Source organism: Henckelia pumila, chromosome 1 (assembly GCF_033568475.1).
Source record: "Henckelia pumila isolate YLH828 chromosome 1, ASM3356847v2, whole genome shotgun sequence".
NCBI classification, from domain to species: Eukaryota; Viridiplantae; Streptophyta; class Magnoliopsida; order Lamiales; family Gesneriaceae; genus Henckelia; species Henckelia pumila.
In genome coordinates, this window is record NC_133120.1 from 93,829,571 (window position 1) to 93,890,518 (window position 60,948).

Below are 60,948 nucleotides of genomic sequence, written 5' to 3' on the forward strand. Positions count from 1 at the left end.
TAGACAGAGTTCTGATCGTTTATTATCTGTCGGTTTTGAATTAGAGCGACGTTCGGATTTGTTATGATTTTTGGAAGCCATTTTTGAAAATGTGGATTTTTAGATTGATGGGTTTGCTTTGTTATTGTTGTTTTGGGCATTGATATGAGTTGATATCGGTATTGAACTGCTGTCTGCATTTCCGGTTTGTTCAGTTTATAGTCGTTATGCCGTCGGTTTGAGTTTTGGGTTTTCGAATCGTTTTTGTATTGATTGAAGTCTTGGCGTGTGAGTGATCGTGGTTGTTGATCAACTCTTGAATTCTTACAGATTCGTTGGAGTTTGTCGAGCCCTGTGTTAGCAGCATTGTTCGTCGAGAGTTGGACGAAGAACGGTATAAAGAGTTTTCCTTGAACCGTTGCCTTGTTGTTGTTAGATTGTGTAGTTGTTTATACAATCTCTTTTGTAGCTTATCCAGAGTTGGAGCTACTGCATTGAAAGGTAAAAGCAGTCATCGCAGCGGGATAGCATACTCGGGACTGTGGTTCTCGAGTTTTCCCTTTTGAAATCACGTACTTGCATCTACACTTGTTCTAGCATGAGGAACTTGTGTTTTGTTTGATTGTTTTGGCTTATGTTTTATGTTTCTGTTATGCATTCATCTTGAGCCAATCTTGTTTTCAGCGGGCAGAACCGCCCTTTTTGTTTAGACGTTTGGGAACTATGATTGAGTGGCCCAGGTCGTAGTCGTTTCGTCTGGTGCTAGCATACTCATTATAGTTGCTCAAAGTCTAGAGGAGTGAGATACGTGGCACCACCTCGATTGGGAGAGTCGGTGAGTTGTTACGTGATCTTACCCTCGGGATCCCAAAGGCACAGCTGCAATCCCTCGTTATCAGATTTAATATCCCTGTTTAAAGACATGCATTCATTACGATGTTATTGATTTCGTTATCGTATTGAAAGCATGTTTGTTACTTGTATTACTTGTTATGTTGCTTTTACTGGGAATATCGTTCTCACCGGTTATCCGGCTGTTGCTTTGTTTTGTATGTGTACTTGGCAACAGGTGGGGCAGGAACATGTCAGAAGAGGCATGGTTAGCTTCGAGGGCAAGTAGTAGAAGTGAGACTCGGTTTAGAAGTCGAATTAGCATGTTTATCTAGTTTAAGATTGGAGCATGTTAGAACTCGAACTTGATATGTTTTGTATTCGAACTCGATTTGTATTTTGGATTTTGAAACTTAGAATTGATGCATGTTCTACTCTTTCTTGTAATTGAATACTTCGTTGTTGAAAAAGTGTTAGTTGGATCATGTCGGAGCCTTTCCGGGTGTTGGATTGCACTTTTGGAGCCTTATTTTGAGCTAAAACAGCAGGCCATGCGCGCCCGCGCCTGGTGAGGAGCGCCCGCGCGTTCTGCTCCCTTTCTCGGAGGCCCGGGCAGGGCTGTATGCGCGCCCGCGCGTTACCCTGTGTAAAAAAAAAAAAAAAACTTTCCTTTTAATCTTAGATCTTGTATGCGTAATTATTGTTTATTCTGAGATTAGATGATTAGAATCGAGGCCTCACAGGCGTCTTGTATCGTTTGCCTTCCAACTCAACTGAAACTGAAGAATAAAAATGCTATAACATTCATAACATCTAGATAAAGACTTCAGCTCAGGTAGAGGCTATCAACACAGTCTAAAAACTCGATTCAACGGCGTAGCGATTGAAAATCGGTAACTGACAAAATACCGAAACCATTTCTAACTTCATACATAACTCATCAGCAGTATAACAACAATAACCAACAGTTCAGAGGCTATATATATATCGAACTACATGCTGAAACTCATAATCAGTTCATTCAACAATCAATCTTCGATTCAATGTCAATATCCAATCGCATAAAAGCTCAAAAACATATTCAAGATGTAAACAGCTGATCTATGCCAACTTTCAACCCTCAAAACATGCCGAAATAATTAGAAACTTACACGAAATCGAATCCCTTGTCACAAGGATTCCAGAACACTTTTCGGAATCGAATTCGGACGATCGGATCAAAAGTTACGACAATTTGAAAATCAAAAATCCAAAGGAAAAGAAAAGATCTCGGCCACTGCTCTCAAATTCTAAATTTGATATAGGTTATACACGTGCACATGCTGAATAATCAATTAACATCTGATAACTTCAAACAAAATTGCAGTTTAGTCCCTCAATTCTTCAATATTTGAATTATGTCCCCGGCCCTTATTTTATTTCAATTTCAATCCTAAATAATTTAAGAATATTAGAATTTAAATCAAAACTCTAAATATTCCTAAATTAAATATACTCGGATTAAAATTAAATTATCTCGGATTATATTAAATAATACTGGATTAAATAAAATAATCCCAGGCCTTACATTTCTCCCCCACTAAGACATGAGTTCGTCCTTGAATTCATAAGCAGTATAGATATGCAGACTGTATACTCATAAGAATAAAGAATAACAAAAAACTGAATAAGAACTCACATCAGTGGAATAGATAAGAAAATCTCTGTCTCATGTCATCTTCAACTTCCCACGTCGCTTCTTCAACTCCGTGCCTACTCCATTGAATCTTCACCAATGGAATGGTCTTCGTTCGGAGTTGCTTTGTCTTTCTATCGAGAATCTGAATAGGTTGCTCGAAGTAGCTAAGAGTGTCATCCAACTCAGCTTCATTAGATCGAATCACATGAGATGCATCAGATATATACTTCCTTAACATCGATACATGAAAGACATCATGTATTCCAGATAAAGACATAGGAAGAGCGAGTCGATAAGCTAGATTGCATATCTTCTCGAGAATCTCATATGGCCCAATATATCGTGGAGATAACTTTCCTCGTTTGCCAAATCTGACTGTGCCCCTGAACGGTAAAATCTTCAGAAACACTCTATCTCCCTGATCAAAAGATAATGGCCGTCGTCGTACATTCGCATATCTGGTTTGTCTATGCTGCGCTGTTCTCATTCTCTGCTGTATCAATTTCACTTTTTCAGTCATCTGTCTAATCAAATCTGACCCTAATTCAGGTACCTCAGAAATATCATCCCAATACAGTGGTGATCGGCACTTCTTCCCATATAACGCTTCAAATTGAGCCATCTCGATACTCGTCTGATAACTATTGTTATAAGAAAATTCCACGAGTGGTATAGAATCTTGTCATGCAGTAACAAAATCAAGTACTACAGCTCTCAACATATCCTCAAGCGTCTGAATAGTTCGTTCAGATTGACCGTCAGTTTGAGGATGGTAAGCAGTACTTAAATGTAAGCGCATACCTAGAGCTTCCTGTAGGCTATGCCTAAAGTGCGAAGTGAATCTCGGATCTCAGTCAGAAACTATTGACTTTGGCACACCATGTAGTCTTACCACTTCTCGAATTTAAAGATCTGCCATTTGATCATGACGATAAGTCATTCGGTAAGGAATAAAGCACGCAGATTTTTTCAATTTGTCGATGATCACCCAAACAGCATCGCATCCTCGAGATGATCGTGACAATTTCATCACAAATTTCATGGAAATGTGGTCCCATTTCCATTCAAGAATCGATAAACTCTGTAATAGGCCACCTGATTTCTTTCTTTCAACCTTCACCTGTTGGCAATTCAAACATTTTGATACAAATTCAGGCACGTCAGACTTCATTTGTTTCCACCAGTACTGACTCTTCAAGTCGTTGTACATATTTCTTCCTCCAGGGTGAACACTGAAGCGACTACAATGGGCTTCTTTCAAAATATTCTGTCTCAAATCTGCAATATTGGGAACAACTATTCGGTTATTCACATACAAGATATCATCGTCACTAACCTTGTACTCAGACTGATGTCCTGATCGGATCATTTCAATTGATTTCTGTACATTCTGATCGGCTTTCTGCGCTTCTTTGATACGAATCAGTAATTCTGGCTCAGCACTGATTGCATATACTCTCATCAGCCTTCTATTTGTCTCAAATACATATTCAGAAATACAAAAATCCTTAATCAAATTAGATACACCTACCGTAGACAAGAATAGAGCACACACCTTTCTACTCAGGGCATCCGCTGCTGCATTAGATTTCCCTGGATAGTATTTGATTTCACAATCAAAATCCTTCAATAAATCAAGCCATCGTCGTTGCCTCATATTCAATTCGGATTGTGAGAACAGATACTTCAGACTTTTGTGATCAGAAAATATTTCAAACTTCTCGCCGTATAAGTAATGTCTCCAGATCTTCAATGCAAAGACGATTGCAGCCAATTCAAGATCATGAATCGGATACCTGACTTCATGTGGTTTCAGTTGTCGAGAAGCATAAGTAACAACATGTCCTTTCTGCATTAAAATACATCCCAAACCCTGGTGAGAAGCATCACAATATACAACAAAATCACCAGTACTTGTAGGGATTTTCAAAACCGGCGCTGTAGTCAATCTCTTCTTTAGTTCGATAAAACTCATTTCACACGCCTCAGACCAAATAAATGATGCATTCTTCTGTGTAAGCTGTGTAATAGGCTTCGCTATCGATGAAAAATTTCGAATGAATCGACGGTAATAACCAGCTAAGCCCATAAAACTTCAAATTTCTGGCACAGATGTCGGTCTCTGCCAACTAATCACAGCTTCAACCTTACTTGGATCAACTGAAATGCCATCTCCTGTAATTATATGACCAAGAAAAACAACTCTCTGCAACCAAAATTCACATTTGGATAACTTGGCATACAATTTCTCTTCTCTTAACGTTCTCAGTACAATTCGGAGATGATCAGCATGTTCACACAGATTCTTAGAGTATATCAAAATATCATCGATAAAGATAATCACAAAGTTGTCTAAATATCTTTGAAATACTCTATTCATCAATCCCATAAAAACTGCTGGTGCATTCGTTAGACCAAAAGGCATGACTATGAATTCATAATGGTCATACCTGGTTCTAAATGCAGTCTTAGGAATGTCCTCGTCTCTAACCCTCAACTGATGATAACTGGATCGTAGATCAATCTTCGAATATATCGACGATCCCTGCAATTGATCAAATAAATCATCGATACGAGGTAAAGGATAACGATTCTTTACCGTTGCTTTGTTCAATTGCCGGTAGTCAATACATAATCTCATCGATCCGTCCTTCTTTCTTACAAATAATACTGGAGCACCCCATGGGGATACACTCGGTCTGATATATCCTTTGGCCAACAAATCTTCAAGTTGATCTTTCAGTTCTTTCAGTTCAATCGGTGTCATTCGGTATGGTGCTTTCGATATCGGCTGTGTACCTGACATTAATTCAATACCAAAGTCCCGGAATCTCATCAGGGAATACATCGGCAAATTCATTTACCACTGGCAGATCAGTCAACTTCGGACTAGTCTTCAGTACATCAACTGCATAGATCAGAAATCCCTCTGCTCCTTTCTGTAACAAATCAGTCATAGCAATAACAGATATCAAGGGAATTTTAGATCTAGCACCCTTACCATAAAATTTCCATTCATCAGCCATTACTGGTTTGAACCTCACTATCTTCTGAAAACAGTCAACTGTTGCTCTGTACTTGGTTAACATATCAATACCGATTATACAGTCAAAATCAAACAAACCAAGAACGATACAGTCAAGCTCAACTTCATTACCTTCGTACTGTAGTACACAGTTTCTAACAGACTTCACTGATACTATACCTTTTCCCAAAGGTGAAGATATAGACACTACAATAGTTAATGACTCAACAGGCAATGAATACAATGTAACAAATTGTTCAGAAACGAAGGTATGCGACGCACCAGTATCAAATAAGACATAGGCAGGATAACCATAAAGAGAACAGTTACCTGCAATCACATCGTTTGGTGCCGCTTGTGCTTGCTCCTCTGTCAATGCAAACACTCGTGATTGTTGCCTCGGAGGTTGATTCACCGTCTGACCTCCTCCTCTACTCTATGCTGCAGTCTGTGGTTGGAAAGAGTGTACTGAAGTTACTTGTCTATCAGTCTGAGCTACTGGTCTAGACGATCCAATACCCTGAGCACCTTCAGAACCTCGTTGTGGACAGACTCTCGCAAAGTGTCCCATATTGTTGCAAATATGACAACTTCCAAATACACCTTGGCATTGTTCATTGGTCTGTCGATCACCACACTTGGTGCAATAAACATCTGACCTCTGTCCAGCTCTAGACTGTCGGGAACTACCTGAACTAGAAGAGCTACTACCACCTGATCTCTTGAACTGTTTGCTCTTACCCTTGAAGAAACTTTTCTTTCCACTGCTGCTACCTCAAGCCTTAAATCGAGGTGGCTGTGGAATATGTGGCTGTTCTTGTAATTGCTTCATATGTTAAGGAACAAACTGAGCTCCTCTTTGTTTCAGTATTCCTGCTTCTGCACCCTTTGCACGATTCAGAGCATCAGCAAAGGTACTTGGTCTTCCCGAATTTACAAGAGTAAACACGTCAGGATTCAAGCCATTTATAAATTGATCGGCTTGAGCTTCGTCACTGGCAGCAACATGTGGAGCAAACTTCATCAAACTCGTAAATTTTGCAACATAGTCTTCGATATTCATTTGGCCCTGTTGCAAACTTGCGAATTCCGCTCCCTTGTCCTTCCGATAAGACACAGGAAAGAAACGCTCATAGAAAGCAGTTTTAAATACAACCCAAGTAATAACAGTACCTCGGTTTTCAAATGCTTTCTTTGTCGCTACCCACCAATTCTTCGCAAGGCCATGTAGTTGATTGATTACCAATCTCACTCGTCGTTCATCTGCATAATCAAATGACTTAAATAACTGCTTTATATCCTCCAGCCAGTTCTCACAGTCAACAGAGTTCTCAGTCCCTTGCAGTGTCGGTGGTTTGAAGGACTGAAATCGCTTCAAAAGCTTCTCAATCGGATTGGCATCACCAAACAGATCAACAGAAGTACTACTCTGTCCATGTTCAGTTGCTGTCACTGGGACCTGTGCAAAATTTTTTTGTTCTGGTTCATTCACTGCCAATGTCTGTCTAACTCTCGGTGTTGGTCGGGGAGGCATATCTGATAAACAAATAGATTAGTGCACAGTTCATCATATCATAACACACTTCTGTTTCAGTTCCTCCTCTGATTAGCACAATTATGCCTTCTCAAGAGATCGAGTTCTGATTCATACTCATTCAATACATGCTATTACTTCAATCAGATAATCAGATAGCATGTAATTCAAAACATTGTACGGCATATTCTTCGCAAATTATCACAGCATCATGTGACAATTTAACATCTGTAATCAATGAATCATATACCATACAAGTATGAAAGCAATAAATAAATCAGAATAGATGACTCGATCTACCCCGCTCATCTATTCTCAGTCCGAGAAACTTATCGCTCTGATACCACCTGTTGTGGGGATCTCGGGTTGCTAATCTCATCTTAGGGTAATTAACGATTAATAAAAAATTAATCATGTATTAATAAAATACTCAAACCAATATATAAAAAAAATTTAAAAATCTTGCACCTCGCTCGATCGGTTAAATCCTATCGATCGAGCGAGAAGAAAATCTCTCTTCTCGGGTCTGAGCATATTTTGGTCTCGCTCGATCGGTCAAATCCTGCCGATCGAGCGAGCAAGAAAAATCAAGTTTCTGTTTAAGAAAAACAGACCTCGCTCGATCGGTCAAATCCTACCGATCGAGCGGGCTTTATTTCCAGAAAAACATAGCAGCTTCCTCTTGCTGTCAAAACTTGATGCTATGGCAAGAACTTCATTAAAAATCAATTCCAACCTGTTATAAAAAGCTAAGAACATGAACATATACATATAACCAAGTTCAAGCATAATATACTAGCTTTTACAACCACTTCTAGATCACAAACTAATTAAAAGCATGAGATTACACAACTTGTTCAAAAGTTCTTCCAACATATCATGCTAAAGTATTCTATCATGCTTGCCAAACTTCTAAGTACATCTAAAACCCGAGTCCTCACGTGCTAGACTCTCTTCCAGCTGTCAATGACGTCGATGACTAGCTTCTGCCCCATCTGTTGTCATGCACACATACAAACAAGACAACAGCCGGATAAACTCCGGTGAGAAATCATTCTCAGTATAATCGACATATATATAAAGCGTTAACAAAATCATATCAACTCTATTCATACTCGACTCAAAAATAGAGTAAATAACGCATATATCGATTAAGAATTGATTCATAAAACGTCACTGCCATCAAGATTCGTAACCGATCTTGACATGGATATCCATCTATCGTAGCCATCCCGACTAAAAAATAAGGTTAACCGCAACCTTGACATAGAATCAATTCAATATACTATCATATCGACTCAAACTCAAATATCCACTACTTGAGATGGATCGACAACATCAAACATAATTCAAAACATATCAAGTATGTGGTTTTTGCGGGCCAACTCAAGAATAGTCGTTCTTGAGTTTCAAAGTCCCTAACTCGCGATGTCGTCATTATACCTTCAATATCTCGGTTCTGAATTCTTCAATCTGAAATATAACAATCAAAATACTCATATCAAACTTCATTCAAGCTTATTATATCAGAAACGAATCAAAACCATCAATATATCGTCAATTAATCTCATTTCAAACCTCAACATCTTCTTATTCGATTCAACTCGGCGTCTTGTATCGTTTGCCTTCCAACTCAACTGAAACTGAAGAATAAAAATGCTATAACATTCATAACATCTAGATAAAGAATTCAGCTCAGGTAGAGGCTATCAACACAATCTAAAAACTCGATTCAACGGCGTAGCGATTGAAAATCGGTAACCGACAAAATACCGAAACCATTTCTAACTTCATACACAACTCATCAGCACTATAACAACAATAACCAACAGTTCAGAGGCTATATATATATATCGAACTGCATGCTGAAACTCATAATCAGTTCATTCAACAATCAATCTTCGATTCAATGTCAATATCCAATCGCATAAAAGCTCAAAAACATATTCAAGATGTAAACAGCTGATCTCTGCCAACTTTCAACCCTCAAAACATGCCGAAATAATTAGAAACTTACACGAAATCGAATCCCTCATCACAAGGATTCCAGAACACTTTTCGGAATCGAATTCGGACGATCGGATCAAAAGTTACGGCAATTTGAAAATAAAAAATCCAAAGGAAAAGAAAAGATCTCGGCCACTGCTCTCAAATTCTGAATTTGATATAGGTTATACACGTGCACATGCTGAATAATCGATTAACATCTGATAACTTCAAACAAAATTGCAGTTTAGTCCCTCAATTCTTCAATATTTGCAATTCGATCCCCGACCCTTATTTTAATTCAATTTCAATCCTAAATAATTTAAGAATATTAGAATTTAAATCAAAAATCTAAATATTCCTAAATTAAATATACTCGGATTAAAATTAAATTATCTTGGATTATATTAAATAATACTGGATTAAATAAAATAATCCCGGGCCTTACATTTTTCCCCCACTAAGACATGAGTTCGTCCTTGAATTCATAAGCAGTATAGATATGCAGACTGTATACTCATAAGAATAAAGAATAACAGAAAATTGAATAAGAACTCACATCAGTGGAATAGATAAGAAAATCTTTGTATCATTTCATCTTCAACTTCCCACGTCGCTTCTTCAACTCCATGCCTACTCCATTAAATCTTCACCAATGGAATGGTCTTCGTTCGGAGTTGCTTTGTCTTCCTATCGAGAATCTGAATAGGTTGCTCGAAGTAGCTAAGAGTGTCATCCAACTCAGCTTCATCAGATCGAATCACATGAGATGCATCAGATATATACTTCCTTAACATCGATACATGAAAGACATCATGTATTCCAGATAAAGACATAGGAAGAGCGAGTCGATAAGCTAGATTGCATATCTTCTCGAGAATCTCATATGGCCCAATATATCGTGGAGATAACTTTTCTCGTTTGCCAAATCTGACTGTGCCCAGTATATTTTGATATATTTGGCTCGTAACTGATAGAATTTCCAATTCAAATTATCGGTAAAATTTTGGGTTGATGATATGAATTGCTGAGAATTGGTACATAGAACGAAGAGACGACATGAATGCTTGATTGATTGATCTTTCATTGATATGTTTAAGTATCGAGATAAATGCTAAAATAGTCAGAATTGCTGTAATCTAAACTAAGTGAAAATTTATTTGGAAGGATTAAAGCACATTGAGATGAGCTCAAGCGATTAGAATTCAATTGAGAAATATAAATGAAGAATGAGATCGACATTCAATCAATTGATTTCAGAGTTCTGTGTCTTTTGGTTTGAATATTCAGACGAATATATAACCCATCAGAATGATTTTCGATTGAAAATGCGCCAAAATTGTTCAGAAAATGAAAGAAACATAGAAAGTAAATCACATCGATTAGAATTCGGTAAAGAATGCTAGATTGAGATATGAATTTAAGCCTCAGATCAGAGTGGATGATTTTTTTGTGATTGATTATCTGATTGTGCTTGATGTTTCCGAAAATAAATATCAGATTTTGAAAGAAATGCACAACAATGAATTCAATATTCATCCAATAATTGTTTTATCAGAAGATAAAGCGAACAGATGTAACCGAATTAGTACGTTTTAGAAGTTAAATGTATAGAAAGAATTTTTGATGAAGTTGAAAATCATTGACTAGATTGGTTCAATGACAGTTTAGAAACTCCAGAATTGGAATGAGATCATGATTTGAAAGAATATTTTGCGAAACTACCAAGATGAAGCAATATGCTTGATGTAAATTGTGGTAGTGATGATTGAATTGAGTTAAATTACTGAATACTATGATATGACTTATGATCAGCTTGATTTACATTACTTCATAAGATGATTTGACTGAGGATCAGATCACTGATTTGTGATCAGAATTGTTGTGAGATTACATAGTAAGCCAAGGATTATTGTTTCATATTGAGACAGTAGGTTTACTATTGAATTATGATTCAGAGTATCTACAAATTTGAGTACTCTTTGATGTAAAAGTATAACATATTATCCTTGAAGGATAGTCAGGGCAGATGAATCGAATTTCAAGAATAAAGTATATCGGACATGATATAGATTATCAAAAGCTCTGAGTACTTTGGAATCTGTGAATACAACATATTCTTCTATGATTAATGGATAATCCGAATTGACTAACCAGATTTTTCAGAATATGTTGTATGAGATGTGAATAACAGTTATCTATTCAGATCTGTTAGAAGTAATGATATGATGAAATTACATGAATGATTGAAATCTATTGTCATGATAGAGACTTTAGATTTATTTGATCGAATTGTGGCATCGATTGATCGATGTTCTGAGTGTTTGGTTATATGTGATTGTATTATACCATTCTCTGACAAATGGATTGTCTGAATTGATTTTCCATAATTTGAGAATATTGTCAGAACCTAAGTACCTGATTCGGTATTAATTGACTTGATGTATTGCCACTTAATGATTATGATTCCTGTAACAACTATTAAGTCGATATTGAGATAATGATTTGATGATACGATGAGAAAGAAATCAGATTTCTTTGTGTTGAAATGATATTGCAGAAGTATCTGATATCAAATCAGATGTGATTTGAGATACACAGATTACGAATATGAATCTGTATGAAATGAGAACAGATAAAAAGAAACCGAGTAAGCAATTGAATGATAGATATAACTTTTAACAGCTGAAACTGATTAGTTAAGCGAAAAAGTTATTCTTGAAATATCATTCGATTCAGAATAGAAAAAGAGCAGTGTTTGATATACAGATTTTGAACCGATGAACAGAATTATTGTTGATATATCTTCTATGCAGAGCATAGAATGATATAGAGAAAGAAACAAGTCGTCACTGAAGCTGAATTTCACTGACTGAGATGTTAGACAGAATTGATGGTTTTCGTGAATGATTTATTCTTTTCAGCTTGATATGATGGATCTGATTTGTTCCACGTATCTAAGTGAAGGAAGTATCAGTCGATTCTTCCTACGTACTTTAATTAGATAAAATAACGATTGAAGAGATTGTGAGTTAAGTCGAATATTCGATAGATCTTTGATTAAGGAGAGAAACAACTCAGAAAGACGTCTTTTCAGTTAATTTAAGTACACATGAATAGATACAGAATACAAGAGAATAGAAGAAGATTAGAAGAAATAATCTGATAAGAGATGAAGAGATGAGATACGAATTTCAGAGTTATATGATTGAAGTGAGAATCACTTCAAATGATTATTCAGTCTATCAGACTTGATATTTCGACTGGATACGATTTCGAGGACAAAATCATTCCTTAGAGGGGAGGAATTGTAAAGCCCGAAAATATTAAATTATTAATGATGGGATTTGAGAATTAAATTCCATATTTTGGACAAATATTGATTTGAGAAGTTATGGAAATTATAGATTTAATTTCTAAGTCGGAAATATTTAATTTGAGAATTTACGGATTTTGAGATTTAAATTTCGGGAATTCTTAAATTAAAAGATTAAAAATTCGATTTGCATATTTATGAAATTTAAGATTAAATTCCAAGTTTCGAGAATGAATATGATTTAATTCGAAGGTGAAACCCGATCAGAGACTGTTTGAAATATCGAAGTTTCAATGGCTGAAATGCAAAAGACCGGGATTAATTGATTTAATCAGCATTTATTTAATTTTAATCCGAGTATATTTAATTTGGGAATATTTAGAGTTTTGATTTAAATTCTAATATTCTTAAATTATTTTGGATTGAAATTGAATGCAAACGAGGGCCGAGGACTGAATTGCAATTTTTGAAGTTTCAGGGACTAAATTGCAATTTATACGATACATATCCAATTGGTAATTATATTATTCAGAGTTGATACGTGGATATGTGATATGCAATTTAGAATTCAGAACAGAGGAAGCCGATACCTTTTTTTTCATTTGATTTCCGATCTTGAAAACCTCGTAACTTTTGATCCGATCATCCGATTTCGATTCCGAAAAGAGTTCTGTAATCCTTGCGACGAGGACTTAGATTTGATGTAAGTATTGTGAGGTTTCTGATATATTTCAAAATCAGTATGTTGTAAAGATCAGACGTTGAGCATGTATCTTGATTTTTATGATTTATATCTTTCCGTATCGATGTCGAATCGGTTATTTGAAGTCGTATGACTTCTAATGAGTTTTCACAGCATGTATCTCGAATGTATACTTCTGATATGCTGAGAATATGATGTTATTTTTCTGATATGTGGATGAGAAGCCATAATTGAAGTTGAAAATGGTTTCGATATGTCGACGGTTACCGATTTTGAATTGCTATGCCGTTGATTTGTGTATTTGATTGAGTTTGAGTATGGAGTGTCGAGCCGAACATGTTTTTAACTAGTGCTGATGGTTATAGCATTTGATTACTTCATTTCAGCGGTGATAAGATGTGATGACTCGAGATTGACGACTTTGAACCGAAGAAAGATTTGAAGAAGGTTTGAAATGATTATGATTGAAGATCTATTGATGATTTTGAATTGATTTTGAATTGATTGAATAGAATGACGTTTGATATGAATGTTTTGATGCTATGTTTCAGATTTGAAGCGTTCAAAACCGAAGAAATACAAAGGTATAATGACGACATTGCGAGTCAGGGATTTGAAACTCAAGAACGACTATTCTTGAGTTGTCCCGCAAAAACCACATACTTGTGTATGTTTCGATTTGATTTTGATGTTGTCGATCCATCTCAGGTATTGGATCTTTGATTTTGAGTCGATATGATTATGATACGATGATGATATGAATTGATTCTATGCCAAGATCTGAGGCGATCTTATTTTCTAGTTTGAGATGACTACGATAGATGGATATCTATGTCAAGATCGGTTACGAATATTGATGGCAATGACGATATATGAATCAATTCTTGATCGATATATGCATTATTTACTCTATTGTTGAGTCGTTTACGATTAGAGTTGATATGATTTATTTAACGCATTTATATGTCGATTATACTGGGAATGTTTTCTCACCGAAGTTTATCCGACTGTTGCTTTGTTTTGTATGTGTGCATTGCAACAGATGGGGCAAGAGCTGGCCAAGGTCATCGAGGGTAGCTCCTGAGAGAGTATAGATATGTGGAATCGGGTTGTGTTGTGAGAACCCAGCTGATGATGAGCCTTAACCGAAGAATACATGAGCCATAACCGAAGGTTCTTTTCAAATTCAAAACTGAAGAATTGTAACAGCTAGTGTAACAGTCATGTAAGGGAGATTAAATGGCTATTATGGAGGATAAATGACTGATCATGGGAGGCTTTTCAGTAGCTACTTGAAGCCTATAAATTATGGATTAAGCTGATGGGAAACACACCATTTTCAATCACTCCTACACTCCATACTCGAGCAGCAGCAGCATTTTTTTTTAAGCTTTGAGTTCCGTTCATTTTGTTCACTTCGAGCTCCAGTTTTCAGCCAAATTAAGCATCAAATTACAGTCTAGTTAGCAAGGATTCAGACAGCTGATTTCTGGCCATTTCACGGATCAATAGCAGCGATTGAATCGAGCAATTCAAAGGATTAAGTTGCTGCCCAGAATCCTCAAAGAAATCGGCATCGTATCGGAAGGATTATTTTGGCTATCTTCGAAAACCAGTAAGCAAAAATCTAAGATCATGTTTCTATCCAAATTTTGAGCGTATCTCCTTCCTAAATTCGAAACTCCATAGCAGGAGTTTGAAGCTCGGAAATCTCTGCTCGGTGTTGATCTTCAAAGCTTCCAGAAAACTCGGAAAAAGTCGGCATCGTTTCGAAGTAAACTTTCTATCCATTTTGAAGGAATTTCTGTCCATTTCGAGAGCAAGTTTTTGCTCGTTCTTGAAGCCTTAGAATCTATCCAGGTTAAAGAAATCATCTACAACAACCTAAGTCAGAAAGCTGTTTGAAATCTGTCCAAGAAGCAACGCCGAAGTTGATCGAGAAGTTGCATTTTTCTGCCAAAACCGAGAAGCTTAGTTTGCTTAAGATCGAGCAGATTGTTGCCGTGAATCTAATTCGAATTTTTACTCCAGTCGAGGCTCTTCAACAAACGTTTACTCCTTCACGATTTTATTAGAAATCGAATACTGTAAGTTGGCTTTTACCTTTTTTTTGTGTGATATAAGTTTCTACACTTATATTTATTTTTGTGTGTGAGTTATGTTTTATAAAATAAATAATTATGCTTTTGAAAATTCGATCGGAATGATAATATTTGTTTCACTTTGATATATATTATTTGTTGGCTATTCATGATATTATTTGAAGCATGCAAGAATTATTTGGAAATATTTGAGATGCACTGTTAAAAGTCGATTTAGAAATGGTTAAGAAATTTCCGACGATTTGATTTGATTTGATATGGCCCTGATGCGGTGGGTTATAATAACCGTTCATTTGGCCTCGCCCCTTAAAGGAGTAACATATAGGAGACTGATCAGTAAAACCACGGAAAATGAGATAATTAACTATGCAATGTTTGCTTCGTATTTGTGTCAGATTCAAAATGCTTATTTTATTTCGAGATTATGAAATATACATGTGTACATGTAAATGTATTTTGGTGTTTATCATGCTCGATCGGACCCCACTTGCTGAGTGTTTTCCAAAACACTCACCCCCTTACTTTTCTCCCCAGATATCGAAGAACAGTTAGAAGAGGATGAACAATATGCTTTCTGGGGTTGGTGATCAAGTCGAAGTTTTATTAGTATTTATTTTCTGTTATTTTGTCGCTTCCGCTTTTATCGTAATTCCTATTTTGTAAAGACATATTTGATTATGTAAAAGACTGGTTGAAGGCTATTTTCTATACTACGTGGCTTGTTGTTTTACAATTCAAAATGTTAAACAACGCCGATGTCAACTAGGCCCGGTTTCGGGGCGTGACATTTTTGTGGTATCAGAGACGCCAGGTTCATAATCCGGGTGGGAATTCCTTAGGAAAATTTTTGGCAGTTTCTCATAGTAGGCCAAAAGGCCAATGTAGTCCTCTCCGAAATGATCTCACAAATCAAAGTCATCACGAAATTCCATTTCATCATGAGGAAACTCTTTTTTCGGCTGAACTCATTCGTTTAGGCCTCCGAAATCGCGTTTTTGCTGTTTTAGGAAATATTTAGAATGCTTATAACTTTTTATAAAAAAAAAAACTCGAAATTAAATTCCATCGATTGTGTCACGATCCTCACAATCGATACTGACAGCTCAACTAAAAATCTCAAAATTTTCCATTTTTGGAAAATTTTTCCGAAAAGTCCCATTTCGTTTGTAATTATTGAAACTGTTCATGTGTTGTTTAATTTCTGATTTCTGATATTTGTTCTAAGCCTTGCCTTTCCATTTGTTTTCTTTCAGGAAATGGCTCCAAGTTTTCCTCGTACCCGTGCCCATTTCATCTTTCGCATGAAGCAACTGGTTATTGATAACCAGAAGCATAAGATTACTCGACTTTGTGCTAAAGTTGTTTTTGCTAGGCGTGAGCAGCGAGAGTGGGAGAAGAGGGCCAACAAATACTTCTATGAGTTAGAGCAAGTGAGGGGGGATAACATATACCTCCGTGATGACATGGACCTTAATCACTTCCGTGAAGAAGCTCTGCATAACCAAGTGATTAAGTCCGAAGAGGAGCATAACAAGACGAAAGAAAAAATGGAGGCAGCTGAGATAGAGCATAAGCAGACGAAAGTCAGATTGGGAACAGCACAGGACACCATAGCAGAGCTATCTGGTGTTGTTAGCCACTTGACTAAACAAGTGGATCATGAGAAGCAGTTGGGGCAGCAGTCCTGCGCAGAACATGGGCAGCGTCGTCAACAGATACGAGATCACATCCAGCAGCTGGAAGCTCAAGTTCAGCAATTGCAGGGTACAGTGGCCAACTTGAATAATCATAATTCCATTCTACTACAGGCCGTAAATCAACTGCAAGAAAAGGATTCCGAGGAGGAACCGAAAGAGATAGAGGTGGAGGAAGAGCCCGTCGAAGCTGTAGGGGGTGGAGAAGTTATAGACTTAGATTAGTATGGATGCATTAGTTTTTGGTTCAGCTTTGTTTCCTTGTCACTTATTTCCAATTCAGTGGTTTCTTTAAAATCCAAAACTATCAGTTATTATTTCAATTCAGCTGTTATTCTGAAATTCAATGAATGGTATTTTGTTTATCTATGTGTCCAAATTGTTCAATTATTTTTCTAATCCATAAATCTATCAGAATATTAGAAATTTACACGTTTGTAGGACATGGACGAGAGACCGATACGCAACAACCGTAACCCTCGCTATAGAAACCGCAACAACAACAATGAAGGGAACCCTCCGCCGCCGCCGCCTCCACCACCACCACCGCAAGGGTTAGGCCTAAATCATGCTGACTTGGCGGCTATAGCAGCCATTGTGGCTAACACCCTTCAAGGGTTGGGAAACCCGCCTGCAAATGACAATCCACCACCACAGGCAGTACCACAAGTGCATGGGGTGAAGTATCATTATGAGTCACTGAGAAAGAATCGAGCCCAAACCTTTAAAAGAGATCCAGATCCTGAGGTTGGTCAATATTGGCTCAAGAATATCGAGACTCAACTCCGCCTACTCGAGATCCCTGATGAGTTTAAGGTGGATGTAGTAACACCCTTCTTGGAAGAAAAAACAGCCAAGTGGTGGGAGGCAGTTTCACCACCTATGATAGCAGCTGGTCCAATCACGTGGCAACAATTTAAGGATACGTTCTTGAAACAGTACTATCCAGCCGAAGTTAAACTGCAGAAGTTGAGTGAGTTTGAAAATTTCATTCAAGCTCCGGATATGTCAGTGGTTGAATACACATCAAAATTCAACTCACTTGGGACATATGCTCCTACGATTATGGCGGATGATATTCTGAAGATGCACCGTTACAAATGAGGTTTAAGCAGCCGTATTCAGACAGCGTTAGCAGTATACCAAGCCACAAACTTTGCTGATCTAATGGGAGCCGCAATTCGAGCTGAAACCGACATCAATCGAAGGGAAGATGAAAACAAGAATAAGAGGCCTCTCTATGGCCAATATTCTCAAGGAAAGCAGTCATACAAGAAACCCAATCAGGCTAGTGGAGTAACCAAGAACACTTTTACCGGCTCCAACTATCAAGAAGCCAAAATGTGCCCTACCTGCAATACCCGTCATCCTGGAGAATGTCGGAAGAAGTCTAGAGCATGCTTTAATTGTGGGAAGCTTGGACACAGAATTGCTGAATGTCCCGAGCCATTGAAGAGAGGGACAGGATCAAATGTAGATGCTACATCCAACAAACCAAAGGATCACAAGGGGAATAAGCCTAACGCACGTGTGTTCTAACTCAAGAGGAGGCAGGAAAAACTAACGATGTCGTGGCAGGTACCATCTTAATCAACCAATCTCCTGCTTATGTGTTGTTTGATTGTGGTGCTACGCATTTGTTTATATCTAAGAGGTTTGCTAAGAAGTTAGGACTTATTCCTGAAATACTTGTGGAACCTTTTAGGGTAGCAACTCCCACTAGTAAAGCAATTGAAACTCATAGGGTACACCGAGATTGCATAATTGGTATCAGTAAACACGTATTTCAAGCTGAACTGATTCAACTAAACATGTTAGAATTTGATGTCATTCTGGGGATGGATTGGCTAGCAAACAATCATGCATTAGTTGATTGTCGCATGAAGAATGTCAAACTGCGAACTTCAAACCTCGACGAAGTCATTTATCATGCTAAAACCAAGGAGCAGAATTCTCTTTTATCTGCTTCTCAAGCTTGGAAAGCTATGAAAAGTGGAGAAGAAGTATACCTAGCCGTAGTAGGTGAGGTAAAGGAAGAAGTTACACTTGCATTAGAAGAGATTCCGATTGTACAAGAGTTTCCGGATGTGTTCCCTGAAGAACTCCCTGGAGTAATTCCTGACCGCGAGGTGGAATTTGAGATTAATCTGGTACCCGGTGCTGCACCTATCTCAAAAGCACCATATCGAATGGCTCCAGCGGAATTGAAAGAATTAAAAGAGCAACTGCAAGAATTGTTGGATAAAAATCAAATACGACCAAGCCCATCTCCTTGGAGAGCCCCGGTTCTATTTGTAAAGAAGAAAGATGGGAGTATGAGATTGTGTATCGACTATCGAGAACTCAATAAGATCACAATCAAGAACAAGTACCCCCTTCCAATAATTGATGATTTGTTTGACCAACTCAAAGGATCTACAGTCTTTTACAAGCTCGATCTAAGGTCAGGCTATCACCAATTGAAAGTCAAAGCAGAAGACGTTCCGAAAACAGCCTTTCGGACAAGGTATGGCCATTACGAGTTCATGGTAATGCCTTTTGGGCTAACCAATGCACCAGCAGCGTTCATGGACCTCATGAATAGAGTATTCAAACCGTTCCTCGACAAGTTTGTGGTGGTGTTTATTGACGATATTCTTGTGTATTCACCAAGTGAAGAAGACCACAAAGAGCATCTCCGGCTCACTCTCCAGACGCTGAGAGAGAAAGAACTCTATGCAAAATTCAAGAAGTGTGAATTTTGGCTAAAGAGCATTACCTTCTTGGGCCATATAATATCCAAAGATGGAGTATCTGTGGATCCCAAGAAAGTGAAGGCAGTTATGGATTGGCCTAGACCAAAAATGGTAACTGAAATTCGAAGCTTTCTAGGTTTGGCTGGATACTATCGAAAATTTGTGGAAGGTTTTTCCTCGATAGCTATACCTCTCACCAAACTCACACAAAAGAACTCTAAGTTCAACTGGAATGAAACTTGTGAAAAGAGCTTCGAAATTTTGAAGAAAAAGCTGGCATCTACACCAGTATTGGCACTGCCGTCTGAAGACAAAGATTTTACCATCTATAGCGATGCGTCAAAGGGAGGATTGGGATGCGTGCTCATGCAAGATGGAAGAGTAATTGCTTATGCTTCAAGACAACTAAAGCCGTATGAGCAAAACTACCCCACGCATGACCTCGAACTAGCCGCAGTGGTCTTTGCACTAAAGATTTGGAGACATTATCTTTACGGTGCAAAGTGTGAAATATTCACTGATCATCAAAGTCTCAAATACTTGTTTACTCAAAAAGAGTTGAATATGAGACAGAGAAGGTGGATTGAACTATTGAAGGATTATGATTTGACAATAAGCTACAACCCTGGAAAAGCAAATAAGGTAGCTGATGCTCTAAGTTGGAAGAACATGGGTAAGGTAATCTTAGCCAAACCATGTCTTCGAGAAACAGTCAAGTTGAAACAGAACCAAGATCCTTCTTTATTAAAACTCAGGGAGCAAGCAGGAGGAGGAAAGGCACCAAATCTTGAAATAGATCAAAATGAAGTTATGTGGATGAAAGGACGGTTGTGTGTACCTGACGTTGACAATCTTCGTCAGGAGGTAATGTCTGAAGCACACAAATCAAAATTTTCAGTTCATCCCGGCAGTACCAAAATGTATAGGGATTTGAAAGGAAATTTTTGGTGGAATGGAATGAAAAAGGATGTTGCAGAGTTTGTTTCCAAATGCCAGGTCTGTCAGCAAGTCAAAGCCGAACATCAACGACCTGGAGGATTACTGCAGCCCCTGGAAATTCCGGAATGGAAATGGGAGCACATTTCTATGGATTTTGTTGTGGGTTTACCCAAGTCAAGACAGAGTCATGACGGGATATGGGTAATCGTGGATAGACTAACAAAGATAGCGCACTTTCTACCGGTCCGTATGAATTATAATCTGGATAAGCTAGCTACCCTATATATGGACAATATCGTGAGATTACATGGGGTACCTGCTAGTATTTTGTCAGATAGGGATCCAAGATTTGTGTCTCAATTTTGGAAAAGTTTTCAAGAAGTAATGGGAACCAAGGTTACTCTTAGTACAACCTACCATCCGCAGACTGATGGCCAAATAGAGAGAACAATTCAAACCATGGAAGATATGCTGAGGGCTTGTGCCCTAGACTTAACTGGTAACTGGAGTGAACACTTGCCTTTAATCGAGTTTGCTTAAAATAATAGTTACCACAGCAGTATCGGAATGGCACCATACGAAGCCTTGTATGGGAGAAAGTGTCGTTCACCTTTGTATTGGGATGAAGTGGGAGAGAAAGCTATCACTGGACCTGAACTCGTCCAAACAGTAGAAAAGGTGTCTATCATCAAGGAAAGACTCAAAGCTGCTCAAGATCGACAAAAGAGCTGGGCTGATATGAAGAGACGACCATTGGAATTTGAAATAGGTGAAAAGGCTTATGTTAAAGTCTCACCTATGAAAGGGATGATCCGGTTCGGGGAAAATGGGAAGTTAAACCCGAGATATGTCGGACCATTTGAGATTTTGGACAAGGTGGGAACACTGGCATATAGACTGGCATTACCACCGGATATGTCAAGGATTCACAATGTTTTCCATGTGTCTCAGTTGAGAAAATACATTCCAGACCCAAGTCATGTCCTTGAAAGTGCACCCCTTGTAGTCGAAGGCAATCTAAATGAGAAACTTAAGTATGAAGAGGTTCCTATTCGAATTGTGGACACAAAGGATCAAGTGCTAAGGAGACGAACAATTCCATACGTCAAGGTGCAGTGGTCTAATCATTCTGAAAGGGAAGCCACATGAGAACTCGAAGAAAAAATGCAAAAAAAATATTCATATCTTTTTGAAGAACAGTTCGACTCAAGTTTCGAGAACGAAACTCTCAATAAGGAGGGTGGGATGTGAGAACCCAGCAGATGATGAGCCTTAACCGAAGGATACATGAGCCATAACCGAAGGTTCTTTTCAAATTCAAAACTGAAGAATTGTAACAGCTAGTGTAACAGTCATGTAAGGGAGATTAAATGGCAATTATGGAGGATAAATGACTGATCATGGGAGGCTTTTCAGTAGCTACTTGAAGCCTATAAATTATGGATTAAGCTGATGGGAAACACACCATTTTCAATCACTCCAACACTCCATACTCGAGCAGCAGCAGCATTTTTTTTAAGCTTTGAGTTCCGTTCATTTTGTTCACTTCGAGCTCCAGTTTTTAGCCAAATTAAGCATCAAATTACAGTCTAGTTAGCAAGTATTCAGACAGCTGATTTATGGCCATTTCATGGATCAATAGCAGCGATTGAATCGAGCAATTCAAAGGATTAAGTTGCTGCCCAGAATCCTCAAAGAAATCGGCATCGTATCGGAAGGATTATTTTGGCTATCTTCGAAAACCAGTAAGCAAAAATCTAAGATCATGTTTCTGTCCAAATTTTGAGCGTATCTCCTTCCTAAATTCGAAACTCCATAGCAGGAGTTTGAAGCTCGGAAATCTCTGCTTGGTGTTGATCTTCAAAGTTTCCAGAAAACTCGGAAAAAGTCGGCATCGTTTCGAAGTAAACTTTCTATCCATTTTGAAGGAATTTCTGTCCATTTCGAGAGCAAGTTTTTGCTCGTTCTTGAAGCCTTAGAATCTATCCAGGTTAAATAAATCATCTACACAACCTAATTCAGAAAGCTGTTCGAAATCTGTCCAAGAAGCAACGCCGAAGTTGATCGAGAAGTTGCATTTTTCTGCCAAAACCGAGAAGCTTAGTTTGCTTAAGATCGAGCAGATTGTTGCCGTGAATCTAATTCGAAATTTTTACTCCAGTCGAGGCTCTTCAACAAACGTTTACTCCTTCACGATTTTATTAGAAATCGAATATTGTAAGTTGGCTTTTACCTTACTTTTGTGTGATATAAGTTTCTACACTTATATTTATTTTTGTGTGTGAGTTATGTTTTATAAAATAAATAATTATGCTTTTGAAAATTCGATCGGAATGATAATATTTGTTTCACTTTGATATATATTATTTATTGGCTATTCGTGATATTATTTGAAGCATGTAAGAATTATTTGGAAATATTTGAGATGCACTGTTAAGAGTCGATTTAGAAATGGTTAAGAAATTTTCGATGATTTGATTTGATTTGATATGGCCCTGATGCGGTGGGTTATAATAACCGTTCATTTGGCCTCGCCCCTTAGAGGAGTAACATATATGGGACTGATCAGTAAAACCACGGAAAATGAGATAATTAACAGTGCAATGTTTGTTTCGTATTTGTGTCAGATTCAACATGCTTATTTTATTTCGAGATTATGAAATATACATGTGTACATGTAAATGTATTTTGGTGTTTATCATGCTCGATCGGCCCCCACTTGCTGAGTGTTTCCCAAAACACTCACCCCCTTACTTTCCTCCTCAGATATCGAAGAACAGTTAGAAGAGGATGAACAATATGCTTTATGGGGTTGGTGATCAAGTCGAAGTTTTATTAGTATTTATTTTATGTTATTTTGTCGCTTTCGCTATTGTCGTAATTTCTATTTTGTAAAGACATATTTGATTATGTAAAAGACTGGTTGAAGGATATTTTCTATACTACGTGGCTTGTTGTTTTACAATTCAAAATGTTAAACAACGCCGATGTCAACTAGGCCTGGTTTCGGGGCGTGACATGTATAGCTGATTTGATGAGTTTAGAATACTAGCAAGCATGTTGGAAACACTTATAAATGTTTTTCTTCTGAAGTTGATGAACACCTTGTATAGTTTCATGCTTTTGTTGGATTTCTAATGGTTGGTTTGATGTATCAACCTGTTATAAACATGTTTAGATCTTGTTCTATGTATGTTTACATGTTTTGGGACATCAATCATTATATTGAATTGGAAGGGTTGAAAGGATCAAATTTTGTTGTCAAAAACCAGAGCACAAGACTGCCCAGAGTTGTGCTCGGTTTGCTCTTTTTAGCAGACCGAGCGCAACCCAAAATTTTCCAAACCGAGAGTTGGATTAGAGGGGGCAAACGGTCTGCTCTTTTTGACCGACCCCGCGTGTAGTAACCCGTATCCAGAATTAGCGATTAATGAGTATATTATTCGTGTAATCATGTTTTGATTAAGTAAAACATGATTAAAAAAATTCCAAATGGGTTAACGGAGTCCAGAAATGGATCAAGGACACTCGAAAATGGCTTAGAAGGCCCCAAGACTAGAGTGGGATCGGAACCACCGATCCAGGATCAGAGCTTCCGATCTTGGTGACATCGGAACCACATCGGAAGCAAGGAGATCGGATCTTTCGATCAGCGATCGGAGCTTCCGATCGGCTGTCGGTGACAGGTGTGTGGTTGCATGTGGTTGAGATTGACACGTGGCATCGGAGCTTCCGATCGGAGGAACGGAGCTTCCGATCTTCACGTTCGGAGCTTCCGATCAGGGAACGGAACTTCCAATTGTTGTCTATAAATATAGGTGCGAGGGCTTCATTTCAAAGCGCACCGAATTCTTCTCCTTCGCCCTAGTGACTCTATTTTAGGGCTTTGGGTACTCTTATTTTAGAGTTGGAGTAAGAAACATATTTTAGTATAGTCGGACAGTGTCTGACATAGTAGCGGAGCAGTGCTCGAGGCTGTGGAGCGGCAGCAGGGGTGTACCCCTAGTTGCGAGATAGTCGCCATCAGCGGGCTGACGACGGACGCAGGTATAGCTATGGTCTCCTTAAATTATTTAGGAGTATGCAATAGCTTAGTTAAGGCTTTTAGAGCTTAATTATTGATGCATGGGTATTTGCATTGTAGAGCTGATATAGGCTTGGAACCTAGAGTGGGACTGCTAGGAACTGCCTGTAGTAAGGTACGCAAGTACAGACTGAGATTGCCAGCGGGTTTTGCATGCTTATATGTTGCATTTTGTATGTCATTTATTATGCAGCATGTGCATATCATATTGTGCCTGTCCATCTTGTGAGATGAGCCACGTAGGGCCGCTCAGCCCTGTCTGGACGGTTGATGTCTAGGGCCTATTGACTGACGGGTCATGGGTGGCTAACATCGGGGGACACGGTCCACGTCCTGTAGGAATGAGCAGTGTACGCAGGGTTTGCTCCCCGGGTTGTACCACTCATGTCCTAGGAGCCATTACTGAGCAGTTATATACAGTTATTTCAGATATGGATACCCTATCATTTGCATGCATCATATTTGTATGTTTTACCCAGTGCTTTCGTATTGAGCTTAGAGCTCACGTCCAGTCTTTTCTGTGTATTTGGACACCCCATTCGACGAGGCAGGTGTAGGTGCAGGATTGAGCACCAGGAGCTTGGAGTAGCCAGTGATCAGTGAAGACAGCAGGATTAGCTGTAGGTTTTGCCTTTAGGCTATTTATTCGATTTGGTTGTATAAATCGAATTTATTTAACCTGTTGTATTCTGCCGGTCCGTTTTTATTTAAGTCTTCCGCAGCGATTTATTTAATGCATGTTTAATTATGCTCTTAACTCTGATTAGGAAGCGGATCCGGGTAGGGTCGCTACATTTATTGGTATCAGAGCATATGCATGCAAGAGACTTGGGATATAGTAATAAGACTTTGGGTTATCCTTATAGGATGGATGAAACCTTGGAAGAAGTGATGATGCGGCAATTAGTTTGCCCAGATACTACCATCATCGGCAGAATTTCTAAATATTTGACTTATAGGATTCCAGCAAGTGCGAACAGGAGTGATGGATCGTGTCCGAGTTTTCAAGATTTTTACTCATGTGGATCCTAGATTTGGATCGAGTACCGGATGCCAGAGGCAGTGGCAGAGCATTGGATGGGACGCACTTGATGCTTGCATCTGTATCATCCATACCATGATGACACTACTCTGAAGATTCTCCACTAGTAGTTGGAGAGATTGTCAGATAGACCTTCACCATACAATGCCTCGAGTGCCTAAAGCATGATAGGTTTCGAGAGTGAGGTCTTTAACCTCATGCAGAACATGGTTTTGCCGGTATGCTGATATCGATACGTTCGGTAGGCACACGGGAAACTTCATGTTCAAAAGCATGATATGAATACAAGAAGAACGCTGATGGTAGATCGTGAGCAGAAAAGGTCGACTGACATGCACTGACGCAGAGCATAGCTGGTTAGCTATCACGAGCCATTTCTCCGGAGTTCTTCGTAGGAGGACATGTAGAGGGACTTGGTCGGAAGTATGCTTGTATCGATGCGTGTGTCGATTAGAAGCTTCATGCTCAAGAAACGAAGACTAGTACGATGATTTAAATACTGTATTGATGTAGTTGTAAACAGTATTTCAGTTGTAATGAATCATCATACTTTGGTTGTATCATTTCAATTCGATTGTACATTTCATTGTATTTTGAATACTGTATGTATTACATGAGATTGTAATAAAGAGAATTGTACATAACTTGAAATAAGTGATACATGTTGTATTTATCCAGCAATTCGTGGATGATTGCATGATTGAGCAGAAGTTTGGATTGAATTTAGTTGATTAGCGTTCAACTATTGCAGCTCGTGGGATTTGAGTGGGCCGACTGTGACAGTGTGATTTGTGGTTAGTCTAGGCGTTTTCCTAGAATTGACCTAGTTAGTTAGTAGACTATGTTAGTGCCAGCGATGAGTGGACTCATCTAGAGGCATTAAGGGTATTGTTCGGTTTAGAACATTTGGGCTTTATTCTAAGTTGTCTCCTTAGAATAGTAGGCTGTCTGACCTTTGGTAGGTGTAGACTTGTGATGATGGGTTTTTCATCAGGGATACCAGGTCCAATATATACCGAGAGTTGTGGACTATGACCATGACTAGACGTGATGGGACGCGACCCTATGCCAGTATTACTCTGGGAGTCCTTGTACTTCAGAGGTTATCTGGGAGCCTTGGTGCTTCAGGATTGGCGGTGGGAATTCAGTCTAGGGATTTGGTAGCAGTCACGACAGGGTATGATCTTGGATTAGATATCAGGTTTGACATCGATGGTTCGATATCGTCTGGTGTGCCAGAGATATTGTTTATGTTCTGCTGTGGGAACCAGTCATGGAGGGATTTTCTTGACAAGTGTGTACTCTGAGCAGATAGGTTTTAACCTTTGAGTTACTGCTAGACGTATGGATCTAGTAAGTGGACGGATTTCTACCAGCAATGACTAGGGGTTGTCATCAGAATTGTGGTTAGAATTTCCTTGTGATAGGAATTATCCAAGAACTTGGATAGGATGTTGTTCTAACACTTCAACTCGAATAGGAGAATTACTTCATGATGATGGACTTCATCTGTGATGGTTTATACCGTATGCTAAGGATTGTTTAAGCATTAATTGAGATGTGAGGGAAGCGTGGCCTATACCCGTGAAACCTTGGTGGTTGTCCAGGTGGGTTATTGAGGTAAGCTACCTTAATCTTGAACTGTTGAACAATCTTAACAAGGGATATGATCAGGAGAGTGTCCGAAGATTGTGGAAATCTTTGGGATTCTTTAGTTATGAACGAGGTAAGAATAGTGAGTCCAGTGGTTGCACTAAGTACTGTCTGATATTTTTCGAGATTGAGCGTAAGATTTTCCATGGGATGGAAATGGGCTTAGTCTATCTTGATGTTTGCCTTGGGTGAACAAGACAACGATTAGTAGTGCTAAGGTGGCACGGGATCTGTGCTAGTGACTACTAGTGGTTATTGGGTAACTCTGTCAGAGTTAGGATGATTAAGTTCAGAATACGAAGCAGCGGTTAGTAGTGCTGAAAAGGCGCAGGACTTGTGCCAAGAAAACTACTTATGTACCGTGATCTGAAACCGTTTGGAAATGGTTCTTTGTGGCAGCTAAGTCATGGTTATTGACCAAGCCATGTAAGTTGGATGATCAGTGGTGGTCTGATCTGATAAGTGCGAGCTTAAGTAGATCGACAAATTCGATTGGTTGAGCCAATCAGGGATGATCAGGATGTAGCAATTAAGAAATACTTGGGATAGTATTTTGTCGAGTAAATGCTTATGGGATGAGTACTGAATACCATCTCAGAGAAATCGGAGATTTGAGTTATTTAGTCTCAATGATCGTCAGAGATGAATCTTCTGGGATTGCTGTAATTGGGAACGATTTCAAGTGGACTTGTATGATCAAGTTAGGTACTAACTTGACAGTGGAGACAAGCAAGGGAGTTGGTAGTTTCCAGTATAGTGCATTCTTGTTAAGAAGAAAACTGGTATTGATCCAATCAATTGCTTAGTGATAGCAATAGGTCAGGAAATGATCATGTTATTGTTTCATGTGAGAGTTTTTCATTGAACAACAATAGTGAAGATTGTTGACCGGACATTTCGGTTAAGTGAGAGCATCTATGTGTACCGTTGTGGTTGATCCGACGAGTAGTTGGAAATGCTAATGGACATTAGCAAGGAAACATCAGTTGTTTGATTGTGAGGTGTGACATTTGCTGAGACCTAGTTCTCGAGATCCAGCAGAGTGTGTCACAAATTTTCATTGTGTGGTGCTTAAGATCATTGGGATGATCGAGACAGTCATAGATCGACTTAGTAGCCAACAAGATTGTTGTGGGAATTGAAGATTTCGCAAGATATCAATGAAGCAACTTTGTTCTTTCCAGTCGACAATCCACATCAGTGCGGACCATTCGTCAAGAATATTGCGCGTTAGCAATGGACGATATTCGGATGTACGTCGGTTGGCAAGTTACTTCGAGCACAAGTGTTTCCAGGATTGACTAGGGAATCGACGAGTTAGATCGTTCAGTGCCGAGACTGATGCGTTAGGCAAGGGAGCGATTTGACTATTGAGAATCCGTTGAGATTTAGTTCCAGGATCAGTATGTTCAACCTTTGGAGGTTGGTATGAACTGATGGTATTATCAGAGACTCTGAGTTGAGTTATACTAGGTGCAATGACTGTCGAGTTTCAAGACGGAATATGAAGCATTTCCATATGTCTGTGCACTGTGGAATGTCCCAGTCGAGCATATTGGTGGGAACTTGCCTTAGTCTTGATGTGTGTATAGTGATTGTGAGTATGTATAACTAACCAGAGGATGTCTATCGATTGAAATTCATGAAGTGAATAACCTATGATCGAGATGATGTAAATCATCAGAGGCGTAATGACTTCTATTGCAAAGTATGCGTGATTTCGCAGGCCAATGGCTAGGAGATGACGTAGCGTCATGAATTGCAAGTGATGATAGTTATCATCAGGGCACATTGTTGAGGTTATACTAAGAAACGCGGACAATAGAATGTACTAGACATGATGGTTTAAGTTCCCAATATTCCTTGGGAGGCCGGTTGTGCTTCGGGGAGAGTGGGGAGGGTAACCAGTCTAGGGAACATTGCGAGCAGTTACGTTGAAGTATAGACTTGAGTCAACTGGATTATCTTCAAGCGAGATTCATATTAGAATGTGTCAGCACAATATTGGGATTAGTGTTTTCCTAACTAGAGGTGTTGAGCACCGAGAACTTTTGGAACCATTAGATGGTTAGTTTTGATTAGTGATCGACGAATGCAGTAAAACCGGTCAGGTTATGACTTGGTCTTCGTCAGTATAAGATTTCCTTTGAGACGATGATCTTGATCAAGCGGGTATTGTATCCTTCGTGGTCAGGAAGATCGTGGTCCGAGTGAAAGAAGTGTCGGTGTTACGATACGCTAGCGCAAGGGAAGTTCGATTGTCGACCAGTAGCGCAGAAATTTTCAGCTGGGAAAATGTTAATGCAGTTCAGCATTAATGAAGCTTGCAGAGAATTCGACGGGAGTCTGAGTGTGTCAGAGGATATTTCGACCAGACACTCGAGCAAGGGTTTCTGGTACGTTCTCGAGGTATTACCTTAGATTTCGAGGACGAAATCTTTTAAGGGGGGGAGAATGTAGTAACCCGTATCCAGAATTAGCGATTAATGAGTATATTAATCGTGTAATCATGTTTTGATTAAGTAAAACATGATTAAGAAAATTCCAAATGGGTTAACGGAGTCCAGAAATGGATCAAGGACACTCGAAAATGGCTTAGAAGGCCCCAAGACTAGAGTGGGATCGGAACCACCGATCCAGGATCGGAGCTTCCGATCTTGGTGACATCGGAACCACATCGGAAGCAAGGAGATCGGATCTTCCGATCAGCGATCGGAGCTTCCGATCGGCTGTCGGTGACAGGTGTGTGGTTGCATGTGGTTGAGATTGACACGTGGCATCGGAGCTTCCGATCGGAGGAACGGAGCTTCCGATCGGAGGAACGGAGCTTCCGATCTTCACGTTCGGAGCTTCCGATCAGGGAACGGAACTTCCGATCGTTGTCTATAAATATAGGTGCGAGGGCTTCATTTCAAAGCACACTGAATTCTTCTCCTTCGCCCTAGTGGCTCTATTTTAGGGCTTTGGGTACTCTTATTTTAGAGTTGGAGTAAGGAACATATTTTAGTATAGTCGGACAGTGTCTGACATAGTAGCGGATCAGTGCTCAAGGCTGTGGAGCGGCAGCAGGGGTGTACCCCTAGTTGCGAGATAGTTGTCATCAGCGGGCTGACGACGGACGCAGGTATAGCTATGGTCTTCTTAAATTATTTAGGAGTATGCAATAGCTTAGTTAAGGCTTTTAGAGCTTAATTATTGATGCATGGGTATTTGCATTGTAGAGCTGATATAGGCTTGGAACCTAGAGTGGGACTGCTAGGAACTGCCTGTAGTAAGGTACGCAAGTACAGACTGAGATTGCCAGCGGGTTTTGCATGCTTATATGTTGCATTTTGTATGTCATTTATTATGCAGCATGTGCATATCATATTGTGTCTGTCCATCTTGTGAGATGAGCCACATAAGGCCGCTCAGCCCTGTCTGGACGGTTGATGTCTAGAGCCTATTGACTGACGGGTCATGGGTGGCTAACATCGGGGGACACGGTCCACGTCCTGTAGGAATGAGCAGTGTACGCAAGGTTTGCTCCCCGGGTTGTACCACTCATGTCCTAGGCGCCATTACTGAGCAGTTATATACAGTTATTCCAGATATGGATACCCTATCATTTGCATGCATCATATTTGTATGTTTTACCCAGTGCTTTCGTATTGAGCTTAGAGCTCACGTCCAGTCTTTTCTGTGTATTTGGACACCCCATTCGATGGGACAGGTGTAAGTGCAGGATTGAGCACCAGGATCTTGGAGTAGCCAGTGATCAGTGAAGACAGCAGGATTAGCTGTAGGTTTTGCCTTTAGGCTATTTATTCGATTTGGTTGTATAAATCGAATTTATTTAACCGGTTGTATTCTGTCGGTCCGTTTTTATTTAAGTCTTCCGCAGCGATTTATTTAATGCATGTTTAATTATGCTCTTAACTCTGATTAGGTAGCAGATCCGGGTAGGGTCGCTACACCGCGTACCCCTCTGTGCTCGGTCTGCTGTTTTTGACGGACCCCGCACACTCCCCTTTGAATTTTTTTTTTGTTTGATCTTATTCCTTTCTTATTTAATTAATGATGTTTAAGTTCTAATTGCCCTAAGAATGAGATTAGCAACCCGAGGCCCCACATCTTCTCATAGTGACTAGGGATGAGCATTCGGTCGGTTCGGTAACGAACCGAACCGAATTAATAATAACCGAACCAAACCGAAATATTTAAGCATAACCGAACCGACCGATTTAATTGTAATAACCGATGAGAACCGAACCGAAATAAAATCGATTAATTCGGTTACCGACCGAATTAGCCGATTTTTTTTAAAAAAATTGCTTAACTTACGACTTGTACAAACAATAACAGATAAAAGAAAGCTTGAATGCAGATGAAGGTAACATTTCTAAAATATATCCATTTTGTAGAAAAGAAACACGACAAAGTGTTTCAGGGAGCCATCCCTGCACTTATTTATTACAACAATGCATTGAAATTTTACAAAGAAAACAAGATAATAATAAATAAAATGATGGCAAGTGATAAAAGTCCACCCGGTGGAGGCTCAAGGCTGGGAGTTGCTTAGTACCAGATAGTGAGGTCGGGCTTCGAGAGACTGATAATCGGAACTATGTGAAAATAATTTTTGTAATCGAAAATGAGAGATGTTAATAAATCTTACCAGGAAGATGAACAGAGAGATGGGATGTCAGATTGTAGGCGGACGAAAGCGAGAGTGGAGACGGCCATAGGCTCAATCGGCGATGAGATTTGAGAGATGGGTTGTAGGCGGATGAAGGCGAGAGCGGAGACGGCCCAGATGAGAGAGAATAGAGCTTTCTAGATAATTAGGGTTCAGATTTTAAAACTAAAATATAAATACGTGCAATATTATAAATATTTAAAATTATAAAATAATAGTATTGAATATATCGGTTAATTCGGTTAACCGAATTTAAAATTTTGAAAACCGTAACCGAACCGAATTAATCGAATTGACCGATTTTTTTGAATGTCAAAACCGAATTACCGAAATAACCGAACCGAATTTTCGAATTGGCTCGGTTCGGTCGGTTAATTCGGTTTAACCGAAATCTTGCTCACCCCTAATAGTGACTGGCTTTTGATTTGTTGGTTAGAATGTAAATAAACCAATCCGCTCGTTAGTTATTTGAAGCTCGATTCGATAAAACTCGTTTAATGAGGCTTGTTAAGATAAATGAACCAAACTCGAATTTTATGATATTTGGATCGTTAGCTCGTGAATACGTTCGTTAGTAGGCTCGCGAGTAAGCTCTTAGATGAAAAAAATAATAGTTTTGCCATTGATAATAGATTTTACTCTTTTACTTGTGACAAATATATAATTTTTTTATTAGAATAAAATTAAAATTTTAATAAAAATATTATATTTTTCTTTAAATATAAAATTTAAATAAATTCAATGAATATTTAAATTTATAATTATTAAGTTCGTTTAGGTTTAATAAAAAATCGAATAAGCTCGTGAGTTATAAGTATATTTTTTAAATAAATTTCGAGTTTGACTCGAATATAAATGACCCAAACCCAAAAATTGAAGAGTTCGATTCGATTCGACTTGTTAACGTCCTCGTTGGTCAAACTTGTTTATAATTATAAAAATACCCTTTGTCCACCTTACGCATTTACTTTTCATCTCATTTTTCTCGTTTCATTTATAATATAATAATAATAATAATTGCAACTTAATTATTATAGGCAAGTTTACTTCCGCGTGGGACGATTAGATCAAAGCGCGATGACGGAAGAAGCTACCGATGCATCGTATTGATTGCGTCATATAAAATGTCGCAATACCTGGCCAGTTTCCTTCTGTGGGAATTTCATTCGTTGAACAGGTTGAATTCTTGTAATTCGGGTTGATTTCGATTTGTGATTGGAATGGAACCGCGTGTGGGGAATAAATTTCGGCTGGGCCGGAAGATTGGGAGTGGCTCGTTTGGAGAGATCTATTTAGGTATGTCTACATGTTACTTTTCGTTGTTTAAATTTTATGGATTTTTATTATTTTTTTGATTAATTTTTGTTTTAATGTGTTGTGCTTTTCAGGTACTAATATTCAGACGAATGAAGAGGTTGCCATTAAGCTTGTGAGTGATTGGGAAGCTTGCTTTGTTAGATTATTTTTATCATCGATGTTATTCTTTGAATGGTTATTATGTTTTGGTTCTTTTCATAAGTATGACATTTTTTACATGTAATTTGGTGTGTTGCGGTTTCTCCCAAGTTATTGATCACTGATGGAAGAATTGTGGCTTTCTTTACGCAAGAGGAAGAAAGAAAGGATGGTTATTTAACCACAGTAGTTCGTGTCAAGGAAAAACCGGCCATTTGTTGAGCTATAGCTATATGTTGGAGTTTTTTTAAGTAACGTTTGTTTTATAACTGATAAAAACTTATTGTGCGAATAAAATATTGCCATACCGGAAAGAGTTAATAGGCACTATTCCAAGTATCCTAAGTTTATGAATGGGGATCAAGTACTTGTGCAAGCTTGTCTTTGGTCCTGACGTTCTGTGCCCCAAGTCGTGATGCTTTGCGACATCGAGCAAGAGACGAAAAGAGATATCAGTGCTCATGGACTAATCTTTTATGGGTGTCTTGCCAAACCTAGTGAAAATGCATTTTCAGTTGCATTTTGCATATTTTGTTTTCTTTGAGCTTATTGATACTCTGCAATAAGTAAAACGTTATTGTTTGTTTCACCGTAAAATAAAACTCACGTTTTCTGTCATTTATTTCAGGAAAATGTCAAGACTAAACATCCTCAGTTAATGTATGAGTCAAAGTTGTACAGATTACTTCAAGGAGGAAGTAATGATAATTTTTATATGTTTTAGATGTTGGATTTTTATTTTTATTATTTTTTTTGTGCATCTTAATATTTTTTATGCGCTTACTGTTGTATTTTAAAATTTTAAATTTTGTAGCTGGAATTCCAAATGTCAGATGGTTTGGAGTAGAGGGAGACTATAATGTTCTTGTTATGGATTTACTGGGACCTAGTCTTGAAGACTTGTTTAACTTCTGTAGTAGGAAGCTTTCACTTAAGACAGTGTTGATGCTGGCGGATCAAATGGTATGACATTTTTTTGCTTGCTTTGTATTAAGGTCATTGATTATTTGTATTTAAGTATTCCCTTGTTTTCAGATTAATCGTGTTGAGTTTATTCACTCGAAGTCTTTCCTGCATCGGGATATCAAGCCCGACAACTTTTTAATGGGTTTGGGAAGGCGTGCAAATCAGGTGATCCATTCCTAATTTGAAATTTTCTTATTTTTCTGCTTTTGTTGGTTTTTAATGATCTTCCAAATCCATCACTCCATCAATCACATGCAGGTTTATGCAATCGATTTTGGGCTTGCCAAGAAATATAGGGACTCATCAACGCATCAGCACATTCCGTATAGGTGAGATATTGTGTATATGGAAACTCTGTGGCCTGTGCTGTCTCTTTTGAAAGATTATTGTGTACAATTATTCTTCTTTATATATTTGGCAAGGGGCTAAGGGGTTATGGTTTCCATTTTACTTAATCAAATGGCACATACTTGATGCAGGGAAAATAAAAATTTGACTGGAACAGCCAGATATGCGAGCATGAATACGCATCTTGGCATTGGTATGCATGCGAGTGAAGTTTTGGTCCCTTTTGGCTTGAAACTTTTTATATACAAGGGTTTTTAGATGAGCATTGAGTTTATACTTGATTTGTTCTACTGCATTTGTCAATGCATAGAACAAAGTCGCAGGGATGATCTGGAATCACTTGGATATGTTTTCATGTACTTCTTAAGGGGAAGGTATATCTCGGTCTGAAATGCCTAATATCTCTTACTTTGAAACTCATTAATATGTCTGTTTGTCTGGGCAATTTGCAGTCTTCCTTGGCAGGGGCTGAAGGCTGGAACTAAGAAACAGAAGTACGAGAGAATTTGCGAAAAGAAAGTTTCAACCTCTATCGAGGTAACCGACAATTTGACATTTCTTATCCTCTCTTCTGGTAATCCTCCCTGACTTTAATACACTCTTTTTCAGGCTTTGAGCCGCAGTTATCCTGCTGAGTTCGCATCTTACTTCCATTATTGCCGTTCTCTTAGATTTGATGATAAACCAGATTATACCTATTTAAAGAGAATTTTCCGTGACCTTTTTATTCGCGAAGGTTTGATTGTGTATCCTTACTCTCCAATATTACCTGCTATTGGAATTCTCAAGTGTTACCAATTTAGCTTCTTCATCCATCAATGCTTGATTCTTCTGCCAGGTTTTCAATTTGACTATGTTTATGACTGGACAATTTTGAACTTTCAGCAATCCCAGCTGACCAATTCTCCCTTTGGGGCCCTTGTAAGCAACATTATAATTTTAGATTATCCTCTGTTGCTTCAAATACAAGCGATTTGATTTTTTTTGGATAGGGCCCAACTGCAGGAACAAGTTCGGGGATACGCCATGCTAATATTGATAGGCCAACAGGTGGCTCCTGTGCATTTATTGTTTTGCTTTCTGATAACCATTGTTTGGTAATCTTGTATCTTTTTCACGTGAATATTTGTAATGTTAGCGCTAATTTTTTTCAGGTGGTGAAGAAGGGAAGACTCTTGGTTGGTCTGCAAATACTACTCATGGCAGAAACTTTTTGGATTCTGGAAGCTTATCTAGACAGAAAGACCCAGTAGCTAGTGACTCAGCCATCGGTAAAGAAGTAAGAACTTGAATATTTAAGGATCAAAAAAGAGTTGATTAGTTATAGGGTGTTGGTAATTTAATTTGACATGAGATTCCCTTCATTGTTGGATTGTGCAAGTTTGTGTGTGTAAAGTTTCTACTCTTGTAATGTTTCATTTTTCCTATTCTTTTTGTAGTCATCTAGTACCAACATTTTGCGACAAAATTCATCTTCAAGACGACCTACTGTCCCAACCAGTCGCGAGCCTGAGATTTCTGGCCAAGATCCTGATCGATCACGCTCCCATCTGGCAGACACTAGCCCAAGAGCACTCCACAAAGATTCAAGCTTCACACGATTGGATCACAAGCGCTTTTCTTCTTCAAAAAACCCCCTCAACATAAAGGGTTTCGAATCTACATTGAAAGGAATGGAGAACCTGAACTTTGGCAACAATGAAAGGGTACAATATTAGCTTACTGTTTTTCCGCTTGTTCCGTCTGTAAATATTGGAAATGGTACATCTATCAGCACTTCGGGGGCATATTACTTTCCAACGAAGAAAACAAGCTCAAAGAAATTCAATTCAAAACTCGATGCCGATTATTTGAACCTCTCAAAAGTGTGAGACCACAAAGTTGCAGCACCTACTACGTCCAGGTCTTGTTTATAGTAGCTGCTTTAAGATTTCTTGGCGCAACAGCACTCCATTTCATTTTCTATTTCCTATTTTCAACTGTTACCACTGTTACTGGTGTATTCTGTCTATGCATTTGTTTCTTGTTTTTGTTCTACGCTTCAGCGGTTTTCACCGCTACTGATCAACTCATCATTTCTTGCCGGCACCCAAATTGATACAAAATATCAATCGAGATTATTTTGTTATCGATCAAATTTCAACTTATTGGGTTCTGGCGAATCTATTGGGCCAAACTTAGGGATTTTATTGTGTTTTTGTTTTTTTACATTCCCACGAATACAACAACACGAGTCCATGGCAATTTTACTAGATGAGAGAACATTTGGACTACAAGCCGGTCTCGAGCCAAATTTAGTTTTAAGCCGAACAAATTGACATTAAAACGAATATTACTACCAAGAATTTTAAGCTCGAGCCAAATTTGGTTTTAAGCCGGACGAATTGACATTAAAACGAATATTACTACCAAGAATTTTAAGAACAAATTATATATGATACATAATATTTATGTGATTATGTTACAGATACAAAGTGTGTGCAATTGATCAGAAATAAATTAGTTTAATCAATTGAATTTTTTTAATTGATAAATATTTTATTTTTGTCTTCTTAATAATTTTTTTAACTGGTTATCAAATTCGCAACATAAATTAAAATTTTAAAATGTTGATAAACAAAATTACCATATTATTAATGCATAAATAAGAATTTTATAAAAAAATTATTAATTATATAATTAATTAAAAGCAAAAAAAAGAAAGAAAAACTCGCTGTTACTGACGGGATTTCAATATTTTTGCAATCCTCCATTTTTTACATTAATTTTGAAATTAAATTTTTTTAAAATTAAAATTAAAAACCAAATTCGCAACATAAAATAAAAAATTTGATATGTTGATAAACAAATAGTCATATTATTAATTAATTAAAAAAGAAAAAGTTGGTACTCGTAGGTCCCCACGAGTGCTGACAACGGACACATCGTTCGCTGTCAGCATCAGCGGACGCTGCATTTTTTAATACAACGGAACATGGACTGCAATCCTTCATATTTTACATTAATTTTGAAATTTAATTTTTTTTAAAATTAAATTTTAAAAAAAACCCGGTTTTCCTTCTATGATATTTATTAATTTTCCTTTTGATGAAAGAAAAATCAAGGATAAATTTACTTTAAATTTCTAAATCTAAATTCAAATTTGTTTTTGGTCATCGTTAGAAAAAATATGAGTGTAAACTCTCTGATCTATTGAAAATATTTTTGGACTCTTTGGGCCCACATGTCTTTTCACGGATGAAAATATTGAAAATATAGTACTAATATATGATATTCGAGCACTAAGTGGTTTAGTTCTGATACAAAAGATAAGATTTTAAGTATAAAGTTTGAACATCTTTATTAATATAAACACTTGCAACATATATTTAAATGTTCATCTAAAGAAGACAAATGTGTGCTTGATATCAATACTTGCTTACATATTTGAGTACTCAAAAATCATATATTAGTACCGGATTTGAAACAGTTGATGCTCAAATATCATGTATTCGTATCATATTTTCAATTTTTTATACCGATTTTTATCCGAGAAAAATAAGTAGGCTCAGGAAGTGTAATTTTTATTTTTATTTTTTGGATTAAGTAGTGTAATTTTTATTTTATTTTTTTGTTGATAAAAACTGATCACAAACTTGAATTTGGATATAGAGATTTAAAGTACGTATACGTTTGCCCAAAAATCAAAGAGTCAAAGTAGAGCATTGTCAAAGAAAAGACAATTATTAAAAGTGGAACTCTTTATCAAAAGCGTTCAAAGCAAAACATTTATTAAAAGTGTACACTTTATCAAAATCGTGTTCGCACCCATCACCAGACCATTCGCAGTAACTTGCTTGTGTTCTCCGCAACAAATTTGGGTGTGTAAAGCCCTAGATCTTGTCACTTGCCCCCACAAAAATTTCCGAATCGAAGTTAAAGGTTGGTACCCAATCTCGCAGCTTTACTTCAATATTGTCATGTTTTTAATTTTCTGATTCAGATCTTAAACTCCGCGGTCATTCTTCACACTTGAGATTTGTGGCATTTCGTGATTGACTGGATTATGTGAAATTCATTTAGCTGCATTTCGTTTCTTGCGATTGATTACTATTTTGAAATTAGATTCGATACTTCTTCAAAATCTATCTTCAATGTGTAAGATGTTCCCAGATTAAGAATTTGTTTGAGTATCGGTTAGCTGTTGCTTTATCTTGCAGTCTCTGGTTGCTTGAACCCTGTTAAAACTAAGTGATGAAGCATTATGCAGATATTCATGTTAACTTTGTTTAATGGCTTTCTGTGGTGTGATCATTAAGTTTGGATTGCGTGTCAGTCTGTGTGATAGTGTGCTCCTATGGCGAATTCAAGAATTTTGATATGGAGGGGGGCGGGCAGACCTTGTGTTTTTGGGGTGCTAAAATTTGTAATATTAGAACAAATATTTTTCAATAGAGAGAAGTGAAGGTGCTCGTCTATGACTTTCCTAAAACGCCCTCGTTATGTCTCCATGTGGTGTGCTTCTGGAAAAGTTCCAGTTTTAAATCGAGCCAATTAAAGTGTAACTATGGTTTTTTCAGTGTTTTTGGCTTTGTTGTATTTTGATAAGTGTGCCCATTCAGCTCCTAGTCTGTTTCCTATCGTTGATGTTCACCTTAAAATATGATGTCTTTCTTTGAGAAATTTCTTTATATTTTTGTACTCGTGTTAGAATTCCTCTCTCATTTTTCTACTTTATTCTGTTCTCTTAAATTGATGATGCAGTTTCTTGAGAATGGCTGACGACGACACACCGACTGAAAGCCACAATTTTTCTAGCAATAATACCTTATCTTCTGAAAAAGAGAATGAGAACGAAAATGATGTATCAATTGATTCTTTATCGCGGAAAGTTCAGGAGTCTCTTTCTCTTGCAAAGAGGCATAAGTTTTGGGAAACCCAACCTGTTGGGCAGTTCAAGGATCTTGGGAACACGAGTCTCTCTGAAGGTCCAATTGAACAGCCAACACTCCTTTCGGAAGTAAAGCAAGAGCCATATAATCTTCCGGCTCCTTACGAGTGGATTACATGTGATATGGACTCTGAGGAGATGTGCATTGAGGTGTATAATCTCTTAACCAATAACTATGTTGAGGACGACGAGAACATGTTTAGATTTAATTACTCAAAGGAGTTTCTTCAATGGGCACTGCGCCCTCCTGGTTATTATAGGAGTTGGCACATTGGAGTAAGGGTAAAGAGTTCAAAAAAATTGGTTGCATTCATTACTGGGGTCCCTGCAAAAATACGTGTTCGCGATGATGTAGCAATGATGGCTGAGGTTAATTTTTTGTGTGTCCACAAGAAGCTTAGATCAAAAAGATTGGCTCCAGTTTTGATTAAGGAGGTTACAAGGAGGATTCATTTGGAGAATATCTGGCAAGCTGTTTATACTGCTGGTGTTGTCCTTCCTACTCCCATAACGACTTGTCAATATTGGCATAGATCTTTGAATCCAAAGAAGCTTATTGATGTTGGGTTTTCTAGGCTTGGTGCAAGGATGACAATGAGCCGAACGATAAAGCTTTACAAATTACCAGATCAGACTGTGACCCCTGGATTCAGAAAGATGGAACCTCGTGATGTTCCTGCAGTTACTCGTTTGCTTAGAAATTACCTGAAACAATTCGCGGTTGCACCAGATTTTGATGAATTAGATGTAGAACATTGGATTCTTCCCAGGGAGAATGTTGTGAACAGTTACTTGGTCTCAAGTCCTGATAATCAAGAAATCACTGACTTCTGTAGTTTTTACACCTTACCCTCTTCAATACTTGGTAGTCAAAGCCATTCTAGTCTCAAGGCTGCTTATTCTTATTACAATGTGTCCACAAAGACCCCGTTGCTTCAGCTGATGAATGATGCTCTTATTGTTGCCAAGAAAGAGGAATTTGATGTTTTCAATGCTTTGGATGTTATGCAGAACGAGAGTTTCTTGAAGGAGCTGAAGTTTGGCCCAGGTGATGGGAAACTTCACTACTACCTCTACAACTATCGGCTAAGGCATGTATTGAGATCGTCAGAACTTGGGCTTGTACTCTTGTAGATTGGGAGTAGAATTCAGTTTTTGGCGCAGGTCGAGGATTTTACTAATTTAAGCCAAAGATGACTTCCCCAGCACTATTCTCTGGAATCTTCAGTTAGTTTCAGAATAATATCATTCAAAGCTAAACAAAAAAAAAGAAGATGAATTTGTGATTGGGAATATATAATTTTCTCCTCCGAATTTCATTGGCATTTTGTTTGGTTCTTGTTTTCTTGTATTCTAGTTTAGATGAAAGTTCGTTGTTACCTATGAATTTTATATGGTATTTATGCCGTTGTCGAAATTTATTTTGGCTTTATTGATGTGAACAACTTAGGTTGTAAATTGGATGTTCGAATTCATACTCGAAGCTCCTTTCTTGTGTGTCTCTGTGTGTGTTTTTTCAAGTTCTACTGACTCGTGTACAAAGATAAAAGATTATTGATTTTTTTTTGACAAATTTGTTAAAGAAAAATCTATGATCACTTATTTTTAGCGTTTGCAAATGTAAGATAAAATTCGGTTCCAGGTTTGGTTAATGTCCGTTGAAAACCAAATCGAATTGACCGAAACCTAAAAAATTCAAAATTTTATAAAATCAATTAAAATATTAAATGTTTATCATAATAAAACACAGTTTAAAAAATTAAAAATAACAAAAATTAAGTACACTATTAAATATAAACACATTAAACAAAATATTATAAATGATACATAGAGCCTAATAAAAAAAATTCAAAAATATTATAAATGATACATAGAGCCTAATAAAAAAATTCAAAATTCAATTATTTTTAATTCGGTTATCCATTTTTTTTAAGAAACCGAAAACCTTATTAAATTAACTGATTTATCCAAAACATTCTAATACTGAAATTTAATTTTCGAATTAACCAAACTATAAATTTTCAAATTTATTCAATTTGGTTAATTCGATTTAACCAACATAGTGCTACTCTCAAAGACAAATGATCTATCTTCCAAACAGCTAAAGATGAGGCTTGCGACCCAGTCGACGGTGTCGTTTTTGTCTTCGTCGGCGGTTGCTTCCCGCCATTTCTCGGTTGTCCCAATATACTTTTGCCAACGCGATTTTTACGATGGCAACGAACACCATTTCAGCAGAAAGTCGCTCAAGTACTGGGACAAGTTCTACAAGCGCCACAAGAGCAAGGTTTGTTTGTTTGTTTTTTTTTTTTTTTAATACATTGTTTTTTCTGCTATTTTGAGCTTGGCTTTGTTTTTCTTGTGGAAATTTCCTGTTTCAGTTTTTCAAGGACAGACATTATTTGGAGAAGGATTGGGGCAAGTACTTTTTGGAAGATAATGATGGTGGTGATAGGGGTGCTTCTGAAAATGGAAAAGTACTTTTAGAGGTGATGATGCTTTTCTAATTTGAGAAGATTTCGTGACGATTTTTTTTTCTTGAATAGTTTATCGTGCAATTTCACAGAACTGGTATCACATAATGTAGTTATTTAATTATTCCTGTGAATATGGTAGTATTATTATTATTTTTGGCAATCTTGAATCTAGATATAGTGCGTGAGTAGGTTGCAAGTCTTATTCACTAACTTTCTAAGTACCCTTGATATTTACTCCAGTTTCAGTCCAGAGGAAGCTGCTTTCTAAACTTAGCGATTGCAACAAGATCGTTTTTTGCTGGGATGATAAGCTTGTATGATTAGTTTTGCCACAGTATATGTTTGTGGCTATCCATTTGACATCTTGATGGAGAATCAAATTTCTGACCGGTTTGTCACAGGTCGGTTGTGGAGCTGGAAACACCATCTTTCCTCTTATTGCTGCATACCCTAAGCTCTTTGTTTATGCTTGTGATTTCTCATCCGATGCTTTGGCTCTTGTTAAGGTTTATCCACTCTCTCTCGCCTTTTTTCTACCGTAATTGTTCAACCCCTTAACAAGGGGAACTGTAATTGAATTGTGAAGTTATGGGAATGCATAGCTAGATGTGGGATTATCGAGCTGGGATGTAAACATTTTTCTAGCCGTCGATTAATTGATTTGTTGAATTCGGCAATTAATAACATCGCCATGTATTGTTTTTAAAAATCTGATTACAGTCACATTCAAAATTCACCGAAGACCGGATGCATCTTTTCAATTGTGATGTTTCAAGTGACGAGCTATGTGACAAAATTTTGCCTTGTTCTGTTGATGTTGTTACTTTGGTAAGTCAATGATGGTGGTAAGCGTAAAATTTTTGTTCCTGTAGTTTTGTAAAATTTGTGGAGTGGTTCTCCTAAATGGCACATTGGGTGTTTGAGCTGGTTAAATAATGCATGCACGTGTAGGTTTTCATGTTGTCTGCAGTTTCTCCAAATAAGATGTCTTTTGTGCTTCAAAATCTGAAGGAAGTACTGAAGGTTGGTTGTTCTGTAGAAGTTTTGCATTTTCTCACTCTTCCTATTCCTCTATTTATCTCGTATTTATGTTTTTATTAGTAATTCTTCTTCCCTTTTTGGATTCCTGTGTGAATTACATAACTTTTGCAGCCAAATGGCCATATTCTTGTGAGGGATTATGCTGTTGGAGATTCAGCACAAGTAAGTTCCTTCTTATTAATTGTGATGTGAAACTCATTTTTTCCTCCATGTACATTTTTGGTGTTTTTATTATCTTCTTACAGCGGCAAATAAGTTTTGTGCTTTTTCGGTGCTAGTCAATTGAAGGTGTTGGCTGCTGATATCTGTATACAAGCGTCTCTTGGCATGCTTTGCGTGCATATATGTATAAAAAAATTTTGTGTTAAATTTTTTCTTGTTATTTTTAATTTTATGGTTACACATAATAAATTTTGTATGTCAGGAGTGATATGATTGTTTAAAAATTCAAAACTCTAGATAAAGATGAATAAATATTTTAGTGGTTTTAAAATTTTGGAAAGTGGATTATGCTAATTATAAGGGAGCTACAAATTACGAAAATAGAACTTTATGATATTTTTTATTCAATAAAAATGTAATATTTTTATAATTTGAGAGGGGTATTTTTGGCATTTTAAAATTCACCATGTCGCCAAAAGTTAGTTACTCCAGGCGCTCAACTATAATAATATAGTATAGAAATATAGATTTATTTCAAAGCGATACTTCTTATTTTGAGAATAGGTCTCCATGTGCTTGCTATTTTACGCGCATTACTATTGGATGTGCATTAGTTCGATTATCGATTTTTTATTCATGAAACTGTTTGACCAGCCTGTTGAATTACATATGAACTGCATTTCTCAGGTGAAGTTGCAAAATAGAAATCAGATGATCAGCCATAATTACTACTTTAGACAGGATGGAACTGTAAGTATTTGTTGGAATTTGTGTCATATTTTCATGTTTGTCAAGCTGCTGGTGATATAAATTCCGATGGCTGGTGTTGATACTTGCAGTGTTCATTTTTTTTCTCTGAGGAATTTTTGTCGAGTTTATTTTCAAGAGCGGGTTATGACATCGTGGATATGACTACGTACTGCCGACAACATGAGAATCGTTATAGAAATATGACATTTCAGCGGTATGATAAAATGATCTCCATAGTTTTGCTTTTTATGTGCATCACTTATTTTGGCATTGATTGATGTAGGAAGTCTCTTATTTGTTAAGGTAGAGGGAACAAGGGGTTGGGTAGAAAAGAGAACTATAACAAAACTTTAGATGGTGCACAGGTTTATGGGGAAATGTTCACTAGCGTGCAATTGTTAGCGCACACTAGAGATATAAGCATGGTTGACCTGTAGTTATCAGTTACTATGATCGCTGTCTTTCTATCATCTTTGACTTATTATTTCAGTAAATATAGAGGTTGCTATACAACCGAATTTTTTATATAGACTTTCTTCCCTTATTTTTTATTTTTCAATTTTCTTTCCTGAAGCTGTAATCTGACTTCCCATGTTCAGGCGATGGATCCGAGCAATATTCGGAAAGAGTTGACACAAATTTTCTTCTTCTTCTTGTATTTTGTGGTGGAGTTAATTTGGGACAATTTAGCTTATGAATTTAATTGCTATCAGTTTTGGAAAACGGGATGCTGGTTGAATTCTTTCCAGTAGTTGTGACGACATTATGTATATCTACCCATCTTATGACAAAATTGTCATAACTGGGTGATGATATGCTTGCTTGTGAATTGGTGGAAGACACAAATCAACGTCGGGAATGGGCCAAAAACCTAGGATGCTCATTTTCCTGCTGGAAACCCCAAAGTGGTATCTGCTGACGTGAGTCGCTTGATTTATGTTTACTTTTATAATTCCAAAATGAACCAACCAGTCGCATGGTATATGTATCATACATGCGCCTCTCTTGAGTTGGACAACATTTAGAAATGTTAGAATATTAAATGTCTCCAGTGTGATTTTTATCATGATCTACAGACAAAATAATATTCAACCATTTGGGGGATTTTACGCTTATGAATTGGAACAATGCCGCCAAAGTTTAAGCTTGTGGACATTGTTTAATAATGTATTTTATTAGGGGATAATTAGTATTTTCAGATTTATTTAGTTACTATATGTGTTAAATTTGAACTTGGACCTAACTCAACTTAAAAAACTAGCTCAAGGGGGAGGGTTGTCCAAGACCATATATTGAACTCTCAGAAACTTTATCTATCCGATGTGGGACATATTTCAACAATATGTTTTGGGTTTAATTAAGTTTTATTTTTAACCCATTTAGCGACTCTAAGTTGGTTTTTTGACAAAATAAGACACTTCCGCAAGATTGTAAAAATAGATCATATTTTGAGTTTTAATGATGTGTTGGAGATTTTGGGTTTTTCTTGAACAATAACTTTTCTAGGTGTGAACATTGTGACTGAAGTTTCGAGCCTGCATTCAACTCTCATATTTTGGGTGTTCACTCCCTCATTTTTCTGCTCATGTTTATCATTTCATGTTTCTTTTTTTTTAGAATTTTTTTTTGTGTTTTACTTGGTTTGCAAGTCCTAGGCAAATAATGCGTTAAAATATGTTTCTCATGCACCATGTAGATAAGTTTACAAAACTTGCTTTAACTCTCTCACGAATTGATCTTTGATGACATTGATTTCTTCCCATTTATAAGAACAAAAGCCCTGGAATGTTTAGTATTTTGATTCAAAGTTGAGGACTTGAATTTTGGTCTTAATTCTAATTTTAAAACATTATTAAAAAAATAGAATAAGGCTTGGATGGGTCGAGCTTGTTAGAGGTATTAAAACATTAAATGTCACAGAATCTGAGTTAAAATGAGGTATTTAACAGCCCGCACAATCTCCCTTGTTTTCTTTATGAACGAATACTGCTAATTTGTAGTATTAAAATGGAGAAGTAGGGACTGCTTATTATCTGATATCAGAGTTATCCAAAAAAAACATGCTAGTGGAGGAAGACGTGCCAAGGACAGGAGACATACGGCTAGAAAGAGTGGCAAAAGGAATCCTTTGTCTGTAACCCTACATAATTTTGTATGTTTTTGGTTCTACTATGTATACTATATAAGACAAAGCAAATTTAGGACATCATATTGTGTTAACCTTTTAATTTGAAGAGAAAATAGTTGTCCCCTTGTAGACCAAGAAATACAAAATTTAATTGTAATTGGTGAATTCTGTAATGGAATTTGCAAAATCGTTGGCCAACTCCTGGTGTCGTGCTCATTAATGAGCTTCTGTGCGCTGCCTTTTTAAGAGCTAATCCAATTTCTAATGTCGTGGTTGTGCCATTGTCACTTTTACAGATCTCATCTGACTGTCTTTGTAAAACTTTGTTCTGACTCTCCTGCCTTGAATGTGAATTTTCTAAACTTGGTTCTCATGAATCATTACAAGGAAATATGCCTTCCATATCTGATCCCAGGTCTCTCAACCGTTCCAGTTCAGGCAATATTACCGAATCTAATGCTGGGCGATCCCTCCTCCTCAATTCACAGCACTTTAAAGCCAATTCTGTGAATGACAAAGCCTCCTCTATAGGCCAGTCTTTCACTGCTGGATCAAGTATTTTGTCAAATTTCCCAGTCTCAATTGCGATCTCGACTTGATGAGTCAAACCCATTGGAGGCTTGGCAGTAATGATTTGCAAAAACAATACACCGAGTGAGTATATGTCTGATTTTGTACCTAACATCCCAGTTTGTTGGTACTCTGGATCGATATAACAGAATGTGCCGGCTGCTGATGTCATGTGATACTGAGATATTGCATCAGAGGTAGGCGGTGGGACCAACCTGGCTAGGCCTACATCACTAATCTTGCTCACATAATGGTTGTCCAGGAGAATGTTGGCAGGTTTGAGATCGCGATGTACAAGTGGCTCTGGTCTTGTCCGATGAAGAAAGTTCAAAGCAATTGCAATTTCTGCGGCAATTCTGAAACGGGCTCTCCACGACAAGGGCGGAGTACTATTTTTACAGAAAAGCCTGTCTTCTAAACTGCCATTTTCCATGTATTCATATACGAGGCAACCATTCTCTGGACAGGCACCCAACAAGATAACCATATTTGGATGCCTCATTCTGCTCAGAACCTCAACCTGCAATAATTGTTCATATGAGAGAAATTTGAAGATTATGCAGACTTTTGACCTTTTAATCTCAGAAATGCCATTTTTACCTACATCCTATTCATGATGTGAAAGGATGAATTGGACTTTGATCTGTTCATGGGTACGTTACTATTGAACATTTTCCGATGGATTTGAACCTTATTCTACCCTTTGAGGGAAGGGGACATTTGTTGCCTCTTAATTGAAAAGGGTTGAGTGTTATACTTTTATTATGTGGTTTAGTATATTTCTTGGAAAGAATATGTACCAACCTCTCTTTGGAACTGCAGTTGCCCTTGTGAGAAATCTGGCCTCAGAATCTTTATTGCGACAGGTGTATGATCCAGAAAAGCCTTGTAAACCGGCCCGTATCCACCTTCACCAATTTTATCAGAATCAGAGAAATGATTAGTCGCAGCTTCAATCTCATTGATGGAGTACTTCCTATATTTTAGAATGTTGCACGCTAATGCATCCATTGCCTTCTGTTTCTCATCAGCCTCGTGCTTGAACTTCATTTCAGCATGCCTTCTTCTCTCTGACTCCAACTCTGCTATGCGGTGAGCCTTCGTTGCTACTAAAACTGCAGCCTTATACTTTTGCTTCTCCCTTTCAACTATGGAGAATGCAGATTCTTGTGCGTGCATTGTGTCTTCTGAATGACACGTCTCTTCCATCTTCCATAGGTCAATCTCTCTTACCTGAAATTAAATATCGGTTTATTCAATTTTGTCTGGAAAATGTCTCCTTTTACAGCCATGTTGGAATTGTAAATTGATTGCCTTTTCATTAGCAGTTGCAGCTTCTATACACGCTGCATTGTACTTTTCTGTCACGTGTTTTAGCTCCACTTTCAATCTTCTCAATTCATCCTCCATTTCCTGCCATGGAATTGTGTTAGGAGATGATGAAACCAACATTACCATGCCTAGTATTAACCAATTTCATCACCATTTTGTCGCAGAACCGGAAACAAAAAGCAGAAAACAGATGCATCATCGAGAGAAAACGGAATGTGGTTCTACAAAAGAATAATCAAGGTACACGATTGAATGACTTTTGGCAATATCTTCTTGGAACTCATGCTTGACACAAAACTTCAGCCAAAAAGATAGTCTTATCGACATCGGACATAAAACCCCCAATGTTTGAAATTTAATTTTACCATGCAATGATAAGAGGATAAGGAGCGATGTCCAATAATGTTATACCATGTAGTCTTGTGAGTTGAGAAACTCTACAACTTACAGCTGCTTGTGAGGAACTAGAGCTCTTAGAAGAATCTGATTCCCTGTAATTATCCAAGAACTCAATGGAAACATCAGAATTGAAGCTGTGCGCTTCAGATTGATCACTTGAGCCAGATGCGAAATTGGTCGAGTTATCATAGGTTTGAGTCATAAGACCATTTTCAAGTCCAGTAATCTTTCTACCATCTAACTGGCTGAGCCCGAATTCGCTGCCATTACTTCCCATTGAATCAAGAGGCGACGCATTGTTGCTTCCAAAGGGGGTGCAATTATAACTATTGTACGCTGGATTCACCGGAGTAAGATTTCTGTTTCCGTAGTTGCTTTCCCATTGAACCATTTGCTGGAACTCATTGTTGCTCGATGAGCTTTGAGGGGACGGAGTCTTGCTGTTTAAAAACGGCCTATTCCATGGCGCTGTTTGCTGATATTCCATGAAGTTGTTTGGTGAATTCAGAGGGTATGTATTCTTGATAATATCCACCGGTCTTTGCCTATTTAATACTAAAGATGATTCCGCCTCTGTTCTGCAACTCCACACAAACTACTTTTCATGAGCCAAGTTGAACTACGGTAATGTCATTTTGAACAGTAAAGGATAAAATGATGTATTATGGTCTGTGAAAACAAAAAATAAATATAAATATCATCTATGTCTCTTAGAAGTTGCACTTTACGCTGTTGATTTTCCACCACACATATAAGCTTGTGTTCTCAGGTCGTGGGCTATCATTAATTTGTAACTTTTAATCTTACTGTCCCCTTATGTGTAACTAGATATTGAGCAGCAGAGGCTCGGGTTTAAGTGGCAACTTCAACTGGGTTCCAACTTCCAAAATGATACACTTAGAGAGATGCAGGTATAACAGAGGGTTCGGACAGAAAGAATGAAATGCTCACGCACAAGCTCTGATGCCAAAAAACTTGACGTATATGTAATGTAATAGTTTTACGCATTCAACATGCTCAATTATATAGTAGGATAGGATGCCATGTTCGTGAAATCTTTGGAATTGTTTTTTTTTACCCAAGAAATTCAGGCAAGAGTGGAGTGCTCGGTTCAATAGCAGATTTGATTCCTAGAGCTTTTCCACCCTTTGGTACTGCGTAAACTGAGCAAGAATCAGGTGCATACTTTGCCACACAACTTGGAACATCTGCATTTCTAAATGCCCTGCTATTACACAACACCATAATCTATTATTAACAGCAAAAATATATTAGGAAAAACAAAGGCTTACATGAAACTCACTTTATGTTTTATGAAAGCTAAAAACATCAGAGAAGACCATTACCCCTAGCTGCTGCCACATGTTCTATCTATTTCTTTTCCCAAAATGGATGACTATATTTGTAGTGGAAGAGGGGAACTCTGCATTTTCTAGACAGTAAATGGTCTAAGTTCAAAACCATTAGCTATAAGACAAGTTGAAAAGCCATATTGGCTATTGCTATGACAAGGTCGATCCAGTAATTTAGACCCCAGGTAATTTATTATATTACGAGGGATAAAAGTATTAATTTTTAAAGAAACAACGATGCACATTGAGTATGTGATATCATCTATGCACACATACCTTGAAATCGCGTTTCGTGTTGTGGCACCAAGAACAATGGTGGCGATGGAGTTAGCATCTATGTACTCGCACAGCGTTTTAGCTATGTCATGGCCGTGGAGAATCACTTCTTTTACACGAATCTGAAATGCGTAAATGTACAATCAAAAGAGAGAAAAAAACATAGATATCAGTTTAGCACTTCATGACCTCAATAGTATTAGTTACCAATTAATTCTTATACCAAAATTTTCCAACTAAACCCGAGTAAGAAATGCCTAGCTAGACTGCTAGAAAGCCCCCGAAAGGCGTATTTCAACTATGTGTTGATTACCGCTTTTCGAGCGCAAAAGCCGCGGTAAGGAAGAAACAATTGCTGCATTTCAGGTTGAGTTGGTGCACGCCCTTCCTTGGGGGCCAATTCCACTGCAAAGCACAATTAAGATGCATGAGTCTAAGGATTAAAATTATGTTGAAGATGATAAAGAACCCCGTTGGATGAAATCCAAATCCAAATTCCAATACTCTGCAATTTTCTCCTATTAAGAACCCAAAATCAAAACTCTTGAATGCCACAAGAGGACGTACTAGCTAGATGATTCGATCCACTCTGCAGGCTGGTGCCACCCTATATATTAATTAGAACAAGCTAAGAGAAGAAGAACACCCACATGGTTGAGTGCATATAACATGTAGGAGGATGATTCGGTTCTCTTTCAGATTTAAATTATCGACGGCCCATTTCACGGCGTGTTGGCTGTTCTTGTCTCTGTCGATGGCCACGGCGGTGGATATATTCCCTTCACCTGCAATATTCGTCATCGGCTCATGGTTTGCCATGTTGTATGGGTGCATGGCCGGCTAAGGCTGAGGAATGGTGGCGCTGTGCAGCTAGCGATGCCAGTAATAGAGAGGCCGCTGTTGCTGCGTGGCGCTGCCAAGCTGCTCAGCCTTGCATGAACCGGCGATGTTGTTGTGCAGGGAAAAATTTGATGGAAATGTGAAAGACTCGATTTTAATGACACCAAGATTTATTACTATTTTGTTTTGTAAGCGTAAATTTGGCCTATACTTGGGGGATTAGCCTTGTATGCATGTATTTACGCTTAATCCACAAGCAAGAGAGACAATTTCCTCGACCTCTAACTTTTTTTGCCCTTCTTATATTTGTTCCTTTTTTTTTATTTTAAAGTTTTAATCGGTTGTAAATTTGTGATAGGGTTCTAGAATACACGAAAATATTTGTATGAAGAAACCTATATATATTTATTCATGAAGCAAACGTAGTTTCATTTTACTTTATTTTAAGTCGAATAATACAAGCTAATTGCATAAATTTCTCATCTTTTATTCAAGAAATCGTATAATAACAAGTATTTGTGAAAAAGTACACATAAAAAAAAATTGTTTTAATTCAGCTGTAGTTACTTATCTCTGGTTCGGGTACGATTCTTCGATTCAAATAGCAAACAATTATATTATTTGCTTCCGGTTTGATATGGTGAAATGAATCAAATGATTATGAAACATTCCAACCTACAAATTGAACCGAAATAATATAGTTTTAAAGTATTACCGGCAAAGTACATGGAATTATGGATCTGTGGGGAAAGTTGTATATGTTCATTCCTGATATTTGCCACAACTGATTTTGTATATTTGTTTTTTTAAAAAAATAAAATTTGATTATTAATATTATCACGTTTTATTTTAATTTTAGTCTGATTTGTTTGTATCTTTTGCAATTTTGATCATTTAGCATGATGTGGTATTAAGTTTGACATGATAATGATCTAACACTAATGTGATGTTCACGTGCAAGGTTATATCAGCTCATTCGATCAAAATAATCATGTTGTCAAAAATTAAAATATACAAGCTAAATACCTAATTTGTTCACTCTCAAAAAAAAAAAAAAAAAACCTAATCTGTTAATATAAATGATCAAATTATAAAGACATCAGCATTCACAATAAAATAAAATAAAATCATAAATTCTCTTTTTTATTAATGTAACCAAAATTGTACAATTATAAGGTGTCATTGTCCCATTATATAATATTCCGTTTTTTCTGTTCTTTGTTATTTTGCAAGAATGACGAAAGGGGAGTGAGGCGTAAGTGATGCAAATTAATAATTAATCATAGTCTAAAAAGGTAGGAAGTAATTTGAAAATTGTGTAAATTATGACTTATTAACATTAAATTACCTCGAAAGTGAAGTGACGCGAAATGGAAATTTTCGAGCACCATAAAGTATTTTTTCCCCTTGTTTCCTCTTCTTTTTTTTTTTTTAAAGGTCCTTTATATAACATTCCGTCTAAATTTTTCTGGCTAAAACCGTCAAGGTTGACCATAAATTTTTCTCTTTTATTTAGCCGTCCGTTGCATTGTGAGAACCAATGATTTATTATTATTATCTTTCCTTACATATAAAAAAATCTTCCCCTTAAACAACATCTTTTAAATTGTCAAAATTGTCTTAATGTAATATAAATATTACAATTTTATTTTTATTTGTTTTTTTTTTGAAATTTTGATATTTTAAATTTTCATATTTTTTTCAACTAAATATTGTAGATAAGATAAATTGATAAAAAAAATTTAAATTTAATTTTATATTATTTTACAAATGTTAAAAAATAAATTTAAATATTATTGAAAAAATAATATTTATATATAAATACAATATTAAATATATAGTATGATTTTATACACACGCAATGTTAGTTATTATTATTATTGAGATACGGGATGAAATTTTTATAATTTAGTTTTAAACTCGAAATCTCATCTTAATCTTAAAATATTGATTAAGTCATTTCATTACCAACGTACATGTATATTATTTTAAATCCAACTAAATCACACAACTGGCGATGAATACACATCAAGCTTCTTGTCCGAAGGTTATTTCAATTTTCAAGTATAATATTAGAAATATAAAAATTATTAAGAATGCAATTCTTTTTTATATTTAATTTAATTAAAAATTTGAATCAATATATTTAATTTAATTATTCCAAATACATATTGGATGCATGAATAAATGCACCATTCATTTTCAGTTATTATTATTTTTTTTTGAACAAAACTTTTAGTTATTATTATTTACAAATACTAAATTTAGTAAAGGTGACACTCCATCCAGGCCCAGCCTCTTTATTTAATTCCAAGAAAAAAAAAAGACAATTCCTTTTGCCAACATTTTTTTGGACTAACCTGTCATATAAAGCTTGTTTAGTGTGGTTTACTTAATTAGTGTAACTTGCAGGCTATTGCGTTAGTTCGAGTTTAACCAAAGCATAACGAAAAATAACGATTGCGGTCCGTCACAAAAAAAAAAAAAAAAGACGATTACTCCACAAGGACACGTGGTGTTCTTGAAGTTTGCCTCATCAAAACTGTTTCCTTTTCACATTTTCTTCTGCGCAAAAGCATTATTGATTGGAGTTAGATAATTGAATCTACACGTGTCTTATGAAGTAGCAAAGCTTTTCCACACACTTCTCTTTCTCTCTCTCTCTCTGGCTCTAGCTCTATCAAAGCAAGAAAGGAAATGAGGAAAACTCTACGAGCGGGGGTAATTACCGAGCCTAGTGAAAGCCCTTTTGCCATTTCCGTTGGTGTTTCAATTTAGTCCTTGGTAAGAACCCTCCGCTTGTCTTTGTCTTTCAGTTCTTTGATTTGAATTTACATTTCCTTTTGTAACGTAGATGTGGACGTCCTTTCTTGAGGAATGAATCTAGTGTTCTAGAGAAACTTGTTGGAGAGAGATTTTTTGTTGGATGAGAATGAAATTAGCCCTGATTTTCTAGAGGCTGATAAGGGTTGCCTCAGATCCATGAAACCCATGTTCCATGTGGCAACAAGTTTGAGTCTTCGAGGGTTTCCTTGTGTATTTGGGGGGTTTTGGTTTCTGATTTTTTGAAGGTTCTTTCCTATGACTTTCTTTTCTTGGAATTATGGATAGGGGTTTGATCTGTGGTCTTTGTCACCATTTCATGACTATATGAGGGTTGGTGGCGGAAGTGAGATATGGTGATCTTTGGGAATTTAAGGTGTTGAAACTGTTTTCTGCTTTAGATAGTATATTTTACGACCAGATCTGATTTGCCAAAGCCCCTTATCGCAATTTGATTGTTTTCAGTTTGGTACTGAATTATAATACGATATAAATAGCTGAACACTTGTGTCCCCGCGTCTGTGTGATTAAACCTACCTAGCCTTTTTTGTTTTTATTGTTGTTTAGAAGACGGATGATGGAAGATATGGCTCCTTCAGTTACGCTGGCTCTTAGCTTAGGTGATCCTGTTTGTGAAACTTCAGGACTTTCAAACCAAATGGAAATCAAAAGACTAGAACTAGTGACCGAAACAGCAAGTTTGCTATCTGATCCAACTATGGATGATACAACTAGTTCTAGGTGGGCTTCCAGCTACAGTTGTGTTAAACCTGAAACTGATGAGACTGCTTCGCCATTGCTTGGGCGAAATGGAGCAAAACCTGATATGTCAGTGATGACACAGTTAACTGAAAATGGTCAGTTAATCCATGAAGTTCAGGAAAGTGAAGAAGACGAGATTCTCTCAATTGGGGAAGACCCTAGTGTTATCAGTGCGGTTGGTTTGCTACCTATTGATTCGACAGCAGACATAAGCTTGCCTCTAAACGTTTCTTCAGACACTAGCTTGCCTATCGCCCTCGAAATAGAGGGCACTGACAATGGTCAAATTGTCACAAAGGTTATTTTTACTTTGGAGGAAAGAAGCATTCGACGGAAAACATCTGGTGAATATTTTAATCTGAATCCCATGCCAAATGAAGAATGTTCAGATGGACCTACCCTAAAGGCATCCATTGTAGCTCTTGCTTTACCCAGTGAGAATGATCCTGGGAAACGTGGCGTTAAGAGTGTCTTTGAAGTGGAGTGCCTTCCGCTTTGGGGCTCTGTCTCTATTTGCGGAAATAGACCAGAGATGGAAGATGCTGTTGTGGCTGTACCTCATTTTATGAAAATTCCTATCAAGATGTTTATTGGTGACTGTATGATAGATGGGGTAAGTCAGAGTTTGAGTCACCTGACGTCACATTTTTTTGGGGTGTACGATGGTCACGGTGGATCTCAGGTATGTGTTCTATTCATTAAGCACTTAAATTTGAGTTAGTTTCAATTGCTGGGGCATGTTTCGATGTTTTATGATCAATAGGGTAATTTGATGTTGTCTACCCCAATTGTAAGGAGTTTCTGTTTGTTTGTGCTGCATGAAAAGCTAGATTTGTACAATTACTTTGACATTTGTGTAGTCATTCATCTCTATTTCACCACCCATTGATGGATTTGAATCCAGCCATCAAAATCCATCATATATGTTCAACCCCAGGGAAGTTGAAAATTTTAAACACCTTTCAAATCAATACATTTTCAGACTATTTTGGAACAGTTTTTATTATGTTGAGAGGTGGTCGGTTAGGATTAAAATTTTCTAATCATCTCAATTGTGATTCCTCTGTCACTTATCAGATCCGATATATCCACCCAAATGCAACCCAAGGATCTTGGCCTTTTGAAATTGTTTTCGTGGCTAAAGTTTGGCTGGGTTTGTAACTATTATACCCACCGCCAACCACGTTACATTCATCTTGTAGGTTGCGAACTATTGCCGTGATAGGATCCATTTGGCATTACAAGAGGAGTTGAACAGTGTTAAAGATGATTTAGCAAATGGGAGTATTAGAGACACTAGGGAGGTGCAGTGGAACAAGCTTTTTACAAACTGCTTTCTAAAGGTTGATAATGAGGTTGGAGGGACTAGCAAAGACTGTCACAGTGGAGATGTTGATGCAATTAATTGCACCTCTGAACCTGTTGCCCCAGAAACTGTGGGGTCAACCGCTGTGGTAGCAGTGGTTTGCTCATCCCACATTATAGTTTCCAACTGTGGAGATTCGAGGGCTGTCCTTTATCGTGGTAAAGAAGCAGTTGCATTATCTGTTGATCATAAAGTGAGCAAATGTTGTCTTCATTAACTTTCCTTCTTCAAAGATTATAATAAAGGTTGGTTGTACTGAGCTAATATTTATTAAATTTATTTTCTAATTTTTTATGTTAGCCAAATAGAGAAGATGAATATGCTAGAATTGAAGCATCTGGAGGCAAGGTGATACAGTGGAATGGACACCGCGTTTTCGGTGTTCTTGCAATGTCGAGATCCATTGGTATGCCTTTGATATGTCACGATCGGTATCATCTTGTAATGATATAAATTGTCTACTTACGCATGAAATCATTACGAGTTATTTTACTACGAGTTCTTCGTAACTTTTACATAATCCATAGACTGGAAATTGACTCAAATCATTTTTAAGGGATAGAACCTCTAGTTTTTGTTAATTGGCCAAAACGGTCATGAGTCTCCTAATGGCTCCGCTCCGCCGCAGCGTCTCAACTTTTTTTTCCTTCATCTTTGCAGGTGACAGATACTTGAAGCCATGGATTATACCTGATCCAGAAGTCTTGTTCATGCCTCGTGCTAGAGACGATGAGTGCCTTGTCTTAGCCAGTGACGGGCTGTGGGATGTTTTGACAAACGAGGAAGTATGTGAAGCGGCTAGAAAACGGATCCTAATATGGCACAAAAAGAATGGAACTCAACCATTAGCTGAGCGGGGGGCGGGCGTCGATCCGGCATCACAGTCTGCCGCAGAATATCTCTCAAACTTGGCCCTTCAGAGAGGTAGCAAGGATAATATTTCTGTAATCGTGGTGGATTTGAAATCCCGAAGGAAATTTAAGAGCAAATCTTGATCTGACTGGGCTTCGACTCGGATATAGCATAAATCTATAAATACAGCTTAAAATATCTCATTATTACATAACATGTCCATTCATTTTTCACTTGGGCTTGAAGTGTTGATGAGCTTAGAGATCAGCATGTAACGTAGAAAAAAACAAAGTGACTATTAATAAAGAATCTTTATCAATTACGCAATTTTATATAAAAATTTCATTTATTATTGTTATAAATTAGATAGATCAAATGATAAAAGACCACATAGGGTGAAGCATAATTGCGTACCACATTCCTGGTATGTGAAATGCTTTTGGATGTCATAAACTGTGTGCATAACATGCACGGGCAAAACCCAAAAGTGAGGCAAATTGAAGGCAATAGATGTGAGCTAGGAAATTCAATTAAAGAAGGGTAAAATGATCTTTCATCGACGAATCATTTAATAAATAACGTCATCGTAAATTGGAGATTGACTTACTATAAAATGAAGCAATTAATTTGGAGACCGACTCAATTAAGGAGAATGATTTTTCATCGATGAATCACTTAGAAAAATAATTGCAACTTCGGAGACTGACATGAGAATGAAGCAAAGTTGAGGGGTCGAATGTGATCACCTACCTTTCTTTGACTCCATCTTAAATATGTCAGTTCTTGTCGCAACTCGTCACTCGATGTTGGTGTGTTGTATACCAACACCAAATCCACGAAAAAAAATCTCCAAAGCAGAGCATAAAAGGGATTGTATGGCAAAATAACAAGGAAAGCAGAAATAAGAGAAGAATTGCAGTCCAACAAAATCAGAGGATGGACATTGCCACTGATGACAGTAAAGCGTCGCTACAACCAAGAACTGAGTCCCCTCTCAACAAGTACTAATTCACAATTTGACGCAAAAATTAAAAGATAAACAGGAAAGGGTCCAACAAACTAAATAGACTGAGAGAGAGTTCTTCACGAGGGTCGAGCTCTCTTGTTGCTGCATGCAGGGCATTTGTACTGCTTGATGTGCTCGGCTCTAGCAGGGGTAATCTTGACACACTTTCCATGGAACCACCTCTCGCATAAGTCGCAGCATATCCAGAATTCATCAGATGCGTAGTTCTCTCCACAAGCACCACACAGGGCATCCCCATGCTCATCTTCTTCCTCTTCAAACCCTTCCTCTTCATCTTTTGCCTGAGATATAGGAATTTTCTCTGGAGCTGCAATTAGCTGCACAAGAATGGACAGTTGTATTACAACAAAGAAGAAGATCATCAGTCACATTCATGCCAGCTTTGTAAATCATAAGAAACAATCAAATCTAGTAGACCAGCGGACTCCTTAACCCACTCACACCAATAATATTATAGAATGCAGTTAAATGAAGGAAATAAACAGGCAACCAGTATCAAAGCAAATATAATCTTTTGGTTACAGGTAAAAAAATTCCACTTCAAATTTCTTACTGGTTTAGGTTTTGGCTTGGATTTGTTGCTGCTATGATTTGAGACCGCTGATTTCTCTTTCTGTTGCTTCTTTGCAGCACCAGACACCACTTCAAATATGGTCGGAAGTTCATTGATCATGTTAAAAAGTCGCTTCCTGAACCAAGAAGCAGCAACAAGATTATCACGCGATCAACTTCACAACTCAAATAAGCAACAAAGCATCCCAAACAACTGGAATCTACAATTATTTTTTTGTTGCATTATTTTTTAACCATAAAGGATATGCATAAATTCATCCATGTGCATGCTCAATCAATCAGCTTTTCCAGTGATCAAAGTCGGAGACAAACAAAAACCATAATTGCAAACGAACCTCCAGACAAGTGGGAAAAGGTTGAAATATAGGAGACGACTACTAGGCAAGTAATTATTTAACCGAAAATTTGGCATCATTGTTATTAATTTGCAGCCTTAAAAAAATATTCAACGGTTATTTTATGGCTATACGACCACGTGGACTGCATAAATGAAACCTCGTAAAAGACATAAATGCGGAAGAAGATCACCTGTCAGCTTTATCAAACCCGAATCTTGCTCCAAAATAGAAGGCAACAGAAAGTAGCCAAGCGTCACTGTGGACAGCAACAAGAGATAACCAATCTTTGTCCTGCATTCCATCTCTAGCAAAGTTGATGCCCAGAGCAGGCTCTGGGAGTTCAGGAGGTACTTCTTCAGCAGGTAAATTGACCTCCCACTGTTCACTAGGAAATCCATATAAACACAAATTCTCCTTCTCTGTAAACAAAAAAAACTAACTGATTACAAGCTGAATTGGGAAAATTGCGGAAAAGGAGACCCAACAGACCTAAAAATCATCTTTACATGATTCAAAAATCTAGGAACCAAACAGTAAGACGATGATAGATATTAAGAAAAGGAAAAACCCAACAATCAGCAAAGTACGTGAATAACAATCTAACCAGAAACGGTAGACTTGAAAGTACGAAAATAACAACCTAACAAGAAACTGTAGATTTGGAAGTACGAAAATAACACCCTAACAACAAACGGTAGACTTGAAATTGCTCAAAACGGATACCGAGCAATGCGGAACCTAAATAATGTATCAACATTTGATGCATGTGCGGCCAAATTAATCGACTAACGAAAATTGCCAATGTTTGAATGATCAAACTTGATTTAGTTAGTAAATTTCAGACCCCAAAGCCTATCCTATTTTATAAAATTCGAAGCCGAATTTGCTCAACTTGGAGCTGCATATATTTTTCCTCCAAATATTAATAATTGACAGCAAACACGGTGAAATTTCAGTGTAAGGCAAAAGGTAATGAGGATCAACAAAGACCGTAAAATACACGTTGATTAGCCAGAATTCAACACTTATTTTTGCTCAACGAAAACAAGAAACAAGAGCATTGTTATAAGAGATAGTTAGATGATAAATGAAACAAAAGTGCTCAAACTAAAAAAAAATAAACAAAAAACAGACGATAAAAAAACTAAAAAGGAAACCCATTTTGCGTTAAAACCGCTGACCAGGATCACACTGCTGGTAGAATTCTTCAACATCTGAAACACAAAAAAGACACAAAACAACCAAACTTTTTAAAAAACAAAAAAAAAACAAAAACTATTGAAGCGGCTTATACCTAGAAAAAAAAAATAAAGCACAGAAGAACAGAGTTCAAAAGACCACCTGTAGTGAGGGCTTTGATAAGGCCACCTCGACGACCCTTGAAGTCTCGAAAAACTTCTTCGACAGTACGCGGATTGTATCCTGCCTCCATTTTTCCCTTGTTTGTTGTTCAGATGAAATTCTGTAAAATCGAATTTTTTAAAAAAAAAACAGAAAATGAAAAATTTAAGCAGCGAAAACAACCTAGGGAAGGAAAATCAGGAGTTTGGAGCTAGAGGATAAAAATAAACAATGGGAAGAGAATGGAGAAGGACGAGGTTTCAGAAGTTGGGCGGATTTGAATATAACGAAGATGAGAGAGTTTCAATTCAACTCTACTTCCACTAATGGGCCGATTCCAAATACCCAAATTTTGGGTATGGGATTTGGGCCGGATCCAAGTACCCAAATATTGGGTTTGGGCTTTCTGGAGAGGTTAACATATGACTTTACGTTAAGCAATCGGACCACTTACGTCTGCTTAATTAGTGGAATTGCCAGCGAATCGTGCACATATTTTTAATATAGTTAATTAATTACTTTTTTTTTTGAAATAAATCAGTTCGTTATTTTTAGAATTTACTAAAATGTTTTTTTAGTAATCATTTTTATTGAATGAAAGAAGATCGATAGGGAGTTATTCTAAGAGATTGGTGTATTATTAACTAGTATAGTATAGATATATAAATCGTCATTATATTTTTTCCATCATAAGATTTTTTTTATGATTTACATTATATTTAGTTTTTAAAATAATGATTTTTAATTTTAACAAGTTTTTTAATAAGATTTTTAAATTAATCTTCATTATTTTCAACGTTTAATTAATAAAAATGTAAAGGGTGACGTTGAAATTATGAAGTTGCCTAATTTAGTTCTCTT

The 60,948-nt window shown here is 37.3% G+C and overlaps 6 protein-coding genes across 14 annotated transcripts; 4 read left to right on the forward strand and 2 right to left on the reverse strand.

The window, feature by feature from the left end:
• The first annotated feature begins 33,020 nt into the window (after positions 1 to 33,020).
• LOC140876248 (casein kinase 1-like protein 2) lies at positions 33,021 to 36,779 on the forward strand. Its single transcript, XM_073280163.1, has 14 exons — positions 33,021 to 33,275; positions 33,368 to 33,408; positions 34,063 to 34,132; positions 34,249 to 34,397; positions 34,470 to 34,565; positions 34,659 to 34,729; positions 34,880 to 34,941; positions 35,059 to 35,122; positions 35,201 to 35,285; positions 35,358 to 35,484; positions 35,587 to 35,669; positions 35,741 to 35,798; positions 35,903 to 36,027; positions 36,188 to 36,779. The coding sequence occupies exons 1-14, from the start codon at positions 33,200 to 33,202 to the stop codon at positions 36,464 to 36,466; spliced, it is 1,386 nt and encodes a 461-aa protein (XP_073136264.1). The 5' UTR covers positions 33,021 to 33,199; the 3' UTR covers positions 36,467 to 36,779.
• Positions 36,780 to 38,532: 1,753 nt separating this feature from the next.
• Positions 38,533 to 41,110, forward strand: LOC140876249 (glycylpeptide N-tetradecanoyltransferase 1-like). Of its 2 annotated transcripts, none has more exons than XM_073280164.1 (2): positions 38,533 to 38,669; positions 39,492 to 41,110. In XM_073280164.1, the coding sequence occupies exon 2, from the start codon at positions 39,502 to 39,504 to the stop codon at positions 40,810 to 40,812; it is 1,311 nt and encodes a 436-aa protein (XP_073136265.1). In that variant the 5' UTR covers positions 38,533 to 38,669; positions 39,492 to 39,501; the 3' UTR covers positions 40,813 to 41,110. The 2 variants fall into 2 exon arrangements, with proteins under 2 accessions (XP_073136265.1, XP_073136266.1); XM_073280165.1 differs by having other exon boundaries at positions 38,575 to 38,673.
• Positions 41,111 to 41,749: 639 nt separating this feature from the next.
• On the forward strand, positions 41,750 to 46,810 carry LOC140876251 (tRNA N(3)-methylcytidine methyltransferase trm141-like). 4 transcript variants are annotated; one of them, XM_073280168.1, is made up of 10 exons: positions 41,750 to 41,965; positions 42,060 to 42,167; positions 42,557 to 42,661; positions 42,876 to 42,983; positions 43,107 to 43,178; positions 43,308 to 43,358; positions 44,046 to 44,108; positions 44,198 to 44,322; positions 44,708 to 45,028; positions 46,670 to 46,810. In XM_073280168.1, exons 1-9 carry the CDS (start codon positions 41,786 to 41,788, stop codon positions 44,739 to 44,741), a joined length of 846 nt encoding a protein of 281 aa, XP_073136269.1. In that variant the 5' UTR covers positions 41,750 to 41,785; the 3' UTR covers positions 44,742 to 45,028; positions 46,670 to 46,810. The 4 variants fall into 4 exon arrangements, with proteins under 4 accessions (XP_073136269.1, XP_073136268.1, XP_073136272.1 ...); XM_073280167.1 differs by having other exon boundaries at positions 46,652 to 46,776; XM_073280171.1 differs by having other exon boundaries at positions 44,822 to 45,028; positions 46,652 to 46,776.
• Positions 46,600 to 51,152, reverse strand: LOC140876245 (U-box domain-containing protein 35-like). 3 transcript variants are annotated; one of them, XM_073280156.1, is made up of 8 exons: positions 50,816 to 51,152; positions 50,479 to 50,570; positions 50,166 to 50,287; positions 49,616 to 49,762; positions 48,587 to 49,115; positions 48,121 to 48,219; positions 47,611 to 48,039; positions 46,600 to 47,326 (listed from the first exon to the last, which is right to left on the reverse strand). In XM_073280156.1, the coding sequence occupies exons 1-8, from the start codon at positions 50,997 to 50,999 to the stop codon at positions 46,607 to 46,609; spliced, it is 2,322 nt and encodes a 773-aa protein (XP_073136257.1). In that variant the 5' UTR covers positions 51,000 to 51,152; the 3' UTR covers positions 46,600 to 46,606. The 3 variants fall into 3 exon arrangements, with proteins under 3 accessions (XP_073136257.1, XP_073136256.1, XP_073136258.1); XM_073280155.1 differs by having other exon boundaries at positions 49,616 to 49,765; XM_073280157.1 differs by having other exon boundaries at positions 49,616 to 49,765; positions 50,733 to 51,152.
• Positions 51,153 to 53,590: 2,438 nt separating this feature from the next.
• LOC140876247 (protein phosphatase 2C 7-like) lies at positions 53,591 to 57,157 on the forward strand. Of its 3 annotated transcripts, none has more exons than XM_073280160.1 (5): positions 53,591 to 53,789; positions 54,370 to 55,272; positions 55,793 to 56,149; positions 56,257 to 56,362; positions 56,617 to 57,157. In XM_073280160.1, exons 2-5 carry the CDS (start codon positions 54,403 to 54,405, stop codon positions 56,949 to 56,951), a joined length of 1,668 nt encoding a protein of 555 aa, XP_073136261.1. In that variant the 5' UTR covers positions 53,591 to 53,789; positions 54,370 to 54,402; the 3' UTR covers positions 56,952 to 57,157. The 3 variants fall into 3 exon arrangements, with proteins under 3 accessions (XP_073136261.1, XP_073136260.1, XP_073136263.1); XM_073280159.1 differs by having other exon boundaries at positions 54,396 to 55,272; XM_073280162.1 differs by having other exon boundaries at positions 54,399 to 55,272.
• Positions 57,158 to 57,726: 569 nt separating this feature from the next.
• On the reverse strand, positions 57,727 to 60,363 carry LOC140876426 (PHD finger protein ALFIN-LIKE 5-like). Its single transcript, XM_073280377.1, has 5 exons — positions 60,088 to 60,363; positions 59,928 to 59,960; positions 58,937 to 59,165; positions 58,389 to 58,524; positions 57,727 to 58,152 (listed from the first exon to the last, which is right to left on the reverse strand). The coding sequence occupies exons 1-5, from the start codon at positions 60,176 to 60,178 to the stop codon at positions 57,892 to 57,894; spliced, it is 750 nt and encodes a 249-aa protein (XP_073136478.1). The 5' UTR covers positions 60,179 to 60,363; the 3' UTR covers positions 57,727 to 57,891.
• Positions 60,364 to 60,948: the final 585 nt, after the last annotated feature.

Coding starts and splice junctions, on each gene's coding strand:
- LOC140876248 (XM_073280163.1), top strand. CDS start 33,200: ATGGAACCGCGTGTGGGGAATAAATTTCGGCTGGGCCGGAAGATTGGG. Junction 34,398..34,469: donor TGATGCTGGCGGATCAAATG/GTATGACATTTT, acceptor CCTTGTTTTCAG/ATTAATCGTGTTGAGTTTAT. Junction 34,566..34,658: donor TGGGAAGGCGTGCAAATCAG/GTGATCCATTCC, acceptor AATCACATGCAG/GTTTATGCAATCGATTTTGG.
- LOC140876249 (XM_073280164.1), top strand. CDS start 39,502: ATGGCTGACGACGACACACCGACTGAAAGCCACAATTTTTCTAGCAAT.
- LOC140876251 (XM_073280168.1), top strand. CDS start 41,786: ATGAGGCTTGCGACCCAGTCGACGGTGTCGTTTTTGTCTTCGTCGGCG. Junction 42,662..42,875: donor ATGCTTTGGCTCTTGTTAAG/GTTTATCCACTC, acceptor ATCTGATTACAG/TCACATTCAAAATTCACCGA. Junction 43,359..44,045: donor CTGTTGGAGATTCAGCACAA/GTAAGTTCCTTC, acceptor TGCATTTCTCAG/GTGAAGTTGCAAAATAGAAA.
- LOC140876245 (XM_073280155.1), bottom strand. CDS start 50,999: ATGCACCCATACAACATGGCAAACCATGAGCCGATGACGAATATTGCA. Junction 49,766..50,165: donor ACACGAAACGCGATTTCAAG/GTATGTGTGCAT, acceptor GTTGTGTAATAG/CAGGGCATTTAGAAATGCAG. Junction 49,116..49,615: donor CTCTTGCCTGAATTTCTTGG/GTAAAAAAAAAC, acceptor GTGGAGTTGCAG/AACAGAGGCGGAATCATCTT.
- LOC140876247 (XM_073280160.1), top strand. CDS start 54,403: ATGATGGAAGATATGGCTCCTTCAGTTACGCTGGCTCTTAGCTTAGGT. Junction 55,273..55,792: donor ATGGTCACGGTGGATCTCAG/GTATGTGTTCTA, acceptor TTCATCTTGTAG/GTTGCGAACTATTGCCGTGA. Junction 56,150..56,256: donor CATTATCTGTTGATCATAAA/GTGAGCAAATGT, acceptor TTTTTATGTTAG/CCAAATAGAGAAGATGAATA.
- LOC140876426 (XM_073280377.1), bottom strand. CDS start 60,178: ATGGAGGCAGGATACAATCCGCGTACTGTCGAAGAAGTTTTTCGAGAC. Junction 59,961..60,087: donor TATCAAAGCCCTCACTACAG/GTGGTCTTTTGA, acceptor TTTGTGTTTCAG/ATGTTGAAGAATTCTACCAG. Junction 59,166..59,927: donor CTACCAGCAGTGTGATCCTG/GTCAGCGGTTTT, acceptor TTTTGTTTACAG/AGAAGGAGAATTTGTGTTTA.